The sequence below is a fragment of the Alnus glutinosa genome, chromosome 8 (assembly GCF_958979055.1).
Source record: "Alnus glutinosa chromosome 8, dhAlnGlut1.1, whole genome shotgun sequence".
Taxonomy (NCBI): Eukaryota; Viridiplantae; Streptophyta; class Magnoliopsida; order Fagales; family Betulaceae; genus Alnus; species Alnus glutinosa.
In genome coordinates, this window is record NC_084893.1 from 27,917,554 (window position 1) to 27,988,434 (window position 70,881).

General features: G+C 35.1%; 6 protein-coding genes, 1 long non-coding RNA gene and 1 other non-coding gene across 9 annotated transcripts; 4 read left to right on the forward strand and 4 right to left on the reverse strand.

The window, feature by feature from the left end:
- Positions 1–451: 451 nt before the first annotated feature.
- On the reverse strand, positions 452–5,541 carry LOC133875745 (sialyltransferase-like protein 2). Its single transcript, XM_062313971.1, has 11 exons — positions 4,446–5,541; positions 4,307–4,380; positions 3,715–3,804; positions 3,424–3,501; positions 3,032–3,132; positions 2,337–2,529; positions 2,156–2,246; positions 2,011–2,075; positions 1,358–1,512; positions 1,189–1,270; positions 452–565 (listed from the first exon to the last, which is right to left on the reverse strand). The coding sequence occupies exons 1-11, from the start codon at positions 4,531–4,533 to the stop codon at positions 452–454; spliced, it is 1,131 nt and encodes a 376-aa protein (XP_062169955.1). The 5' UTR covers positions 4,534–5,541.
- Positions 5,542–9,762: 4,221 nt separating this feature from the next.
- Positions 9,763–17,242, forward strand: LOC133876566 (syntaxin-51-like). The gene is made up of 6 exons (XM_062314872.1): positions 9,763–9,911; positions 11,341–11,563; positions 15,771–15,976; positions 16,080–16,180; positions 16,312–16,356; positions 16,908–17,242. Exons 2-6 carry the CDS (start codon positions 11,346–11,348, stop codon positions 17,037–17,039), a joined length of 702 nt encoding a protein of 233 aa, XP_062170856.1. The 5' UTR covers positions 9,763–9,911; positions 11,341–11,345; the 3' UTR covers positions 17,040–17,242.
- A 5,158-nt stretch (positions 17,243–22,400) lies between these two features.
- LOC133876588 (small nucleolar RNA Z247) lies at positions 22,401–22,539 on the forward strand. Its single transcript, XR_009901581.1, has one exon. It is a non-coding gene; the product is annotated as a small nucleolar RNA Z247 (small nucleolar RNA).
- Positions 22,540–30,857: 8,318 nt separating this feature from the next.
- LOC133876411 (cell division protein FtsZ homolog 1, chloroplastic) lies at positions 30,858–34,271 on the reverse strand. Its single transcript, XM_062314692.1, has 6 exons — positions 33,935–34,271; positions 33,516–33,615; positions 33,090–33,319; positions 32,193–32,360; positions 31,692–31,925; positions 30,858–31,385 (listed from the first exon to the last, which is right to left on the reverse strand). Exons 1-6 carry the CDS (start codon positions 34,181–34,183, stop codon positions 31,116–31,118), a joined length of 1,251 nt encoding a protein of 416 aa, XP_062170676.1. The 5' UTR covers positions 34,184–34,271; the 3' UTR covers positions 30,858–31,115.
- Positions 34,272–36,967: 2,696 nt separating this feature from the next.
- On the reverse strand, positions 36,968–39,194 carry LOC133875392 (V-type proton ATPase subunit e1-like). Of its 2 annotated transcripts, none has more exons than XM_062313516.1 (3): positions 38,979–39,194; positions 38,595–38,642; positions 36,968–37,210 (listed from the first exon to the last, which is right to left on the reverse strand). In XM_062313516.1, the coding sequence occupies exons 1-3, from the start codon at positions 39,074–39,076 to the stop codon at positions 37,144–37,146; spliced, it is 213 nt and encodes a 70-aa protein (XP_062169500.1). In that variant the 5' UTR covers positions 39,077–39,194; the 3' UTR covers positions 36,968–37,143. The 2 variants fall into 2 exon arrangements, with proteins under 2 accessions (XP_062169500.1, XP_062169499.1); XM_062313515.1 differs by having other exon boundaries at positions 36,968–37,811.
- A 4,342-nt stretch (positions 39,195–43,536) lies between these two features.
- Positions 43,537–44,227, reverse strand: LOC133874710 (uncharacterized). The gene is made up of 2 exons (XR_009901353.1): positions 43,983–44,227; positions 43,537–43,774 (listed from the first exon to the last, which is right to left on the reverse strand). It is a non-coding gene; the product is annotated as an uncharacterized LOC133874710 (long non-coding RNA).
- Positions 44,228–48,519: 4,292 nt separating this feature from the next.
- On the forward strand, positions 48,520–49,709 carry LOC133875245 (cold and drought-regulated protein CORA-like). The gene is made up of 2 exons (XM_062313296.1): positions 48,520–48,697; positions 49,121–49,709. Exons 1-2 carry the CDS (start codon positions 48,592–48,594, stop codon positions 49,474–49,476), a joined length of 462 nt encoding a protein of 153 aa, XP_062169280.1. The 5' UTR covers positions 48,520–48,591; the 3' UTR covers positions 49,477–49,709.
- A 9,331-nt stretch (positions 49,710–59,040) lies between these two features.
- LOC133875246 (cold and drought-regulated protein CORA-like) lies at positions 59,041–60,197 on the forward strand. The gene is made up of 2 exons (XM_062313298.1): positions 59,041–59,216; positions 59,666–60,197. Exons 1-2 carry the CDS (start codon positions 59,111–59,113, stop codon positions 59,968–59,970), a joined length of 411 nt encoding a protein of 136 aa, XP_062169282.1. The 5' UTR covers positions 59,041–59,110; the 3' UTR covers positions 59,971–60,197.
- The last annotated feature ends 10,684 nt before the right edge of the window (positions 60,198–70,881 follow it).

The following is a 70,881-nucleotide window of genomic DNA, read 5'->3' on the forward strand; positions in this document are numbered from 1 at the left end:
AAATTATGTTGAATTTGAATCCTCTTCAATTCAAATGAATCACAGATGATCCAATTCATTAAAGAGATACCTTAAACTTTTACAAATGAAGCCTTTTTGTGAATTTATCATATTATTTATAATGTGCTAGTTGTTTGATTATAATAAGTGATGGAGTGTGAAGATTTTATGTGAATATGGGATTGAAGTGGTTTTTTTTATAGAAAGATTCAAGTTTTGCTGTTGGCCCTTGTATCTCTGTTGGCCCTTAGGTTGTCTAACTGATAGTTGATATATATTCCACTCATCATATAATGTGTCATAGCTTGCAGGACCAAGTATTGCATAGGTTTATCAAATTATGAGAGAAAATAGAAGTAGCACAACTAGTTCATGACCAATCAATTATGGCAGCCTGTTCTCAAATAGTGTATTCTCAAATTTAGAAACAGACAATAGAAGTTCAGTTCACTTACTTCAATAATTTCTCTGATGCGATTCTAGCGGCTCTAATTGTGCCACGGCTTGGTACCCATTTTACAACACGATTTGGATCAGCTCGCATGGGAGAATGGATTTTGATAAGCTTAACAAGCAGAAGAAAAAGATAAAAAGACAAAGTTAAAGATAAAAAAATAATAACCAATGAGAAGATTTCACTCATAGCAGGAAGGAAGAATGGAGTAGTGTTTATACAAGTTGCAACAAGGAAAATTTTATTTGCAAAAATGATATATAAAAATTTAGTTCTGGATATCAAGCAATCACCATGATTACAATTCAGTAATCAACATATAACTGTTTGCTCGGTTACAGCATTGGATCCCAGATGGCACTATCCTATGAAAATCCGATATTTTCTTTGTTACTTATAAAAAAAAATAATAAAAAATAAATTAATAAATTAATAAATAAATAAATAATACAGCATTTTCCTAGTATAGTGCCATCTGGGATCCAAAAATGGGGGTCATTGACCCTATACACCACATAAAGAAAAAAACTTCCACCAATGCTCCATGACCTCTTAATTAGAATTTGCAACTTCAAGCCTCCTTAACAGGTATTGAGCTTTGGTAGTCTTTCTTCTCTCTCTCTCTCTCTCAAAAAAAAAAAAAAAGGAGAGAAAAAAAAGAAAGAAGCTTATTCCAGTACCATTTTCAGGAGGTTAAGATCAAAAAAACTATAGAAGTATGAGCATATATATACTCCCAAACACTCCATCATTTGATAGTAAGCTCTACCGTGCAAAGGAGTATGACCTTGTCGAGATTCGGAGAAATATCTAGTCCTGCAAATATTATAAGGATCCCTGCTCAGGTAAACATTAGCAAGTATATAAATTGGAAATACCGACTGCCGAAAGAAATTTTTATACCATTCTTTATAACCGGGATCCACAGTGAAACCATACATATCTACGGATTCACAAATAGACAGAGCAAATTCAAGAGCCTTGAGCCCAGTTCCTTTTGCTGCTGAACCAAAGGATGCACCTAACATGAGATATACAGGATTTTTTATTGGAATTTCCTGCATAGATAGCCCCCAAAAAAGAAAACCCAAGGTTTCAGTAAGATAATTATCCCCAAAAGCGAGGAAGTAATGTCTCACAGTCCTATCGAGCAAATGCTAGGGCAACCATCTATTCTAGAGGGAATACAAATGAGCCAAGTTTCTACAAGTAGATGCAAGCAGAGATTTCGAAAATTGGTTTGCTTTTAGCAATTAAACTTTTCTCTCTGGGTTAAATTCACCAATTAAAGCACCAATTGAAAGTAGGGTCCTATAATATGTAATACATGTATGAACATAGATAAATATATGTAATTTTTAAGGGAAATGAATGTACAAATAACTATCATTTCCAAGTTACAAGAACAATTAATTAATTACATTTGTAATTGATGATTTACGGCAGTAAGAAAATGTTTAAAAGGAAAAGTTCAAACTTAAGCAACAAATATAGGAGACCAACTTCGTTTTTGTTTTGGTAGGATGAGCAAAACTAAAAGGAAACAACATACGAACCCGTATCATTTTGTTCATAATGTCATGAATTGCTGTTTTAATAATCAAGGCCTCCTTCCTCATTTCTGCAGAACCCATATCTTTAGTGTGCTTCTAGTAATATGTGACAGGCTTCACAAGTTACAACAAAGTATGGTGCCCATACCATCTAACTCCACAACTTTATCAAGAGCTTTGGCAGATCCCCTATTGAGGAGACGAAATGTACTCTTCTTGCCCACATAGTCTGAATAGTTCTGTAATAAATCAAAAATTAGAAAAGGTAGAACATTTATTAAGTGAAGTAAGCACCAGAATTTCTAAGATCAACATAGGAGCAGCTTAACCTGAATTGGAGCACCATTTTCTCTAATAACAGCATCATAACCATCTATCTCCTTCCCAAACCTAGTTTTCAGAAGATCTCCCGAGTTACCAATAACAGCGCACCTGCCAAATTGCCGTGGAAGATATGAAGGCATTTCAGGGAGTACCAGTGAAAGTTTCTCCATGCATAGCATCTTATTCTCACAGCGGTTGCTGCAACAGAGAATAAAACACATCAGCTTACATGTGGCTGTGAAGTTTCTCAGCAACTTTAAGAAACCAATTTACATCAGACTATAAACGGTGTATCTAAACCAAGTCCCAGACTCCAGAGAACTTTCTATCAAGATTTTTCTTTTGTATTAATTTTTAACTTCCTCATGATTTATAGGTAAAAGTACAAAGTAAGATGTCATTACACACACATAAAAGTTAAACATTCCCCACTACATGTAAAACTCTCATACTATACCACATCATAGTTTTACTAGAAATAGTAATCCATGACATATTCACACAGCTCATGGGAATAGGAAGGTTTTCATCATCATTCAAATAGTTCATGACTGGCTTAAATGAAAGTATATCAACTGCATCAATATCACATACTTCATAATATGGGTAGATACTTTCCTTTCAATATTTTCTTCTCATTTTTCATTTCACACAGAATAAAATAACTAACTGCAGTACCAGTCACTTTTAAACTACTCACAGAAGTATTCCCTTATTGATCCTGAGCCATGCGTATTCCTCCCATCCATTTGGTAAAGCATTAATGAACTCCATGGTGAGTATTGTGGTAATATTCCGCACCTGAGCAATCAACTCACTTGCAAATCAAATGTAAAGCATACAAGGAAATCCTAAACAAACAAATTGAATAAAAAAAAAAAATCACTATGAACTTGACAATAATCTAGGTAAAGAGAAATGGGAACAACAGATTTAACATTGTTACACCAAGATGTCAGTTAACTAAATGAAACAGCAATTAAAAAAATATCTCACTAAGTCTATTATAAGCATATCTTGTCTCCTTCAAAATTAATGCATACAGTTGAATGGTAGGATCACATATTTTGGAATGCAGAACCACAAGCTCACCTGTTCCCATGTAGCAACAGCTTCACACAAATTAAAATTAAATGATAACCCTTCTAGTTCACGAGTTTTAGGATCTCTCTGTTCACATACAAAATTTCCAAGAAACTAAGTCAGAGGAGAACAACATGCAGTTAATCAGTATAAAGAAATACCAAATATCATGAAAATAAAATATTAAAAAAAGTTCGTTGGAAAAATGACTCACATATCCCATATCATAATTTATACGTTTGCAAGTATCACCAGAACATAAAGTAGCAAATCTAATGAAAATCTAAGAGAAGAACCTACCCATTTGGGGACAGTGTCGCTCGAGAAGTTTATCGTGACTTCACAATAAACTTTACCACGCACAGCTTGTAAACCTAATCCATTTGCACTCTGAACCAAGAATCAAGTTTCAACAAATACATAAAATTCACACCAAGCAAAACTTTCCTACACTCAAAACATGTAGCTCACATAGATTTCTTTTTCTTTTTTAATGATGAGGAACCCTCCAAGGCAGTGCCACTTCGTATCCTCACCCCTATCAGGTAAACCTCATGCCCATGTAAAGCGACCAAACAGATTTCATATCTACTAAACACACTTCACAAAGAGTGTAACCACCCAAAACTCGAATTTTAACAGATATTTGAATTCCCTATATGCTTCAAGCTACTATAATTCTCACAACGTAACCTCATTTGCAACTAAATTCAAATGAAACGATTTTGTATCCAAACCCTCAATTAATCCAAAGACGATTTTAACAAGAAGCTAAACGAATTAGTAAAATCATTTCATTTCCCGGCATTAAAGAACACAAATTGAATCAATTAATACCTAAAGCAATGCCATAGATTCATCAATATTTATTACCAAAAAACAAAAACCTCACCACACACTTCTGGAAATCGCTCTGCAAAGACTGCCAGGCTTCAAAATCTTCATCGGAAGTCTGATACTTGCCGTCTGTGGATAGCACATTCGTCAAATTTGCACAAAGAATTAGCATACGAACACAATGTTTTACGTACAGAGAGTGGAGAAACCAGTGATGTAGACGACGATCGCAGCGAGACCAGAAGTTAAAGACAACAAGAAGCTCAGCCGCAAAAGCCTCATCAGATGCTAATTCACTTGCTAAGCTTCGAAAATCAAAGAACAAGAAGCTAGTCGATGAAGCAGTGGAAACCCTAATTTCAAGTTGTGTAAAAGTTGTGCACTTTTGGTTGTGCAAAAATCATACCCATAACATACTGGAGCTGCTCATGAGAAGTTCCCACATAATTCAAGTTTAAAATGTACATAAGAAGTAATTACATAGAGTATAGTTGAAAGAATAATAGTATGGAGGTGGGCCGATATCTTCATATGAATATAGTTCTAAAAAAAAAAAAAGTTGAAATTGCCTCAACTTGCTCGATTTCCCACTGAAACGAGAAAGAACACTCATGACACAATCTTTGCACTTCACAATAACAATTAAACAATCAAACGGTCTCATGGGCCTTCGATAAATGATCCGAAAAAGTGATAAGTAGTGTCTGATGCACAATGCAACCACTCAATTCACAACCACACGCTTCATCTGCACCAACAGAGATACAAGGGCCAACAGCAAAACTTGAATCTTTCTATAAAAAAACCATTTCAATCCCATATTCACATAAAATCTTCACACTCGATCACTTGTTATAAGCAAACAACTAGCGCATTATAAATAATATGATAAATTTAAAAAGAAACAAAAAAAAAAAAAGAAAGTGGGGGAGGTATATTTATCATTCAAATCCAAAAGCTCCATAAAGTTGAAAGATTATACACAAACTGCTCTCATAACAAGATCTATGGACAACCCATAAGAAAATCCAGAGAGACCCAATATACAATCTTGCCCCATTTGATTGGTTCCTGACAAAATGCGAGAAAATACAAAGAGAAACTATCTTACAATTTGACACTCAATTTCAGTAGAGCTAATGCCACTGGTTGAAGCTTGTCTTTCTGATCGGAGAGGAAAAGTCCCCGGCACCAAACAGGAAAAAGAAATGGGAAAATGTGAAATTTCATAAGCACGATACGCATTAACACATTTATTATACATACCGAGAAGTGATCGGCACACAATAATTATGTGCAGTACTCTAAGAAACATGGAATGGATTCTACGTGAAACTTACGTGGTACAATCCACCACATGAGACCTACTCTGTATCTATACCCCCATATCTATAAGGCCATACACTTTTCCTTTAAAATTTTGGGATAATTACACCATTGGTCCCTGTAGTATATCATAATTATTTTTCACTCCCTATGGTTTAAAAAGTTCATGGAAGGTCCTCGTGAGATGCAATAATTACAAATCGATCTCTGGCGTCAAATTCTGTTAAAATTTTTAACAGATTCCGTCAAATGCCACGTCAGCGACACGTGTCGCCAATAAGCGTGTCCATCGTAATAAAAAAATAAAAATTTATTAAAAAAAATAAAAATACTTATTTTTTAAAAAAAAAAATCGAAAAAAAATAAAAAACAAAAAAAAAAATGCTGAAGGGGCCGACCACCCCTTTGGTGGTGGCCTGGCCGCCCCCAGCGCGCGGCCTCACCCCCAGTGGCCGCAGGGGTGGCGCGCGGCCACCCCCAAGCCATTGGGGTGGCCTTCAGGCCACCCTTAGAAGATCCAGGGGTGGCGCGTGGGGGTGGCCGGCCCCTTCAGCCTTTTTTTTTTGTTTTTTTTTTATTTTTATTTTTTAAAAAAAAAAATAAGTATTTTTATTTTTTTTATTACGGTGGACACGTGTCGCTGACGTGGCATTTGACGGAATCTGTTAAAAATTTTAACAGAATTTGACGCCAAGGATCGATTTGTAATTATTGCATATCACGAGGACTTCCCATGAACTTTTTAAACCATAGGGAGTGAAAAATAATTATGGTATACCACAGGTACCAACGGTGCAATTATCCCTTTATTTTATAGTCAAAATTTAAAGTTAATACATCTAATGGTGTACATGATTTTACATTATTTAAATTTTAAAAGGCTTGTCAACATTAACTTTATATACATTATTAGATATATCAATTTTAAATCATAATCTTTTATTTAAATTTGATAGTATCCATTTCATTAAATGAAATAACGATCCAATCCCGATCTTATAAGTCCATTATGTCAACACTAGTGACTATTTGCTCTATATATTTTGCTCAAAATACATTTTGTTTAAACAAGTCCTACCCATGTATTGTTCTCAATCCTATACAAGCTAGTATGATAGTATTTTAAGAATTCAGTTTCAGTCTAATTTCAATTAAAATTGAATTTGTTGAAATTGAAACACGTATCTTTTGTATTTTTGTTATGGAACATATTTTATAATCTCAATGGTCGAATTCTAACCAAACCCTTATTTTTTTTAGAACATGTAGCATGTGCTACTATATATTGCTTAAAATGCCCGAAGGTATACATCTTGAGAATGAGGTACAAGACCCTTATACTCTAAGCCAAAAAGATCTGACTTAAAAAATAGTTGCAGAAGCAGAAACACCAAATTTTACCAGAATTACATTTGAGTCACTCTTACATTAACGGTCACTCTCAAATAAAAGAGGGCCAATCTAACAATTAGCCAACAGAAATTCAATAAAATTTGATCAATAAACAGACAGATTGTATCGGAGGAAACAAGAGGGAATACACAACAGAAAACAGAAAAAACCCAAAAAAAGGCTGTCGGCAGTAGAGGAAGAAGCGGATTCCGCCGGAGACGACGGGGCGTGGAGAAATCTAGCCTCCACTGAGAGAAGCTCAGGGAGAAAACAAAATACCTTAGTACCAAACCCTTATTTGAATGAGAAATGTTCAAAGAAAGCTTAAAATAAAAGGATGTGTTATTCATACATCACATTACTCTATATCAATTATACACCAAGACACATTGGGGTGTGGGACCCACATGTAGGGATCCCACACCCTATGTATTTTGGTATATGATTAAAGTAGAATAATGTGATGTAAAAAATTCATTTCCCTAAAATAAAAGATTTGTTCTCTCCACAATTCAAGAACCATCTTCTCTTTGAGAAGAATTTTTTAATAATTTTTTAACAAAATGGCAAAATTGTCCAAAAAAAAAGAAAAAAAAGAAAAAAAAAGAAAGGTGTGAAATGATAATTTTGCCATTCAATCTGTTTAAATGAACCGACTCGTGTCCAATTCAATTCCGGCTCCAATTATGTTTGGTCAAGCCCATGGATGCTTAATCAAGGCCAAAGAACAGGCCGAAAAAACAGAGTGGAGCAGCAAAACTAATTAGTAAAATCATTCGGCCATTCGTGAATTCTGTTCGTTTGACTTGGTTAGATTCCATTCGATTTTAGACTTTTCTCTCGACCCTCTCCAGAGAAACACCCCCATGAATACTTGCTTGCCGGGGGAGGGAGGCTGCCTTCCTCCCATCGGCTCCTTGTGCCCCTTAGTCCTCTTGGACTAAGGTGTCTTTTGTCCCCTCCCTGAGTTTTTCTCAGTGGAGGCTAAATATCTTCCAGCCACTAGGCTGTGGAGCTTTTGTTCCCCCCAGTAAACCCGGTGGCGGCTGATTTTTCCCTAGCCTCTAGAGGCTATGGTGGCTTATATTTGTGTTGGTTTTTCTTCTTTTTCTTTTGTCAGGTAGTAAAGCTAAAAGCATGGGGCCCAGCGCGGGGATATGGCGGCGTTCGTGTCTCCTAGCGGTGGTTTTTTGGCCTGCTTTTTCAAGGGTTTTTTCGATTTTTTTGGAGCCAGATCTACTCAACCCCGTTGTTTTTTTTCAAGACACGTGCCCCTCAGTCTCGTTCTTTGTCGTCGTCCGTTCCCGCTGCTGGAAGCATGTGTCACGTCGTTCGTCGGAGACCGGCGCGTGGCCTGCATGCGCCAGAGAGGCCTTTGCTATTTGGTGCGCGTGAAGGCCACGCTCCACCATTTTCTGGCCGTGCTCGTTGGGGATGGGGCTACGGTGGCGGATCTACGACTGGGTGCAGCTGGTGACAGCGTGTGTTTCCCACGCGCCGCCGTCTCCGGTGGATTACGTCCCTGTCTCCTCTGCCGGTTGCTGTGTTTTTTGGTCTTTTCTGCTTTGTGATGTTGTGAATCCTCTTATTTCTATGTACAGTCTGGCTGTGTATTACTCAGATCGGCCCTCTTTTATCTGAGTGTGAGCGTTAATTTAAGAGAGGCCCAAATGTAATTCTAGTAGGGTTTGAAGTTTCTGCACAGGCAGCTGTTTTTTAAGTCAGATTCTTCTGGCTTAGAGTGTAAGGGGGTCATGTCCCTTTATTTCTCATGATGTATGATTTGCAGTATTTATAATAGCACATGCTATTTGTTAAAAAAAAAAAAAAAAGTTAGTAAAACCAAAATGTAGACCTAAATCATACAATTACGTACTCACCACGAACTAATTAGACTAACGCAAAGCTCGCTGCCACGTGCTTTACGAAATATCCAACGCGTGGGTCTGAACATGTTGAAACTCACACCCCCTACTCTCTCTCTCTCTTCCTTTATGTATGCAGTATATATAATAGGGTAAATTGCACCGTTGGTCCCTATGGTATGCCATAATTAATTTTCACTCACTATGGTTTAAAAAGTTTACGAGAAATCCCTATGGTATGCAATAATTACGTTTTACTCCCTGTCGATTTTCCGTCCACAATTTTAACTGAATCTGTTAACCCTACACGTTAGCGACACGTGTCGCCATCTTATTGGCGACACGTGTCCATCTTAATAAAAAAAATAAAAATTTATTAAAAAATAAATAAAAATACTTATTTTTTTTTAAAAAAAATTAAAATTCAAAAAAACAAAAAACAAAAAAAAAAAAGAAAAAAACAAAAATGGGAAAGGGGTGGCCAGCCACCCCCAGCCAATGGGGTGGTGCGCGGCCACCCTCGGCCACTGGGGTGGCCGCGCGCCACCCCCAGCGGCCTCTAGGGATGGCGCGCGGCCACCCCCTTTCCCATTTTTGTTTTTGTTTTTTTTGCTTTTTGTTTTTTTGAATTTTAATTTTTTTTAAAAAATAAGTATTTTTATTTATTTTTTAATAAATTTTTATTTATTTTATTAAGATTGTACATGTCAGTGCCACGTGTCACCAATAAGATGATGACACATGGCGCTGACGTGGCATTTGACGGAATCTGTTAAAAATTTTAACAGAATTTGACGCCAGTGATCGATTTGTAATTATTGCATACCACAGGGATCTCTTATGACCTTTTTAAACCATAGGGAGTGAAAAATAATTATGACATACCACAAGGAATAATGATGCAATTTTCCCTATATAATAAATATAATAAATGTGTTAACGTGCATAGTGCTTCTGAAATTTCACATTTTCCCATTTCGATCTTTTTCCTGTTTGGTGCCGGGGACTTTTCCTCTCCGATCAGAAAGACAAGCTTCAACCCGTTGCATTAGCTCTACTGAAATTGAGTGCCAAATTGTAAGATAGTTTCTCTTTGTGTTTTCTCGCATTTTGTCAGGAACCAATCAAATGGGGCAAGATTGTATATTGGGGCTCTCTGGATTTTCTTATGGGTTGTCCATAGATCTTGTTATGAGAGCAGTCTGTGTATAATCTTTCAACTTTATGGAAATTTTGGATTTGAATGATAAATATACCTCCCCCACCTTTTTTTTTTTTGTTTCTTTTTAAATTTATCGTATTGTAAACCCTTGAAATAAAATGTTTTTTCATAATTCAATGAAGATTTAGATAGTTAGGTATGTTTTGATTTGATTTAAGCCTTTTCTCTGTTGCCTTAATCTTGGATTTTAGCTTCTTCTGTTTTTTGGATGCTGTATAAGGATTCATGTAGCCCATCCTAGGTGATTTGTATGTTGGCTTACAGGAGTTTGGATTAAGGTTTAGTTTAGCTGAGACCTCATTTTGCAAACAAGAGCTGTACTTGTGTCATGTGGGGATATGTTTTCTTTTGTCAAATTTTATTGCAAGTTTTTTGTGTAGTCTTAAGCTACCGGGTGCGCCTCCGAGATTATCCAGTGGGGTAGCTTTGCTGGTGTGAGTGAGATGGTGTTGGCTTGTTTCTTGGCTGCTTAAGCTTTTACGGTGATAAGTTTACCAATAATTTAATTCTGTTAGACTGTTGGTAGACTGAATTAACAAAATTAAATTGTTGGTAAATTTGGACCCGAGGATAGCTCAATTGGCTGGGGTCCACAACACATGAAGTGGAGGTCACTAGATTGAATTTCTCATTTCCCCTCCCATTGGGACAAAAAAAAAAAAAAACTTTGTAAAAAAGAGTTTCCATCTTTTTAATTAGTTAATTCTGAAGAAATGGGTAGTGTCCTTGATATATGCATGTAGCGTTTGTTAGAGCATAAATTATTTATTCTATTACTACTTTTTTGTGCAAAAAAGAACAGCCATTAATGGTTTTATGAATTTAAATTAATATGCATCTTCTTGAAAAGTTCTTTGGTTCTAGGTTGCTTGCAGAAGGTGGTCCTATGAGACTACTTGTTAGTTGGTGATGATTTATAACTAGTAGACACTGGTTGGATGTCTATGTGGTTGCATTTACTCGTTACTAGCTATAGATTGCCATGCAGGTAATGATTACCTGTGAAAGATCTAACCTGGCCAGCTTCTGTAAGATCTGTCAAAGGTTTATTAACCTAAATGTATAGATCTCATGCTTATTATACTATTATCCTTCTACTTCCCATGTCCATACCTAAACTTATATTTGTTTTCATTCTATTTTTGTCATTTTGTTCAAGGATTTAATGTTAAGAAGGTTTATTGTGTGTGTTTATCAGTGTTGAGGTTCTTTTGCCATGAATTTGTGGAAGGAAATTATCTTTGATTGAATTGCATACTGATTAATTCCTCCTCTATCTTTCAGTGTCAATGGCATCTTCTGCAGACTCATGGATGAAGGAATATAATGAAGCATTAAAACTTGCTGATGATATCAATGGCATGATTTCTGAACGGAGTTCATTGCCTACATCAGGACCAGATGCTCAGCGTCATGCATCTGCTATACGGAGAAAGATCACAATATTAGGGACTAGACTTGATAGCTTACAGTCCCTTTTGTCGAAGCTTCCTGGAAAGCAGCCCATGTAAGTTTTTTTAGTTAAACTGCACTAATGTTTTAAGAAAAGGACCAGCGATCACCTCAGAATAGATCTAAGACTAGAAATGTTGTCTTACCATGCTTTCTGTATTTTTTGATCTATTGTTTTCGTTATTCTTATGATCATACTGTTTCTATTTTTACTCCAGCTTTCTGTTACAATAATGTGCCATTGTTTTGCTTATGTTGCCACGAGGAAGGTGTCTATGTTAATTGTTATGGTTGTTGGTGATTAATATAATCCTCTTGCAATGAGAAGTTTGTTATACATTAGCATGGGTGTGAAAGAAATAAGAGAAGGCAAGTGTGATTGAAAGTGGCTAACTGGTTGATATGTTGTGCTGTATCATAGAAGCCTCACCTTGTATATTCTGGGCACTGGATTTTGTGGTGTTGGGAAAGTTCACAACTTAACTACTAGCTGGCATGCTCTAATGTAACAGGAAAATGCTGGTTGGATTGTGAACTAGAAAAAGAGCTAAGGGGAAATTGGAAGGGGTTGCTTGAAATGTCTGGTTTTTTCTCTTTTAATTTTCATAGTATCCTTCTTCTATTAGCACCAGCAGTATCTGTCCTCAAGAGGTAGTTCAATCGGCTGAAGACCATACCTCATGAAGTGGAGGTCACTAGTTCGAACCTCTCTTCCTCCCTATTGTGTGGACATGTCAAAAAAAAAAAAAAAACCAGCAGTATCTATCTTGGATAATTAAACTTCATATTAAATATATCCAATCCACGATGTATTCTCACAATAACTTTCTGGTTTTTTATTTTAGCCTATAGAAGTAAGAAATTTTTTAGGGAAAACTTTACTTATAACACCTGATCTTTTATCACTTTGAAAAAAGGTACCCAAACTATATATGTCCATGGAATTTGAGTGTGAGGGGTTCATTTCTTCCCCTTTGCCCTAGCGTCGGCGCGTGAGAGCGCGTCTAGCTAGGGGTTCGTTTCTTCTTGTCGCCTACCGCTTCCTCTATCTTTCTTAGTCTTTCGTTTGGTGCTCAGGTTTCGAGTTTCCGTTTTGCTACTCTGTTGGGGTGTGATTCTCGCAGGGGAGTCTGTCAGTGTTGCTCTTGGTTTGGGTGGTTCTTTTTCTGGCGATGTAATTTTTGGCTTGGCTTGGTCGTCCGTGCTCCGGGGGTGTTGTGAGATGGATAACAAATTTTTAGTGGAGTCAAAGTCTCTTGCTTTCCCTGTTTTGGTTAGGGCGATGGCGCTGAGGGTGGAGGAGAAGAGGAAAAAATTTCTGGGAGTGGTCATATTGAATTATCAGAGCTCTGAATGGCTTGCGTCGACATTGGAAGTGTTGTTGGGTTTACTGGAAGAGAAAGAACTTGTAAAGTCGTTCAGAGAGGGATTGAAACTTCTGATAGCTCAAAGAGGTGGGAACAAAGCTGGGCGCTTTTTAGAGGTTTCTTCATTTGGGTTTGGTGGTCGGAAAGGGTTCATTGTTATCCCTGAGGGTTGTGGAGGGTGGGGTTGGATCAAATTCTCTGATGAGCTGAGAAAGGTTGTTGATTTTCTCTCTGTCTCGGTGGGAAGTGGGAAGTGGGAGTGGTTCCTCTTCTTCTTCGGAGTAGAAGGAAGTGAAGGCTGTTCACCCGAGTTTGGGTTTGGCTTTGAAGTGGATGGGACCCTCTTTTGCGGAGGTGTTGAGGTCTGATCCGGCCATTGCTGCAAAGGAGTTGTCCATCGTGGGTGGCGGTCGTTCCAAGTCAAGGGCTTCGTTGCCAGAGCCTTGTGAGCTTGATCTTCTTCTGACGGTGTGGCATGTAGGGTTTGTATAGAGAACAACAGTGGATTGCTTCTTTGTGGAGTTGCATCAGCTCAACCTGTTGGACAAAGACTGTCCTCTTCGTCCGTAGGGTAAGAAGCATCTCTCATTTGAATTTCGAACATTCGAGATTGCAGACGTGGCGTAAGTTGGGTACCGGGTTTTATTTGGCTTTGGGCCGGGCCGTAAGGAATCTTATGGACCGTTTTTTCCGGGTCAGGGCTAAGTCGTAAATCTTTTGGCTTCCGCATGGCTTGACTCATGCCAAAAGCTAAAGTCTCCCGTCTGTCGAGTTCCCCGCCGGAGACAACGTCGAAGGTGTCATCTGGGTTGTATTTGGTTCGACCTCCTCCTGGGGGTTTGGAGGTTGCTGCGTCGGTAGCCACAGAGGGCGCGGGTCCGACAACCTCGGTTTCTGTTGGGGGTTCCATTAGGTCGAAGCCCTCGTCGTCGGTAGTTACAGGGACGACGTCGTTTATGTCTTCCATCTGGGGTGAGTCGATCAATGTCCATCCGATGCTTTGAAGCCAGACTTCAGCCTCTAAAGAATCTTCTGAGGGTATGGGTATGGTGTCATCGGGTTCTTTTAGGTTCTGTCATCCTCCTTTGCCAGCACCAGAGTTGTTGCTTTTGGTGGCTTTGGCAGCTTCTTTGGGTTCTGTTCCCTTGTTGGTCGGTTTTGAGTTGAACTCTTCTTCGGTGTCCTCCTCCTCTCTAGTCCCTGCGGTTCCTTCTGTGCAAGCCCATGCAGCTTCTTCTGTACATGTCCCTGTAGATCCAGTAGAAGAGAAGAAGTCTGCTGAAGATCCTAGTCGGATTCTAGAGTCTGTTGCTGCCTTTTCGTTATCCACTGGTTCGACTTTGGGAGAGAAAGTCCGAGATGCAGTCTATTGGTGGAGGAAGGAGGTATCAAAGCTTAAAGAGAAGAAGGATCAGCCTATTGTTTGCGGTCAGAATTGGGAGGAGGATTGTTGGAAAATCGAGGCAGATTTCTGGGGGAAGATCTTCGAGGTGTATCCGTTGGTGACTAAAGAACAGAGACAAAAGCATCGGGAGATTTGGGGCAAGATGATTGAGAACAAGAAACGTGAGAGTAAAAGGGAGCTTCAGAATCTACAAAGTTCTGTAAATTACGAAGACATCAAAGCTTCTTCGAGGTGTAGGAGAGACAAGGCCAATAGGTCATAGGGTGGGTTGCTTGGGGGGTTTTTTGTGGGTTGTTCTCAGGTTTTTTTGGTGCTGTTTGGTTTCTTTTGCGGGTAGTCTTTTAGTTGGTTCTTTGTTTTCTAAGTTTTGTCTTGGGGGCTGTTTGCTGAGTTTTTGTTTGGGTTTTTCGGGTCAACTGTGGTTCTCCTGTGTATACTTCCTATGTACGTAGGGGCGCCTTACGCTTTCTTTTCAATAAAATTTACTTAATTATAAAAAAAAAAAAAGAGGTACTCAAACTTTAAAAAGTATTAATTTAATGTATCCATCTTTCAATTTTTTTAAATTTCAACATTCCGTTAGAATTTTTCGTTAAATTCTACAGTGTTTATTTTTTCAAACAAAATTTATAAAAATTTCAAAGATTCAGGCATGGTTATTTTTGCAAATTCCGTTCAATTCTGACCAACACTTAAATCTTATCAGTTTTTGTTATTTTTTTCCTAAAAAAAGAAGGGGTATTTTGAGAATTTTGATAAGTTTTAACGGAAAATTCTAACGGATAGTTGAAATTGAAAAAATTTGAAAGATGTATAACCTAAATGGACACTTTTTAAAATTTGGGTACCTTTTTTAAAAAGTGATGAAAGATAAGGAGTTAGAGCATTCACAATAGCTTCCCAATCATTTTCCCTATATGTAGGGAACAAAACCACTTTTTTTTTTTTTTTTTTTTTTTTCCTTAAAAAAAAAATACGCCATAGCAGCTTCCCTTCATTTTTTCCTATATCATTAAAATATTATTTTTTTACTTTTATTTTAACTAAAAGTAAGAAAATGAAGATAAAGTAGGAGAGATAATATATTTTTTACCTTTAATTAAAAGTAGGAAAGAGAAATAAAGTAGGAGAAAGATAATATATTTTGTGAATAAACAATTGAATTGGGAAACACTATTCACTTCCCAGGGAAACGAAAATTTTAGGAAAGCTGTTGTGGAGGGGTTTTTGTAATTTTTTTGAAATTTTTCCTAAAACTTAGGGAACAGACCCCTTAGGGAAGCTGCTGTGAATGCTCTTATAAGTGAAGTTCTCCCAAATTTTTATGTTAATAGCTTGCTGGGACATCTGTTCTCTGATGGAGTGAGAAGTACTTCTATCTTTGATCAAGTTGGCAATATTTTCTTTTTAGTTGCTTGAATTGACGTTCTGAAGAAACTTTCTGGTTTTTGTTGTCTGAAGTTTATTGTTGTACTTGTTGTGATACTCAGATCAGAGAAAGAGATGAATCGTCGCAGGGACATGCTCGCAAATTTGAGATCAAAAGTTAACCAGATGGCTTCGACATTGAACATGTCAAACTTTGCTAACAGAGACAGCTTGATTGGCCCGGAAATAAAGCAAGCTGATGCCATGAGCAGAGCAGTTGGCTTGGACAACTCTGGCCATGTTGGGCTTCAACGGCAAATTATGAGAGGCAAGTTGCTATCACTTTATTGATAATAATACTTTTCCTTGTTATATTGTATTGCATATGTTTTTGCAATATGAATCTTTATGTGGTATGCTCTTTGAAACAGAGCAAGATGAGGGTCTTGAGAAATTGGAGGAGACTGTAGTAAGTACAAAACATATTGCATTGGCAGTCAATGAAGAACTTGACCTACACACTAGGCTGATTGTATGCATTTTCTCCCACCCTTTTGATTCATTTAGTTACTTGCCTTTTCTTTTTAAATGTGCGACTCCCATCTAAAATTAAATACTTGGTGATATTGACAAGCGCTGTGAATTTTAACTCCTGTTGTGCAGGATGACTTGGACCAACATGTGGAAGTTACGGACTCCCGGTTACGGGTAATGCACTCACTCCTACTTTTTAACTAGCACCAATAACTCTTTGTTTAGCAGGTGATGTCATTGCAAAATATACCAAAAAAAAAGTCCAGCAACTGTCCTCCTCAAAACCAAATGTCACTCATCACATAATAACTGATCCACCTTATAGTTCATAAATGACAAAAAAAAGGAGAAGGAAGAAGGAAGAAAACAACTCAAAATTTTCCACTTAGCATCACCTAAATTTCCTCTAAAAGTAGGGGTAAGATTTGGGTTCTTGGAACAAATGTTTAAAAAATGTCATTTTCTTTTTCAATTCCTCCCATCTTTCTGTGCGTAAAGGGTTCTCTTTTTTACTTGGTCATTATATATCGTTTAAAGTTTAGGATATCCACAAAAACACACAACACGAAACTGGATAGAGATCTCCAGCAATTTTGATTCGCGGCAATAAATGTGAGAGTTTCTATATAAAATGAATTTGTAATCTCTCTCTCTCTCTCTCTATTCTTTGATGTGGTGGAAATTTAATTATGTTTCTTTTGTGGTCTCTGCTACGGTAAAAACAGCGGGTTCAGAAGCATTTGGCAGTTTTGAATAAGCGCACTAAGGGAGGTTGCTCTTGCATGTGCATGCTCTTGTCAATCATTGGGATCGTGGTTCTGGTTGCTGTCATATGGATGCTGATCAAATATTTGTAAAACCAACAATGGCAAACACCCGCTATCTTTCTCTTCACGTGTTTGTTGGTGTGAATCGGTTTTCATTGTACGTGTTATCGTTCTAACAATGTGTCGGCCTTTCTTGTGTTCTTTTGGTGCTTTGTTTGTGAAACGTACTCGCAGAGGTGTCAAGACAATTTGTAAATCGTATTTGTAATCGGAATATACAAGTATTTATCTTCTCTTCTATCTATTTTTTGTAACCGACAATGATCCACTGCTACAGCAAACACCTGTTGCTCCTATCCTTCGTGGTTCAAGCCCAGTTGAACCTCCTAAATTCGTCGGTACTGGTCGACTGGTCGTCGGAGCCGAAGGCATGGGCTCGCCGACTCTGTTGTACCTAATGACGGAAACAGATATTCTCTTTTCATTGACCGGCTCCTCTCGGAATCGATGCGAAATCTGTATCTAGAATGGGTATGATCAATAAAGATTTCTAGAATGGGTGTCATCAATAAAACTATGCGGGTTTTTAATTTTCATATATTATATGGGTAAGAATTCTTTCTTCATATTAGCAACAATGGTACCAATTTACAAACATCTAGATATACCTTGGAAGATCCAATGATATTCTTCCAACGAATGCGATTCTTGATATCTAATTTAAATTATTCTCATAATATAATATTAGTTAACCATTAACACTAGGGACCATTCACATACATATTTATACAAAAAAAAATTAAGAGAAATGATTTATTTCTTCCTGTTTGTCATTCGTCCATCCTCCCATTTACAAAATTACCATCGGATCCGTGGGCTTATATGTGATAGCAAGTCTCAAAATTTAAAAGACATAAATTTCTTAAAAATCAGCATCTAAAAGTGAAAAGTCCTTTAAGCTATGAAAAAAGCATGTAAAAAGTACATGTAATTAAAAAATATGTGCTTCTCACATGCAAGAGATACATGTCGTTATTAGAAGTTAGTTTGTAAGAAATTTCATACCAACCAATTTGTATGAAACTTCTATCCAAATTGTTAAATATATAAAGTTAAAGTTTCAATTGTCGATTATTCGGTATAGATTTTCTCAAATTGCAATTAATGATTTCAAATATAAGAAATACTACATGCATTTCCCAAGCCCACACTCCTCACATAAAATGGTCAACATTGTGTCACATTAACATTTATTTTGCTTATAATAAAATATGGTAAATAATAAAATGATAAATGCTAAGGTTGATAAAAGTTAAAAAAAATTACTGTTATGGAAACATATTATAATTATTTTCTTTGAAAACAATGATTAAAATTTGAGACTAATATATTATATATATATATAGGGGAAGAGAAAGACAAAAGACAAAAAGGCTCTGGCCTAATATTCCTTGGGCCTTGGCCAATTGTGCGCTAGGTTCGTTTATCTTGGGCCGAGACTCCTAGAAATGAGCTCTGACGAGCTAATAATACTTCAATTTCCAATGCCCATAAAATAAGCCCAGCAAACCTTCCGCTAGTGACAACCATGGCTTTTCTTCTTCACCGGTACTCGTCTCAGGTTTCCTACAGTTGACCCTAATTAAATCAGAAATTTTACCCTCCAGTTTTGAGGTACTAATCTTTTTTAATTCCAATTTTTATTAATTTTATATACGTATTTGAGTTGGAACATTTGAATGCGTAATAGCTTTACGGAAACTTTGTATGGAGGGTTCTGGTGCAAGTAGATCAATGAAGTGCATATAATCGAACTATATATAGGAGTAAAGAATTTGAAGGAAAGAAAAGATGAGCGTTGTGCCAAAGGAGGCAATTGAGGTCGTTGCACAGAGCATTGGAATCACCAATTTGTCCCCAGATGTTGCCATCGCTCTCGCTCCTGACGTCGAGTATCGAGTCCGTGAGATCATGCAGGTATGGCATTTGATGCTTGTTCTCCTACATTTGTGCTCAATTTTGGTACAACTGTGAGTGTTATAGTGTATAGCATGGTGGTACTTGTTGGACATTGAAGTAGTCAGAAAATGCAAGAGCTAGTAGTTCACTTGCTAGTTCTTGAATTATTTGTTGAGCTGAAGAAACCCAGGTGTTAAAACTTTAGTTTGTTTAATGCTAACTCCAATTTCTAACACCCAATTGCATTTTACACACACACACACATACACAGACACAAACACAAATATGTAGACATGTTGGGTTGATTAGGTACATAAAAAGGGTAAAATTGAAGGTGAGCAATTGAAGCGCATTCTATCATTGAAGATGGAAGTAGAGTAGTTGAGATGGTCTTACTGTTCCGATAGCAAGAATTGAGGTTGTAGTTATGCTTTCTATGCTTAGTAACGGGGGAGAGTTTATTGGTAATGTAGCTTACATAATGTGGGTAATGAAATACATTGGAGGGATTTTGAGACTTTGAAGGAAACTGAAAAGGTCTGTTTTTTTTTTTGAAAATGCAGGAGGCAATTAAATGCATGCGCCACTCGAGGCGGACTAGTCTGACATCTGATGATGTGGATAGTGCGCTTAAGTTAAGAAATGTGGATGTAAGTTAAGAATATTATTATTCAGCTGACATTTCTTTTGATGCGTATGTTTTTGGTTCTCCCATTATTTTTATCCTCTTAGAACATTAAAAATGTGGCTCCTAAATAATTTAATCTTTTGTTGCTCTGTTATATTTTATATATCTCCATTAATTTGTGGTACCTGAGCTAGGGCTTTTTGGGCCATTTTGTAGAGGTGATCCTACTTATGTGGCCGCCATACAGATGATCTTGCTGACACTTGAGTGATCCAGTAAACATGTGGGATATTTTGAAATTTAGATGTTAATTTCTGTTTACGAGTGTCTCTCTTATTATACACCCCATGTATTGGGGTTGCTTTTGTAATGAAATTCATTGCTTATCAAAAAAATCTATTGAAGATGTGCGCATTCTCTCTAGCTGCCACGTGTTATACAAAATTGACCACCAAGTTAAATTCAAAGAGGTTTATCTGTAATTTGCCACTTAGGTTTCCATTTTCTTACTTATGTCTTTTCTACCTACTTCAGCCAATATATGACTTTACATCTGGAGATCCCCTGAGGTTCAAAAGGGCTGCTGGACACAAGGATTTATTTTATATTGATGACAAGGATGTGGAATTTAAAAACATAAGAACGTTCTTACAAATAATATTAACTTTACTGTTATAACTACTGTATTTAAATTACTTCTTAATATCTCATAACTTTCCTGATTTATACAGGTGATTGAAGCACCTTTGGCCAAAGCACCACTTGATACATCAGTTACTGTTCACTAGCTGGCAATTGAAGGTGTCCAGCTTGCAATTCCAGAAAATGCTCCAGTTGAAGGTGGCTAGCTAAACTTAGGTGCAACATAATTGATGAAATGAAGGATTTGTTCTGTAACAATGTACTCCCACATTAGGAAGACGAATAGCCTATGTAGAGTGAGCGGATTATAAAAGGCACTCATGGGTACTAAATCCCATATTAGTTCCTTACTAAGTGAAACTGAGTTTTATAAGTGATTTTAGAGAGTTCCAAATTGACTAGTTATTTTAGAATGATAGCATAGATGTGATAAGTGTTTTTCCTGGATCGTTACAAATGGTATCGAAGCAACCTAGTAATGTTATGTGGTACTGATGCACTGTATAACGTGGTCTTATCAAGGACATCGGAGATTTAAGAGAGGAGATTGTAACACCTCGGTCCTACATTGGGAAGATTAATAGTCATGGGTGCTATTAAAGTGGGTGAATTATAAAAGGCACTCATGGGTGCTAAGTCTTACATTGGTTCTTTATTAGGTGAACTGAGCTTTATAAGTGATTTTAGAGAGCTCAAAATTGACTAGTCTTTTTGGAGTAATAGCGCAGATATGGCTAGCTTTTTTCCTGGGTCGTTACATGTTCTCTACTAGATTGGTGTTGTTTAACCATAGAATCTCCTAGTCATTATCATGCTAAGGTAGGCATACACAAAGGCAATGAAAAAGGAATATCTCATGTTATGTCATATTAAACCTGCTAATCACACGTTTTGCTTGTATGTCATGTAACTTCTTATTGGAAAGCATTCACTACCAAGAACATTTATCTTTGATTGATTTCCCCATCCTTGGTGCTTTAGATTGACATTATGTTTGTTTGGTGTAGCACTTGCAGTGCCATCTGATGGCAAAAAATCTGAGTACACAGAAGATAGACTTCCCATTGACCTTAAATTACCTGTTAAGCATGTTCTTTCAAGGGAGCTTTAGGTAGATTCCATATCTCTTACTATTTGCATATCTTCTTTGTATTTCCATTCAAGGAACATTCTTATGCCAAGATTCTTTTGCTATTGCCTCCACAGCTATACTATGAAAAAATCAAAGAGTTGACTGTGAATAAGTCTGGTTCTGGCTATTGAATCTCAAGCAGCCAGCTCGGCTAATACACAGAACACAAGTTCCCAAGCCACTGAATTCAAGACGAGTCATGTTGATTCTCAAGAACCTTGAGGCTGTACACGATAGCCTCATCTCTAAGACCACAGCAGCCCTATGGCCTCCACGTTGCATGAGTCCTACAGCTGTCAACAGGAAACATGGAGCCCAAACTTTTCCTGGTCTTCAGGCTCTATGTGATCTGCTGTTTGCCAAGAGTAGAAACATTTAAGTTAATGTATTCTTCCATTGTAAAGCTTGTCTAATGTTTCCTTTTATAGTTTTCTCTTCTCTGTATAAATTGAGAACAGAGCACACTAGCTCTCCAAGACAATTACAGTAAAATCTTCCTCTTACATTGTCTTCGTTATATGGTATCTGAGCTCTCAAGGAGCAACCTACATTTATGTTCCTTTTTTTTTTTTTTTTTCTTAACATGTCTACTGTTTCTGAAACCTCATCCTCCACTCTTCCATCCTCCCTTCCTCAGTCCTTAAACCCCAACCACAAACTTACCCGTGAAAACTACACCTTATGGAGCACTTTGATTGTTCCCTATCTAGAAGGACAATCTCTTTTTGGTTATGTCACCGGAGACACACCTTACCCTCCTCAATATCTCTAGCCTGACAGCAGCACCGGCAACACTGAATCCTCTCTTCCGATTCTCAATCAAGCATTCTCAGCATGGTACCAGCAAGACAAACTCATCCTTAGCATGCTTCTCTCCACTCTCAGTGAGAGTACTCTAACTCATGTTGTTGGCCTCAAAACATCTCATGAAGTCTGGAAAACCTTGGAGCGCATGTTTGCCGCCCAATCCCAAGCCCAAGAAATGCAATGCCGTTATCAACTTGCCACCTTAAAAAAAGGAGCTTCTTCCATCTCCGATTATTTTCAAAAAGCTCAAACTATTGCTCATACCCTTGCAGCTATTCATACTCCTCTCAGAGACTCTGAGTTAGTCTCCTATGTGTTAGCAGGTCTTGGCTCTGACTATGATCCTCTCATCACCTCTATTACCATCCGCATTGATCCTATCTCTCTTGAAGAACTCTATGGCCATTTACTCACCCATGAGCAACACCTTGACCATGCCACCGTTGCTGCTGATCTTGCTGTTTCAAATGTCAACATTGCTCAAAAGAACAATTTCACCTCTGGACGTCCTCCACGCCCATTTTTTGCTCCTTCAAGACAACAAACTGTCCCTTCTTTCTCCAACCGTGGTCGTGGACGTCGGGGTCGGGGTCGTGGTTGTGGCTCCTTCAATCACTATTCCTCTCCTTGATAGACCTGCCAAGTCTGCCTCAAACTTGGTCACACAGCTGCTAAGTGTTACCATCGATTTGACCATGCCTATCAAGTTGAACCCGCCCCTCCCTCTGTTTATTACACTGCTCCTTCTGCTCCATCTGATGTAAGCTGGTATCCCGACACTGGTTCTACACATCATCTCACTCATGATCTGTCCAACCTTACCATCCGTGCTGATGAATATCATGGTCCTGACCAAATTTCGCGTCGGAAATGGCCAAGGTTTGCCCATCTGTCATACTGGTCTCTCTTCCCTATCTACTCCTACTCGTGTCTTTAAATTATCTCAGCTTCTCCATGTACCCCAAATTCAAAAAAAATTTATCTCTGTTAACAAGTTTACTCATGATAATCAAGTGTTTATTGAATTTCATCCCACCTTTTTTTGTGTCAAGGATCTATACACGGGGACCTTGCTTCTCAAAGGGCCGAGTAAGGATGGCCTCTACCCCTGGCCTGCTTCTCCCTCGTTGCGTAGTTCTCCTGCTTCCTTCGTTGGAGAACGAGTCTCTCTTCATCAGTGGCATTGTCGCCTTGGTCACCCTGCTTCTCTTGTGGTTCAGCGCATTTTGTCTAGGACTGACCTTCCTATCGCTTCCACCAAGCAATCTTTTGTATGCCCTGCGTGTCAACAAGGCAAATTGCACAAGTTACATTTTGGTTTAACTTTCTCTGTTTCCAAGCATCCTCTTGATCTTATGTTTCTCGATGTTTGGGGCCCTGCTCCTGTTGTATCATCCAATGGTCACCGTTACTTTCTTAGTGTAGTTGATGATTTTAGCAAATATATTTGGCTATTTCCTATGGCATGCAAGTCTGATGTTACTTCCGTTTTTATCAAATTCAAACGCAATGTTGAAAATTTATTCTCCCGCTCCATTAAAAGCATCCAAACCGACGATGGGGGAGAGTTTATTCCTCTTCAACGTTTTCTCCACACTGCTGGCATCTCTTATCGTCAAACTTTTCCTCACACTCACCATCAAAACGGTAGTGTTGAGCGCCGCCATCGCCATATTGTCGACACTGAGCTCACCTTACTTGCCCACTCAAACGTTCCCTTTAAGTATTGGGAAGATGCCTTTGACACTGCATGCTATTTAATCAACCGTCTCCCTTCTCTGACCCGTCCAAAATCACCATTTGAGCTTCTCTTCAACAAACTCTTGGATTACACCTTTCTCAAAACTTTCGGATGTGAATGTTGGCCTTATCTCCATCCCTACAACTCTCACAAGTTCTCCTATCGTTCGAAGTCTTGTCTTTTCTTAGGCTACAGCAAACCTCACCTTGGATACAAATGTTTGGATTTGTCCACTGGACGACTGTACATTGCTCGCCATGTAATTTTCAATGAACAAGTCTTTCCCTTCAAATCTCTCTTAGGTCCTCCTCCCTCCTTTGCCCCCCCGCTAGCCTATCCTTTACCTACCAACATACGTCTCTCCTCCCCTGCTATATCACCCTCTGTATCTCCTCTATCCTCAAATTCAGATGCCTCTCCCTTGGCCTCTTCTCCTCTTAATTTTTCCTCTCATTCCTCTGTTGCTCCCACGTCTCCTGCACCTCCCCCTGCTCGTGCTCATCCCATGATTACCCGTGCCCAGTCCAATATACATAAACCACGTCAGTTCAATGATGGCACTGTCCGTACCCTCTCCCACGGGCTCTCACTACTTCTCTTGTCTCTACTATCCCTAATCCCACTTGTTTCTCTCAAGTTGTTAAACAGGAAGTCTGGCGTGTTGCTATGGCAGAGGAATTCCATGCTCTCCTCAAGAATGGAACTTGGACTCTTGTTCCTTCCCAGCCCTCCATGAACATTGTGGGCTGCAAATGGGTTTTCAGAACTAAGTGCAAGGTTGATGGCAGCATTGATCGATATAAGGCTTGCTTAGTTGCTAAAGGCTTCCACCAACAATCCGGCATTGACTACACTGAAACTTATAGTCCAGTTATCAAACCTATTACTATCCAGACTGTTCTTTCTCTTGCTGTCTCTTATGGGTGGCCTATCAAGCAAATTGATGTGAGTAATGCTTTCCTCCATGGTTCCTTATCTGAAAAAGTTTATATGGCCCAACCCCCTGGCTTTGTCCATCCGCAGTACCCCACGACAGTCTGTCTTCTCAAAAAGGCTCTCTATAGCCTCAAACAGGCCCCTCGTGCATGGTTCTCTTGGCTCAGCTCCCACCTCTTGGAATTTGGTTTCTCTATCTCCTCAGCTGATAGTTCTTTTTTCTTGTTCAAATCTGCTCATGTCCAACTCATGGTCCTTCTATATGCAGATGACCTCATTCTCACTGGTTCTTCCCATGTGGCCTTAGATGATCTCCTCCGCTCTCTCTCGGCTGCCTTTCCCATCAAAGACCTTGGGCCCTTAAGTTACTTTCTTGGTGTGGAAGTCACCAAATGTGCTGCTGGCCTCCACCTCTCTCAACATCGTTACATCACTGATCTTCTGCACAAAACTAATATGACACTGGCCAAGCCCCTTACTTCTCTTATGGCAACTTCCACCTCTCTTAGCAAATTTGCTGGGATCACCTTGATCGATGCTACCTTATATCGAAGCACTGTTGGAGCCCTTCAGTATTTAGCCATAACACGTCCTGATATTGCCTTTGCAGTCAACAAATGTTCTCAGTTCATGTATGATCCCCGAGATGTTCACTGGACTGCTATGAAACGCATCCTTCGATATCTAAAAGACACTATAACCCATGGTCTTCTCATTCAACCCTGCCATAATTTTTAGCTTGTTGCCTTTTATGATGCCGACTGGGCTGGCTGCCCTGATGACCGTAAATCCACTTCTGGATTTTGCACCTTCCTTGGCCCTAATCTCCTCCCTTGGCACTCCAAGAAGCAGCCTACCGTTTCCCGTTCCAGTACTGAAGCTGAGTATAAGGCCCTTGCTAATGCTACTGCCGAACTAACCTGGCTGCAATCTTTGCTCAAAGAACTTGGTGTCTTTTTAAGTTCTGCTCCTGTTCTATTTTGTGACAATATTGGTGCCACCTACTTGTCCTCTAATCCGGTCTTTCATGCTCGAACTAAACACATCGAAATTGATTACCATTTTGTTTGGGGCCATGTAGCCCTCAAAACTCTCATTGTCAAATTTCTCTCTAGCAAAGACCAATTAGCTGACATTCTCACCAAGCCACTTACCTCTGCCCGCTTTGCTCTTCTTCGGGCCAATCTAAATGTCTATCCCAATCCGTTTAGATTGCGGGGGTCTATTGAATCTCAAGCAGTCAGCTCGGCTAATACATAGAACACAAGTTCCCAAGCCACTGAATTCAAGATGAGTCATGCTGATTCTCAAGAACCTCAAGGCTATACACGATAGCCTCATTTCTAAGACCACAGTAGCCCTATGACCTCCACGTTGCATGAGTCCTACAGCTGTCAACAGGAAACATGGAGCCCAAACTTTTCCTGGTCTTCAAGCTCTAGTGATCTGCTGGTAGCCAAGAGTAGAAACATTTAAGTTAATGTATTCTTCCATTGTAAAGCTTGTCTAATGTTTCCTTTTATAGTTTTCTCTCCTCTGTATAAATTGAGAACTTAGCACACTAGCTCTCCAAGACAATTACACTAAAATCTTCTTCTTACATTGTCTTCGTTATACCGTCCTCTTCAAACAAGCATTTGTGAGCTTGGCAACAGATTCAGGACTGCATCCCTTAGTTCCTTACTTCACATACTTCATTGATGATGAGGTGATCTTGCAGCTATATTTTTCTTATTGTCTATTCTTAGCATACTTCTGTTGCGATCACCTTTTTATTGCTAATTTTGAACTGATGTTTTCCCAAATTCATCCCAGGTTACACGTAATTTAAATAATTTCCCTTTCCTATTTGCTTTGATGCGTGTTGTTCAAAGCCTTCTTCAAAATCCACACATTCATATCAAACCTTATGTAAGTATAGAGTCACTTTATTGGCACAACTGTTAATTCACGTACATGTATAACCATCACAAGCTTTGATGCTGAACTATCAGTCCTCAACATAACGGTTAGAACGATTTAGTAGTAATTTTCGTCTCATTTTAAGTATGATCTAAAGCTGTGGGCTTACCACTAGAAAGTTTTAACAAAGAGATAGGAAACACCATAATGTTCTAGTTGGATGGTGATAACAAAGGATTTAGCAGACCTTTGATCTTGAATGCATGACCGGATGTAAAAAATGGGATGGAAAGGAATTTCTTAATGGTTGATGTCTAATGAATTATCACGTTGTTGGGCCATGTCAGGTCCTAAGCCATGGGCTTGGCAGTGGTGCTGCAATTTAACACTGCTGGTTTTGGAGAAGACCTAATCTGATATATATATATATATAATGTTAATTTTATTCAGCTACACCAATTGATGCCATCTGTTATTACATGCTTTGTCGCAAAAAGATTAGGGAGTAGATCTTCTGACAATCATTGGGAGCTTAGGAACTTCACAGCAAACCTAGTTGCTTCAACATGCAAAAGGTGATAATTTTCTTGCTGTTTTATACTAATAAAACAAAACTCGCTTGGAGGTTTGCTTGACTGAGAAATGTCGGCATTCCAGCATCAATGATACATCTTACAACACGATTATAGAAATGCAGAATGAACTTCTACCATTTTCTTCATTCGGTTGTTTGGAAGTTACTCGGCATGTTAGTTGAGATTTCACTATGTAATGTGCTTTCCACATGAAATCCTGTCCATCATGCCCTTATAATGTGATACATGTACTTTTGCTAACTGTAGAATATAAGCAAGGGCACCTTTTTTGTCTTTGAATTAAAAGCCATCTTTAAGCTAACCTAGCCTCTGTCCTTGGGACCTAGAATTAGGTGTTCATGTTCTGAAATTGCAATGACTGCTCATTTTACCTTTTAGTTTTTAGTTTGCTTGACGCATAAGTTATATTTGAAGAGATAGAGGACTAGAAGATGTGGAGCCTCTTTAATTTGTCTTCTTATTCGAGATAATATTTACATTCCTTGTAAAACTTTTTCAGATATGGGCATGTTTATCACAATCTTCAGCCATGTGTCACAAGGACTCTGCTCCATGCATTCTTAGACCCGACCAAAGCATTGCCTCAACATTTTGGTGCAATTCAGGGACTAGCAGCCCTTGGACCCAATGTGGTAACCTCATAAGTCATATCTCTGCTTTTTTATGGCAAATGAGATGCTAAATGTTTTGTGGGATAAAGTTGCGGTTTTTGAAATTGGAAATATTGTATGGTTCTTTCAAATCACTCTATAACTCAAGAAGAGAGTTTATAACATCTTTTTTACTTTTTTAAGGTATTTTACTTTATCTGGTGGCCCCTCTTTCACACTGAACCACGTAAAGCATGTTATATATGCAATAAATTACAGTTGTTGCTGTCATTATTGTGCTTTGGTTTGTAAAATCCTCTGTTATATGTGCTGGTTTTGAGAAATTTGTTATACTAATAAACTCTGAGCAGGTTCGTCTGCTTATATTACCAAATCTTGAGCCATATTTGCAACTGCTGGCACCAGAAATGCTACTTGAGAAGCAAAAGAACGAGATGAAGAGGCTTGAAGCTTGGCGTGTTTATGGGGCCTTGCTGGTGACTTCATATTTCAATATTATACTGTTTTTTTTTTCCTTCAACTGATGGATGTTTTTTTTTATTCGACTTGGATGTGCTATGGAACTAACAAAGCCATCAACCTTCTAGTTTGCGGCTGGCCAATGCATGTACGATCGGCTCAAGATGTTCCGCAGTTTGTTCTTTCCACCAACTCGTGCCATCAGGAAGATCAATGGAAAAGTTGCAACTACCATGCCAAGTATGACTTGTCTCATCAAGATTTAGCATGCAATAGATACATGATGCATATTTGTGTGTTCTGCAAAGAACATCCCCATATTATGAGTTTAAAACTATTTGAATGACCGAAGGCTAGCATTAAGGGTATATTGCAAAGAAATTTCTAAGATTGACTTCAATGGAAAGTTGAATGGATTCTGGTGGATTGTTCTAAACATTTTCTTTTAATTTTTTATTAATAAGTTACTCATGCACTCCGTGGGACTTGAACCCAAGACCTCACCCACCACCCCATACTTATGGGGGTTCGAAGCAAGCACGTAAGGTGCCTGAATCATTCAAGACCAGCTCTTAGGGTTTGTGGCAAGTTCAATAAAGAGAGAATTCTATTGGCCAAAGAATGAATTTTAATGGTTGGTTTTAAATATCATTGAGGGGGGATCATATGCAAAATGGGTACTCAAACAGCCTGAATGTCATAAGGACAAGTCTTAGGGTGTCTTTTGGAAGAAATTTTAATGGCCGGTATAAGCTTTTAGTAATTGGTTTTCTCTGTTCCTTCCTGGAGATGATTAAGAGGGAAAACAATGGGGTTACCTGTGTTGTTTTGAAAGGAAATGTGGAATTGTAATAGTGTTTTAAATTTAATTCAATAAATTACATATATTCTCATGAATGGAACTTCTTAGAAGCGTCTCTGTTGTGTGTGCTTGTGTGTTACTTGCTTGAATCTTTAGAGTTGGAATATAATGAAATAATAATATGACATACAGATTGATTGGAAGCCTGTGTTTTTCAAATCTTCTTTGAGATGTAACCACATTAATTATTTGCATGACTTGTTTTTAGATACAAATAACATCTTTTAACTGAAAGTTTTCAACCCTAGCCAAGGGAGAAAAACCTCATATTACTCCTTGGAGTTAAGGTTTACCTGATTTTTACAATAATGCTCTACCTCTACCTGATCCTCTTTATCCACTCTGCTTCCTTATCAATCTAGATAAACGCAAGGCGAGCACGGACAACTTGATGTAGCAACCACCACACAAAAAAATAGCAACAGAGGGCACAATGGGTGTAATACCAATGAACTCCATGCAAACTGACGGGCAAGGGGCTCCAGGTGGGTATTCAACTGCTGTAGGGGGTTCCAATGTTGGTTTATCATCAATGTCCCGGCAGTTACCAACTGAAAACATGTCTGGAAGGGAGGTTGGTGGTAGAGTGGCAAACGCGTCCACTGTTGTCTCTCAGGCTTGGAAGGAGGACATGGATGCAGGACATTTGTTGGCATCTTCGTTTGAATTTTTCGGTGAAAGTTTGTACTCCTTTGCCCCAAAACCTAAGCTGTCATTCTTCTTGTGATTAATTCAATATCAACAGGAGTAATCAATCTCTAGAATGTGTAAATTATCTGTTAAATTCCTGTTTTGACAGGAGGGTATAGATACTGAGCAAATATGTAAACTCTGTTGATAAATGTCTACTAGTCTAAAATTGGAAGTTGAACGCCAACTTTGTAGGAACCTCTCTTCTAATGATAATTTGTCTACAATAGTGTGATTCTTTATAGCCGTCTTCAAGTTTGTTTTGAGGTATACGCAACTCGCCTCCCCATTGACCCCGGAATGATTTCTCAAGCCCAATTTTATCAAATTTTCCCTAAAATGAATATTTAGTGCATGGTGGGCAACCTTTTGAACATTTGTTTTGATTGAACGGGCAAGTGTTGCCTACCATACATCTTGACTTATATGGTTCAACTACTCTTGGGACAATGGGTGATGGTCATTCCTATGTGTGTCAATGGCATGAGGCGTGCTGAGATCGGAGGGTGATTATGCCCATAGTGAGTCGGATAAAGCCCAGCTCTACCTCATCGGGATTCAGTATCCGACCCCTTGATATAATGTTGCTTGACACACTTCAGTCATCATATAGTACATCTTAAAGTGGGCAGACAAGGCTTACGTCGGATGCTACATCACTAAGTGAGATGCATGGCAAACTAGCTTGTGTCCTTTGTGCACCGGCACACGACACAAACCAAAGCTGAGATTGGTATGTTTTGTTCCTCGTAGGTATTCTACATGATAGTTTTGTGTGTTTGTGACCATTTTGACAGTTCAATGATGCAATTAGTAATATGCTTTTTATTTCTTGTATATACTCTTCAGCGGACTTGCTGTTCAACATGTGAATGTTATACAACAGAAAAGATTTTGGAGATAAAACAGATTATATAAACATAACATGTACTAAAAAAATTAGTTGTTTATAAGTAATTCAATCTCATTAGAAAAGCGGAGGATCGCATCCCTAGTACAGAGAGTATACAAGAGAACCTTCTAATCAGGAGAAAAAGATGAACAAAAGTTCAAAAAATCATTATAAGAGTACTCCAATAATGTTACCTACATAAAAACTGAGCAACCCCTAAAACAAAATGACATTCTCATACATTTAGCTTCAAGATCATTACAGAGCCAAATAGCACAAAGAGTTAGAAAAAACAAAAACAAAAAGGCATTAGAAGAAAAGCTTTCGCGTAGACGGTCTTGCTGGAACAGTTGAAGGTGAGGTTGTGGACTTGAGGGGAAAGGGCATTCCCTTACCTTCTTGGCCCGCTGCAACTTTGTCAATCAGCTTTGCTGCCTTGGGATCTGTTAATAATATCTTCTGAAATGACTGCGAGAAGCCTGTAGCAATGATAGTAACATGAATCTCTCCATTGTAGCGGTCATCCACGACCGCTCCAAATATGATGTTAGCAGAAGGATCTGCCAAACTAGTCACAACCTGAAAAAGGTTGTTACATATGCAGCTATTAGTACATTACACCCGGAAAACAAAGAAATGAAAAATCCCAGCACTGGATGCAGCAATTATAAACCCAGCTTGCTGATTTCTGGGGGATTTTTTTTTTTTTTTTTTTGATAAGTATTGATTTCTGGGGGATTTCAGGCATGGATCTATATGAGAATATGCACTTGGAATAAATTCAACATTGTCGATCAATTTAAATACAAAATGAATTCAACATGTGCCTTCTTTGATTAGAATATAGAATAATAGAAACCAATATCTCATATATTTCTCAAGTACCTGAGACACTCTATTCACTTCCTGCAGGGTTATGTCCTTTCCTCCTGTAATATTGTACACTACCCCTGTAGCTGATTGAATTGAGGATCCAATCAAGGGAGCTAAAGTGGCTTGTTCAGCTGCCTCTTCTGCACGGTTTTTGCTGGAGGAAACCCCTACTCCAAGCATTGCAGTTCCAGAGTCTTTCATGACTGCCTTTACATCTGCAAAATCCACATTTACCAGTCCAGGAATCTGCAAAAGAAGTTCCAATCTTCAAATTATCTGGGATAAGCATAATGATAATGTTTAGTAAGGGAAAAAGAAACAGCTATGGTCATGTGAAAATAATATGGAATAGCTAGGGCATTGAGTACGTGTGCAATTCACTAATTAATAGATAATCAATAATGCAATCATATTATGCTTAGCTGAGGTAGCCAAGGACTAAAAACTTCTTAAATAAAATGGGAAAGTGAATGAAATGTGGAAGTACAGTTCAGTGTTTCACATAACACTCACTGTGATTATGTCCGAAATTCCTTGGACTCCTTGACGTAGAACATCATCAGCAAGAAGGAAAGCATCCTGAAGGGGCATCTGCTCGTCAGCAATATCCAGCAGACGGTCATTTGGAATGACTATAAGAGTATCAACATTCTTTTGCAACCTTTCAATAGCCTCCAATGCCTGAAAAGAAGTAAATATAATATAACTTGAAGCTCGAAAAGCTATAGGAATTGATGTCTATCAAAGATGCTGCCGCAATATCATAACTTATCAGCTTAGTTCTGTGTCTAGTCTCTACACTCTACCATTACCATATGTATTACAGATAAGCTAAGCAACTCATCTATAGTATACATTAATAATGATAAGCACTACAACAGGGTTGTATTTTTGTTTTTTTAAGAACACAAATATCTTAAGACATCACACAATCCCAAACCTGGTCAAAGTAGATGGAAGAAGAAATCAAGATTAAACATGTAAAACTCTAGCTTTTAATGTATACCTCTTTTCATGTAAAAGTCTAGCCTTTTGGCAATGCTTCAAGATTACAATTTATAAATTATAAAAGTACAGCTTCAAGAGTTGGATACATTACACATCTGTAAAGGAGTCTATCTTTTTGGCAACAAATAGAGAAAAGCTTGGAGTCATAAATATATTTCTAGCTCCAAAACAGGTTACGGGAGAACAAATGCAAGGGAAATTCTTATGGACCGAATAGTCTGAACATATGTCCAAAACGAAAGAAAACGTATGGCATCTGTTTCCAATCAATTCAAGATATGTGGATGATGCCTCAATTAAAGCACTTATCAACATTTGGTTAGAAAGTTTTGGATTTAATATATTAGTGAACAACAGATAAGTTATTCAAAAATTCCAAATAAAGACCAAAAGGGCACCTGCCTGTACGGATCTCTTACGTCCTTCAAAGCTGAATGGATAGGTAACCACACCAACGGTCAAATACCCTGCCTCTTTGGATATCTGGGCAACAACTGGGGCAGCACCAGACCCTGTTCCTCCACCCATACCAGCAGTTATAAACACAAGATCTGACCCCTTGAGAGCATTTGCAATGGCTTCTTTAGACTCCTCCGCAGCTTGTTCCCCCAAGAGTGGATTCCCACCCGTACCTGGATCTCTAACAAATAATTCCATCAATAGACACAATACTACCACCAACAAGTAAATAAGTCTCCAATGGCAATTATACAAAGTGCAAACATGGGTGTGAGTGGGCTGAGAACACCAGACCACTGGCCTTGGTTGTGTGGTTAATGCCTAAAGCTTCAAAATAGTGAATTAAACATATCAATGAGAACGCCAGACCTAGTCCACGAGTCAAAAGTTCTCCAATTTGAAGTGGGTTCTCGGCAGCAGAGTGTAATAGCGCTTGTGAATCCGTGTTTATCGCATAGAAATCAACACCCTGAAATGTCAAAATTGTAAAACATCAAAATCAATAATTACTTATTTTCCAATTTAACACTATCCCATGTAACGGCATCATTAACAGAAACACAAATGGTAACAGCTTATAATGTAACCAGACCAGAGGAAAATGACCAGTATACATACAGAAATAAACGAAAACTCGAAAAAAGGACATAATTGAAGTACAACCACAAATGGGTATCAAACAAAATACTCAAACACATAGTCAGAACCAAAATAAGGGAGAGAGAGAGAGAGAGAGTTGGAATATCGAAGTTTTGGCCTAGGCCCAGAAAATGGAAACGAAAACCCACGTGTAAACCGCTACCAATCATGCGATTAACGGCATTGTTGCCACCACCACCGACGCCAACCACCTTAATCTTGGCCGATTCCATTGGGGCAAAGGAGCAGCTGACAACCCCAAAACGGTGTTGTTTCCGGAAAGTACACCTCCTTTGAGAAAGACATTCTCTAAAAGGGAATGTCTTGTGGTGAAATGGCGTGGGAATTGAAGAGGTTGAGATCAGCTTGTTTGGGTTCGTGAGCTGAAGCGTTGCCATTGCCACCGGAAGTGACACGGAGAGAGAGAGAGAGAGAGAAATGGGTTTTAGGGTTTTAGGAAATTGAAATAATAGAAAGTCAAGCAAACAAACGAAAAAAATAAAAAAACCGTTTCGGTTTTCACTCTTTTTGGCACATTTGGATATTTGGGAGAGGCACGTCACGAAGGTTGGATGGGCCCCCGTGTGCTGAACTGATGCTGCTCTTTTTTAATTTAATTTAATCCGATGCTTAAATTAATAGAGCATCTTATTGATTATTATTGTTGCGCTAGCATTATGAAATAGTTATAAATAAGAGTGGAACCAGAATTTTTTACGTGTGGAATCCAAACTTACGTAAATAAATAAATTCATAGATACATATAGTTTTTTTATGTGTGTATGCACACACGTTTATGTAAAATAAAAGCAGATAAATCTTGAATTTAATTTCATATTAAATTATAAGTCATAACTATATACAAAAGTTAATGTCTATAAAATTATCCTTAAAAAGAATTTTTCTTTCGAATACATGTACAATTGTAAAAAGCTAAATCATCGAACCATTTAGAGGCGAAAAAGTTATCATTGATAGGGCCGTGGCCCGTGATATATATATTTATTTATAAAAAATTTAAATTTTTTTAAAATTGCCAAAGACCCAACTCCTAAAGTAGTTCCACTTTGAAATAAAAATGTGTATATGTCGTTACTCATTTTTTGCTATACACATTTATGAACCAAAAAATGAAACCTAAAAAAGGAAGAAAATTATTAGTTTTCAAGGGGTAACTCAATCGGTTGGGAACTATGCCTCATGAAGTGGATGTCATTAATTCGAATCCCCCTCTTGTCTTTTGTGTGGACATGTAAAAAATTTTAAAAAAAAAACAAAAAATTATTAGTACGATTTTATAACTCTAATTTCTCTTCGTTTCTTTTCTCCTGCTGTCGTTTACTTTATTTTCTTTATTACGATTTTAGGACTATTATAGTTCTCTCTCTCTCATTAATTAACTTGTTTTTTTCATAGCCTATGATTCAACAAAAGTGAAGCAAGGTAAAAATTATATTTATATCATACGTATTTCCTCAAACAATCTTTCCCCAGATCAAGCAACATATGAAAAAAAAATTTAACCCCCCCCCCCCCCCCCCCTTCTTCTATATAAGTGAGTTTGCATTAATAAAAGAAGAGAGAATACAAAATAAGGGATTTGGTACCAAATAAAAACCATAGTGCAAACATCACAGTGCAAGAAAAAACCTAACATCAGGGAATGGGTTAAATAATAGGCTCAGTCCAATAGTTTCTTGGCCTTCAATTCAAAAAAAGGATCGTAAAAAATGACGATTTTTGAGGCAGTTCAGTGGATGAGTTATTTAAAGAAATGTCTATTATGATGACAAGAGAACTTGGGAGCCACAACAAGGAGGATATCACTGATAATGACTGGACCAGAACTATCGTAGATGAGCATTACCGCAATGTCTGACGAGAAAAGCACTTGTCAGTGGATGCTTAGTGGACATTGCATCTAGATTTGGAAGTCTTTTATAGGCAAAAGAGGGAGCATCGACTATGGAGATTAAGAGAAGAGAATAAAAGGGAGCAAATGATCTTCTACAGGAAACAAAAAATGGCATTGGCGAGTGTAGCCCACCCGTGCCAAGACGACGTGTGGATTGCACGTGGTGGATGAAGCATAAGCCAGCGAAGATGATGGAAAGACGCGTGGGCGGAGGAGTGAAATAGACTGGTTGAATTAAGCTGGCTGTTAAGCCTTGAGGATGAAGGTTTGAAGCTTGATGGTTGTTTGATTAAGGGACTTAGAATACTTGCACCAACGTAAAAAAGATAAGAGTTCCCTTAACAATGCAATTAACAAAATGGATGGGGTGAGGACGTTGACACATCCCAGTCCGATAGATATACTAAGGTCTAATTGTTAAGTTCAAAGCCCTGTTATAGACATTCAAAAGAGGTTAGAAAGATATCTATGTATGGATATATTAACTTTACATTTCAAATATTGCCCTGATATTTTTTTTCAAATAGCTATAATTCATATATGTATATATTAACTCTACATTTTATTTATTTATTTATTTTCAAATACCTATAATTCTTTTCTCTTTTTTATTTTGAGAAAAAATACCTATAATTCATTTATGCATGTATTATGTTTATACATGCATAATAGTTTATGCTAAGGGGAAACCACATCACAAATTAGCTTTAACAATTCCGTCTCCATCGACCAACACGATTATAAATGTTTCAAAAAAAAGTAAGCGTACAACGTACAAAAAGTTCACACCCTTCTTTTCATAAGCGTTTGCCCTCAGATGGACTGAGGGATCAAATTGATTATAAAGACGTGAGTTCAATTTGTCGATTTATTAGTGAACAAGGAAAATAACAATTTGATCTGTTATATCAAAACTGACCTCAAAAAAGATTAAGAGTAATGTTATATACCACATAAACATCTCACAAATATCTTATAAAGTAGATGTGGTAAGGTCTAGGAGCCATTTGATATATATTAACAATGGCTTATTCAAAAGCTATTAGGCCTTGCCATGCACGCTAACTTTGTGAGATATTTGTGAAATGTTTGTGTGCCATGTAGAATTTCTCAAAAGATAATCATGTAGAGACCAACTCAACCTCTCTTAGTCTATATATATTAGTATGGATAATGCAAGGTTATCTTTTTATAGCCTTGATACATCATCACTTATTTCATTCAAACTACATATTTCTACTTTGATAGAATGATTTCTGAAAGTGAATGAAGGGTAAAAAATATAACAATTTTATCTCATGAAATATTGAGGAACAATGCAAAACCAGTTCAAGGGTTCATGCTCTAACAAGAATTACATATACAAGAAGATACTGAGTTACCCGCGAAACCAAAATCAGATGCTTTGCTAATGATGCACCGTATGGAATTCCACACACAACTTCAATCTCCTTCACTCAGAATTGGGACTATGAGTGGTTTCATCTGTGCAAGACATACAATCGCCCACCTAACACGCAAAACAAGAATATATATGTTGATAAAATCACCTTCCCGAGAGGGGAGGGTTCCGACCGAGCGGGAGGTGTCGGATGCAACGCTGCCGATGAAAGTTTCCTTCCCGAGAAGGTGAGGCCCCGACCGGATGCTCCATTAACCGACAAGCGGTGATGATGACAATACTGATAAAGGAGGGCGGTTAGGTGGCTAAATCCCCGAAAATCTGGGATTTACTGGAGTCCCATGCTCCGTCATTAAAGAGCCCACCTGCCCATCACTGTCAAGAGTGTACCTAGGTCCTGTTTACGCGCAGGGAATCACTGTTCCCTAAAAGCTGGGATATTCCTACCTAACCCTGAGGACAACTGCCTATAAATAAGAAGACCCAGGTATTAAGTTTTTTTGGATACAAGTTCTGAACTCTCTCTCTCTCTCTCTCTCTTTCTCTCTAAAGTATTTCATCTAACTTGGGCGTCGGAGGAGGACCGCTGGGGAAACCCACAGTGCGTCCTTTGTCTTTGTAGGTCAGTCGGTCATATCCACCTACTGTAGTTTCTGCGTCACCGGCCGGAATCAGCATCAACAATATATACATTACGACGAAGAAGCAACTACACATAAACAAGAACATGAACATTTCTCAAATTAGAATTGAGAGATTAAAAACAGGTTCTTAGTGTCTTCAACAAGAAAAGAGAATGATATCTTATTGCCTTGATCAAATGGATTTGGATCAGGTGCCGTAAAAAAACACTATAGCATATCTTCTGTAATTTTTTCAATAATCCAGATTTAACTTTCCTCTCTTGTCTTTTTCATAAAAAAATTAAAATCAAATATGTACCATTTAAAAAACTACATAACATGTGCTAGCTGTTGCCTTTTTACAGCACCTAAGATAAACCCTGATCAAATATCCCTTCTTTATCCTAGTAAATTGTGCTGGAGGGGTTGGCTTATGATGCTAAATGGACATCAATGCACATGATGCTAAATGGACATCAATGCACATGATGCTAAAGGAACGAGACCCATGTCTATTAATCCTATCCACCAACTTGTTATTGTTATGCCCTTAGTAGAGCTGGGGTTAGGCTATGACTCAACCTGTCCTGTGAAGGCATCTGCGGTTCCTACAGTCTAAGCCCCTCCTACCGGGTTTCCGGGAAAAAGGGGTGCTATTATGGTCATATCCAAGTAGAGAGTTCTAACATCTGGTCTCCACGCTTTTTGAGTAGAAAAAAAAAATGATGTGTGCATGAAGTGCTACCTAAATACAAGACAATAAATGTCTTGAATTTTACATACCACATCAAATTAGATGGACTTCTGATGTTTGAATCTCTAGTGATAGCTGATGAAAAGAAAAACATGCAAATTAAACATGCACTTACATCATCCAACAACAGACTGTTGCTGTATTAACCAATGTTAGGTGGAAGCTGCAATGAAAAGAGCAGATTAGGCCATTTTGCACATTATCAGAAGAACATAAGATGATTGAAAGTAGATACACACAAAAGTTTCAAAAGGAATAAAGAAAATAATACATTAACATGCGCTGTTTTCATGAACATTTCAATTAAATCTAAAATGCCCCCATTACCATATTTACTCAAACCACCATCAGTTGGTATTTCATTATCATCTGACTAGTGCAGATAATTTGAGATACCTAGATTTTATCAATACCCACCCAAACACAAAAAGTTGAGAATAGATACAAACATGACCTCAATAAAATAACATAAAAATGGATTGGATTGCGAGAAACGCACAAATTAGTGGAGGGTCCTCTGTTGCAGCAAATTCTGCTGCTCAGAGACGCAATGATCCCAATCACTGCGAAAACTAGGGTTGTCCCCAAGAACCCCATGTCGATTTTCTCTTCGACCTCGGAGAGAAAAACCTGTTCCCGCAAGAGAAATTGGGAATTTGAATTGGGATTTCGGGTTTAACCGAGTATGAGATCACACCGAGAAGGAAACACTACTGTTTGGTTACCGAGAAGATATGTGCATAGAAGAGGAGAAGCAAAATTGGGCCCAACAGCCTTTTGTGGCCCAAGGCCCTAACTCAAAGTTTGCGATATCAATTTGGGCCTGGCTTGATGAGTCCGAAAGTTCATGTTCAGCCCAAACTTATGACCCAAAAAGAAAATTACCAAAAAATTCGATCCTTTTACGTTTAAATTTTCCCGAAGAAATTACTACCATTTTTTTTTAAAATTTTTTTTATATAATTTTCTAGCATTACTAATTATGGAGCTCCCTTCGTACTGTATGAATAGAGAATTGATTTTCTCCCAAAAAAAAAAAAAAAAAAAAAAACTAATTTGATGGAATTTGGATTCTCTCCATTTAGTAATTATAAAGCAGGGAATAGTTATTTTTTCATATTTTCTGTTCCTGACTTGATAGTTGATTTGGCCACGTGTTGTTTTTTAATTGAATATGACATGACCTTATGAACACGTGTCATTTAACCTCGTTAAAATTTAATCGAAGAAAATGAAGAGAATTATTTGATAACGGTTTGAACCATACAGAATGATTTGATAAAACTCTATGTGGTAAATATAAATAACAAATAATTTTATGGTCCTAAACTTTCGTTTGAAATTTAATGAAAATTGTCGCCAAACCACCCTCAAGTGTCTGGGGGTCTTTCGGGTACTGTCTCTAGCCAATTTTGAGGTGGTCGGATCACCCCATAGAATTTTTTATCATATGGAGTTTTAAATCGCTTCTTAAATTTTAGAGAATTTATTGCAAATTGATACATCTAGGTAGACTAATTTTACATTTTTCTAACATTCTAAATTTTTATAATTTTTAGAAGAAAGATACTATAGGTGGGAATGTTTGGGTTGGCTATTAAATTACCACTTATCCCAAAAGTTTAAGCTGATAGGAAGAGGTAATTTAATCATTTAATCAATACTATAACATTCCTCTTCATGTGTGAGTTCAAACTCCATTTTTAATAGGTGATGCCTAACGACACATGAAATATTTAATTGAAATGAGAAGGAAATAATGGAATCAAGGTTCGAACTCAAGACCTTCAACTCTGATACCATGTTAAATTACCACTTATTTCAAAAGTTTAAACTTATAAAAAAAAATATAAATTTAATAATTTAATCAATACTTTAATAGTAACAACATCTTAATAGGAAATGGATTTAGAGTTTACATAGCGCATGGAGGTTGTTAGCGGCGGCTAATGCTAGGCTTGGGGGTAAATCTGATGAGGGAAATATGAGGATGGTGCTGTTAGTTGGACTGGCCTGCTCTCATCGGCCTGACCCATTGGCTAGACCCACAATGAGGGGCGTGGTTGAGATGGAGATTTATAGGTCGAGAAGAAAATGATGATTTGGTTTCATAGTGAACATATATATATTTTAAAAGATTATTTTAATAAAATAAAATAAAAAATTAGACATTAGCCATTTTGCATAGAAATATAGATAAGCCACTGATGATGCTCTCTCTTACCCCCACCTACAATTTAGGTATCACTCATGACTTGTTATCAATCATAGCTACACATCAACGTTAAAATAAAATAAAATAAAATCGATGTTTTTCAGTCATTGGAGTTGTCATTTATAATTAGAGCACTAGTAACAATTTTCTTTAAATATTTTTTAAATTTATAGAATTAAACTATTTTTTGTTTTTTTATTTAAATAAACTCCATAATATATAACTTTTCTTATAATTTTTTTTCTATAGCATTTAAATATTTTTTAAATAAATATTAAAAAAAAAAGAACCAAAAATATAATGAGAGTTAAGAAAGCTACTCCTATTATTCTATAAGGACAATAAAAATGATGTAAGATGAGACGTAATCATGCCAAGGCTCAAACAAAGAACATGGTCCGGAGTCAAACTTTGGGGAAAGTGTCCAATTTTTTTTTGTGTCCCAATGACTCAAGACGTGTGCAAGATGAGTACAAGGCTATTTAATTTGGTTATATTTTGCTAGTTATATTTTTACTTTAAAAATTAGGGAGCTGCTATCCTATTAAATTCTAATTGGGTGAGCATTACAGCTCACGCACGAAACGTAAATATATAAAAAACACTTTTGATAAGACGCAACTTTTGAAATGTAGGTCATTTGAAAAAGAAATAATATTTAAATAGATAAAATAAAGAGTGAGGTGTAGTAATTATTTTGAAAAAATGAGTAGTTAAAAAAACAAGATGAATTATTTTTTTTATTTATTTTTAACTAAAATGAAGAAAAGTTTGCTAAGCAATGTGAATGCTGGTAAATTTTCAAGTTTATTTGGACTTTGGAAGACACGACGAAGAGATCGAAAAGGAAAGGACTAAAAATGGGCTCCATTTCTTAACTTTTAATATTGTCTTCGTTTTTTATACGTTGAAAAGCCAAAGGAAGCTGGTAAAACGACCAGTCAGCAAAGAAGGAAAAATAGCTCATCACTATTTTCTTCTTCCGAATTAAAAGACCTTATCAGTACTTGATGTGCATGCCATGAAGATGAAGTAGATAAATAACTGTAAGAGTTCTATCAGATGTATTATTTCCTTGATAACATTTTTTTTTTAATAAATTAAAGTGATAAAATATGTCTTGCGTCTTACCATGTCAGTAACTAAATAATTAAACTAATTTATAAGCTAATAAACATGTCGATTTGTCTTAATTAAAACTCTAGTTATAGTAAAAAAAATAATTACAAAGAATTGAATCATAAGATATTGAGACCTCAATTAAAGAAAAAGGAAGAGAAAAATGAAAAGTCACATTAATGACACTCCTAGAGAAATAACTAAACTCATAATTGATCGCCTAAACTTAAAATCAACATGCCAGTTAATTAAGTTTGCTCATTAAAATAATGTTTGAAATATAGTAAAATTTGTTTTGAACAAAATTAATTAAATTTTACATAAAAAAGAATCACATGTCGCTTAACACAAACTATGTCATTCGTGTGTACGTTGAAACTAAATGTTTGTAGCATAGATGAATTTTAGTATTTTTTCTTTTTTTTTAAAAAAAAGAAAAGAAAAGAAAACAAGAAAAATAATTTTTAAATAAAAAAATATTAATTTTATTTAGTTAATATTTATATATAAAAAATAACTTAATTTAAATTAAATTTATCACCTTAAACCTTAAAATCTATTAAGCATCCCACTATCTAACATCATGACGTTGATACCATATATATTTTTTTTTTTGGCATCGATATGAACTTCTATTTGCATCCAAGCATGTGGACCATAGTTTTAACTTTTATTTAACTATGTTGGCATACGGTCTTCTTTGCTTCTTGTCATATTTAATTGTTGTTAGTCCTTCCTACATCCATATAGGATCTCGGGCTAGCTTAATTCGAATTTTGAAGATAAAAATATGGATTAGTTTCATCCATAACGTACCGTTAAAACATTAAAGAAATCAAGAAATTATATATATATAATGGTTACTAGATCTTACAATATCAACTTCATAAAATATTATTTAAAAAAAAAAAAAAAAAAACTTCATAAAATATTTATAAGATATTTATCTGATAAGTAGAATTTTACATTGTACGCATTGAGTTGAGACTTGAGAGTCATCCCTAAATTTTATCCTTAAGAAAATAGATCTAAAAAAAAGAGTGAGCAGATTTACTTCCTTCTTCGCTCTATTTTTATTTCTACTCTCATTTTTATTCTTATTTTTTCTTTTACTTTTAAGTGTTATCTAACCAAAATCAGTAAAAAGTATAGGCATTTAATGTTACGGACAATAAATGATGTCAGATGGTACGTAATTGATCACGCCAACACTCTGAAACAAAAGAACTCGTGACAAATGACATATAACGTCCCGTTTCTAAGCACCCGGACCTGGATATATAATGGTTCCCGATTCTACTATCATTCATGTCAGTGGCCCAAGTTTGATAAACGTGGTCCAAGAATTTTTATTTATTTGTTTATTTATTTTTAAGTAATAAATGTGATTCAGGTGAGAAAAAGTAGAAAGAAGTTGTAATTTTTTTTTTTTAATGGGAATATTAAGAAATTTTGTTTGTAGTGATTTCTTTTTATTTGAATAATAATAAAAAATAATTAATGTGATATAAAAAATTAAAAAAGAATATTCTCAAGTTAATTTTTTTGAAAAAAGTGAAAAAAAAAAAAAAAGAGAGGAGAGGAGAGGGCCAGGTAGAGGTGTGCACGGGGCGGGACAGGACAGATTTTCATCCTTTTTCGCCCCTGTGAGGGGCGGGTACGTGCGGGGCGGGGAGTGTAGGTTGTGCGGGGCGGGTGGATTCAAACCAAAGCCAAAAACAAATCACTAAATTTCTCATTTCATCGATTTTCTTAGGAAACAAACAAATCATAAAAAAAATTATAGCAACAGAGAAACATCAACCTATGGACGATGATGCAATTCTTGAGCCACAACCGAAGGTCTTGAATCAGCCACACCTGTGAACGAATCAGCCACGTCCGTCGCGCTCTGTATCCGATTCACGAGGCCTATCAAGCTCTTGTTCTCCATGGTCGCCATTTTGCAAACCCTACAAGAACTAGAAGAAGAAGAAGTGCAGGAGTGAGAAAGATGGAGATGGTCAGACGGAAGAAGAAGAAGATGAGGAAAATGAAAGAGGCTGCGCAGCATTTTTAATTTTTAATTTTCACGTTTTTTTGTTTATGGAAATTAGGACTGTATGAAAGTGATTTATCAAACTTCAAACCAAATGCAAAATGCACCGTTTGGAGTTAGTAGTGACTTACAGCTATAAGTCACTTTGAAACAAACTTCAATCCTCATCTACTGCGTGGTTTCTAGAGTCTTCCAGCCTCACACCTTTCACAATTTTACCTGTAAGGCTTTCAATAATCGATGAAAACGACTTTCCTTTTCCTTGAAATTCAGGCTTTGTCTCTTCTTTCTCTTTCGTCTTCTTTTCGCAAATCAAATTATCTCAGCCGCTGTCTTAATAGCCAACATCTCAGCTACTGTCTTCTTCTTGTCCTGCTCAAAGAATCCAATGCGTGAGTACTGAGTAGTAATGAAGATGAAGAAATGATAACTCATTTCATTTGAAGTGAGGCATGAGTCACATGACTCGTGAGGGACAGCTGCAGTCGCCGGACAATGGGGTTAGGGTTTTTTAATTTTTAGGTGTTTAGGTTTATGCGGTGCGGGGTGGGGCAGGGCGGGGATTTGGTGTTGAAAAAATTTTAAACACTGCAAACCCAATAGAGATAGGATTTTGCTTGGTGCCGGTTTTGGTGGACGCTTGGAAATGTTGGAAGAAGCTTAATTCAATCTCAGTGAGTGAAAAAGATCAAAGATCTTCAACAATGGTGTAAAGAAATTATATAGATGTCGTAAACGTAATTGGTACCAGATTGATAGAAAAGCGACAAACCATAAAGTGAGATGAGGCAACGCGGCTGCTCATGATATAAAAAGTGATGATGAATTAATTCAATACATTCCCATTTGATTTTTTTATCCGATCCCCAAAACTTCTTTGTGGCCACACGATCTCTTTTCAGATTTGCTTTTGCAAAAAAAATCACAAACAAATCACTAAATTTCTCATTTCATCGATTTAAGAGGATTAATTGTTAGGGTTTATTCATCAAAAAAGAAAAGGGGGTTAGGGTTTTTTAATTTTTAGGTGTTTAGGTTTATGCGGTGCGGGGTGAGGCAGGGCGGGGATTTGGTGTTGAAAAAATTTTAAACTTGCGCCCCGCCCCGCACGATTTGGCAAAAATCCAAATAGTGCCCACAAATATCAATGTGAAAACCAAAAGGAGTGGGGAAGGGTGGTGTAGTTCATGCAGGGTGGTGCGATTTTGCACGGTTTTGCCCACCCCTAGAGTGCGGGGTTTATTGAACAGGGCCACTCTTTTTCTTTGATTTTTTTTTTAATTTTTTTTTTTTAAAATTTAAGATATAAAATTACTTTTTGCTTGCATATCTAAATACACACTTCACAATATAAACTCTTACCTACCTTTATATTTTTTACAAAATTTCAACTCAATTTCCAATAAAAGGCAAAGAGATAAGAGATGAAAGAGAAAAAAAAAAAATTTGTATTAAAATAATGGACAGAGAAGCTCTTTTGATTTCCTATATATCGGGTAAAACTGTAGCATGCATTCTTTTTATTTTTTATTTATTTATTTATTTTTCTTTATTTTTTATTTTTATAGATACTTTGAAAAAAAAAAAAGAAAAAAGAAAAAAGGAAAGTAAGAAAACTTGGTGGAAAGATGTTCGCCGCCTCAAGAGGGGAGTCTTTACCACTTACAATAGGAACTAAAGATAATGGTGGAGGGTAAATAAGAATGCTACCAGAAAAGAATCTGGTTGCGCCCCAATATGCCACATAATGGGCACAGAAATTTGCATTTTTTACAATTTTTATTTTAACTTTCCAAGAGGAATAAGCTGGGATGGACCCTAATGTTCTCAGAATTATAGAAGAAGTCCTCAAATCTTGAGAAACAACAGAATTTTAAAGAGCTGATAGTACGTACAACTTGTGAATTGAATCACTTTTCAAAATAAAGTGATCTAGTTGTAGGGATGAGTCGGATGACGCCAGTAAAAAATTGTAATTTTTTCAATGCTTAGAAAATCGATTTGATATCTACATTTGAGTAGTTTTTTAGTGGGACATGTAAAAAGATTTGTATGAAATTTATATAAATACCCAAATAAATGATTAGACAGTCTAAAATTTATGAAGACAAATAAGTAAAGTCTAAACAATGTTCCACATATCAAAAAAAAAAATAATAATAAATAAATAAACGATGTTCCAATGTGCTGTTCTTAACCATTTGGGGAAAGTAGTTGAAGGACAAAAATTAAACTTTGGAGAAAGATTCTATTATATATTATTTTGTCTCCCAATGACGAAAGGAGGGACGTGGGCAAGATGAGAATTACAAGTATAGACCTATTTTAGGTTGTGATAATTTTTCAAGTTTATTTCGATTTGGGAAGAAACGACGAAGAGAAAAAAAAAAAAAACAGGAGTAAAAATAGGTTTTGTCTTCGTTTTTTCTACGTTCCAAAGGAAGTAAACGACCAGTCAGCAAACAAGTCATTAATTGATGGATCGATGTGCCATGGCCCGGCCATTAAGTAAAGTGAGATCGACGATAGATCCAGACTCTTTATTTGACTTATAATAGTTATATTAATTATTACGAGTCATTTTATTTTTTAATAAATGTTTTAAAATAGAGTAAAACTCTTACATATATAGAAAATTTTGCTGTAGTGAATATAATTCAAGTATTTATTTATTTACTTAATTATTATTATTTCGCTCCCTTCCCTCTCATGATTCTCACATTCCTCTCTAGAAATTCTCTTTGCTCTAAAACTCTCTGAGAAAATCCCAAAATCGATCAAACACTGCAAACCCAATAGAGATAGGATTTTGCTTGGTGCCGGTTTTGGTGGACGCTTGGAAATGTTGGAAGAAGCTTAATTCAATCTCAGTGAGTGAAAAAGATCAAAGATCTTCCACAATGGTGTAAAGAAATTATATAGATGTCGTAAACGTAATTGGTACCAGATTGATAGAAAAGCGACAAACCATAAAGTGAGATGAGGCAACGCGGCTGCTCATGATATAAAAAGTGATGATGAATTAATTCAATTCATTCCCATTTGATTTTTTTATCCGATCCCCAAAACTTCTTTGTGGCCACACGATATCTTTTCAGATTTGCTTTTGCAAAAAAATCAAACCGGTATTATCCATTTCAAACCTATTGTCGGTGGTTTTGATTACTGTATATGCCACCAGAACATTCCGTGCCTACTATTCTGTCGTTTTTCTTAAGAGTTGGGTCAGTGGAGTTAAAGCATCATCCAGGAAGATAATATATATATATATATATATATATAGTCGATATAAAATGAGTGGGATGAATGGTTTGAAGAATAGCATTAATTAATCTGGTAATTCAGTTTGTGACTAGCGCGCCTATAATTCATTGAATAAGTTGCAATCATAGAGTTAAAATATTCTGATAAAAAAATGATAATTAATTGATCAGCTTTAAGAGTCAAGACAGATATAAACGCAAAAACTAAACGTATTAAATGTAGGTTATGCAACCCCTAATGCCATTATATAAGATGATAATTAGAACATTTATAAAGCTAGCTTGAATATTTGCACTTAAAAGTTTGTGAAAATTGAATTTATATATTAGTATGAAGACAACTATATTTAATTTGGCAATTCCTTCTTTATATCTATTCATAAGTACGTAAAAATATTAATTTAAATAATTAATTAATTATTATTTTTTATCTGCTTAAATGTTTTAGCTAGCTAGCTAAAAGCATCATTTGCTAAGCCTAATCAACAAATGATATGGCTTAGGTGCTGTAAAAGAGAAATTACACAATTTTTTTTTAATAAAAAAAAAACTAGAGTTAATTTCACTCTCTTTTTTCATTAAGACAAATAAATAAATAAATAAATTTAGACCGTTAAAATCCTATAGTTCTTTTTAAACCACCTCATCATGCAAAGGCTTTCATTAGGAATGAAGACAGGCTAAAGTGAATATTAATGCTAGAAGTTTCTTTTGCGTTGCTTTTGCATGTATTCTTTAAAAATGATGCGCCTTATAAAATCATCAATAAATTTATGATTAATCACTATTAAATTTTGATCACATAATAATTTTAAAAGTCGCTTTACTTTTAGAAGGATATAAAAGTAACGCATGTTGAACTTCTAAACTTTCTTTTTTATTTTTTATTTTTTTTATTTTTATATAGATACGTTACAAATAGCAACTAAGTAATTTAAAAGGAAAGCAACAGTATTCGTAGGATCAGTGCCCCTGACAAAAGGAATAGGAGGTAAATGAAAACCAAAGGAGATGAAAATGCTACTAAAATTAAATCTAACTGCGGTCCAATATACCGCATAATAAGCACCGAAATTTACGCTTCTAAACCTTAACTACGTACTAGTTAAAGTGATATGGATGGGTACATCCTTTTCAGTAGCGATTGGCCACGTACCATGCATATCTGCACGAGTTTCAATCTTAGACGAAACCCGACTTTGTATAAAGACAACATTAATGGTATTATACAGATCAGATCCAATTCACATATTTTTGTGTAATCAATATTTCCTTTTGGTAAATGAAATATTCATCACATTGCACAGTACTGATCCTATCAGTATCATAAAAAACAAGGAAACTTTTGCCACCTACCAGCTTACCTCTCTCTCTCGATCTCTAAAGACTCGTCTATAAATAAGGAGAGCCACAATGCAGTAACTCATCCTTCACTGGTACGTGCATTGTCTCCAGTCCTCTTGTTGTTGACAGAAAAATGGGTTACTCAAAAACTTTTCTTCTCCTTGGTCTTGTCTTTGCTGTTGTGCTTCTCATCTCCACTGACGTATCAGCCCGTGAGCTTGCTGAGGCCGCTCAAACCGGTGAGTTTCTTTACTTTCTTGAGTTAAATATATATGCCCTCTAGCTTGTTATTCTAAAGTACTTGGTGTTTTAGGCTCGTCTCAAAGGTGCACATCATTGAAATTAATGCCCTTTAAACCCTGCACGTACAAACGTTAATTAACTTGTCGTGAAAACTTAAACTTGCATAATTGCAAGCGAGGCTCGTTGTAGCAATTACCATAGACTGCCAATAACCCTCTCCAACATGGTCCATATATAATAACGACATTTATTTTACAAAAATAGGGATCGAACATCATTTTTACTTGTTTCATGAGGTTTATGTAAGCACTCACGTTTTAGAAATGCATTAATTTCCAATATAATTATAGTTTACCTTAGCCATGCATGTACGTTGTGACTTAACTTGTTCAACTCAATTTTTTTTGTTTTTTTTATAGAAGAAAATGTCCAAACTGACGCTGTGGAGGAGGCCAAGTATGGGCATGGGGGATATGGACATGGCGGTGGACATGGTGGTGGACATGGGGGATATGGACATGGCGGACATGGTGGATATGGACATGGTGGTCATGGTGGACATGGTCCCCCAGGTCATGGTGGTAATGTCCAAACTGACGCGGTGGAGGAGGCCAAGTATGGGTATGGGGGAGGTGGATATGGCGGTGGACATGGTGGACATGGTGGACATGGCGGACATGGTGGACATGGTGGACATGGCGGAGGAGGACATGGTGGACATCATCCCCCTGCAGGACACGGTGGTGCTGGCGAAACAGAAACCAACCAAAATTAGACAAGTCCTTGGTCGGCCTATGCTATCTCTATGCATGTGGGTGTCGAAGTAATATGTAGCTTATCCAAGTTTGTATGCCAATAATTAAGGTCGCACTGGTTGTGTAGCTTATAAAGTACTCTCAACCACGTACAGCAGCTGAATAAGCCTTATCTTTCTACTCTTTTCTTCATGTTTCTGGTTTTTCATGTATTACAATGTGCTTAATTGAACTTGAAGGTGTGAAATCCGCACTATGGTGTCTCTCTGCCTATTTATTTATTTTTCTTTTTATTTTTTCTTTTCTCTTTTTATTTTTTATTTTTTATTTTTATTTTTTATTTTTCAAGAGTACTAAACACCGCAAAAATATGGATTAAATAGTTATTTGTTGAGTATTGTCAAAAGGGTCTTATAATTTTTGTTACAATTTTTTTTTCTTAAAATATAAATTGATGTGATACGCCCGGTGTTGAGTAGTAACTAAATAATTAAATTTATATGTTATTACCATGCCACACTCAAAGCATTTTAACATTTGTTCGTTTCAGGTAATAAGTAGATATGTTTCTCATTTTTTCAGCCAACCGACGAATATTTTTCTTGCATTATTATGTTGATGATTGCAAAAACATATTTTTGCACTGTTGGATGGGACGGCGACAGAATGGCTGATCGGGTTAACAGAGGAGCATCTCATGCTTAAATTAATAGAGCATCTTATTAATTATTATGGTCACGATAGTATTCTGAAATAGTTGTAGATAGGAGCAGAATCAAAATTTTTTACGTGTAGAATTCAAACTTATGTAAATAAATAAATTCATAGATACATATAGTTTTTTTATGTGTATGCACAAATGTTTATGTAAAATAAAAGCAAATAAATCTTAAACTTATTTTCATATTAAATCATAAGTTATAACTATATACAAAAGTTCATGTCTATCAAATTATTCTTAAAAAAGAAATTTTCTTTGAAATACAAAAGTTTTTTAGTTTGTTAAAGACATGCACAACTGTAAAAAGCTAAATCATTGAACCATTATATATATATATATATATATATATATATATATATATATATATATATATATATATATAAACACACACACGTATGTATATAAATTTTAATTTTTTTTTTTTTAAAATTGCCAAAGACCCCAATTCCTAAAGTAGTTCTGCTTTGAAATGAAAATGTGCATATAACGTTGCTTATTTTTTGCTCTTTCCAGATTTTGCTGTGCAAATTTATGAACCAAAAAATGAAACCTAAAAAAGGAAGAAAATTATTAGTTCTCAAAGGATAGCTTAATCAGCTGGAAATTACGTACGCTTTATGAAGCGAAAATTACTAGTTCAAATCTCCCTACAATTTTATAATTGCAATTTCTCTTCGTTTCTTTTCTCCCTCTGTAGTTTACTTTGTTTTCTTTATTGCGATTTTAGGACTATCTCTCTCTCTCATTAATTAACTTGTTTTTTTTCATAGCCTATAAATCAACAAAAGTGAAGCAAGGTAAAAATTAGATTTATATAATACGTATTTCCTCAAATAATCTTTTCCCAGATCAAGCAACATATGAAGAGAGAGAAAAAAAGGAATAGAAACCCCCCCCCCCCCCCCCCCCCCCCCCCCCTCCCTCCCTCTTTTTTTCTTCTATATAAGTGAGATTGCATTAATAAAAGAAGAGAGAATACAAAATAATGGATTTGGTACCAAATAATAACCTTAATGCAAACATCATAGTGCAAGTAAAAACCTGACATGAGGAAATGGGTCAAATAATTGGCTCAGTCTAATAGTTTTTTGGCCTACAGTTCAAAAAAGGAGTTATAAAAAATAGCGATTTTTTAGGCAATCCAGTGAATGAGTTGCTCGAAGAAATGCCTATTACAATGGCAAGAGAACTTAGGAGCCACAACAATGAGGATATCACTGATAATGACTGGACTAGAACTATCATAGAGGAGCATTACCACAATGTTTGACGAGAAAAGTACCCATCAGTAGATGCTTAGCGGACATTGCATTTAGATTTGAAAGTCTTTATAGGCAAAAGAGAGAGCATTGACTATGGAGATTAATTAAGAGGAGAGAATAAAAAAGAGCAAAGGATCTTCCACAGGAAACAAAAAATGGCATCGGCGATTGTAGCCTACGCGCGCCAAGATGACGCGTGGGTTGCACGTGGTGGATGAAGCATAAGCCAGCGAAGATGATGGAGACATGTGGGCGGAGGAGTGAAATAGACTAGTTGAAGCTCTGGCTGTTAAGCCTCGAGGATGAAGGTTTGAAGCTTGATGGTTGTTTGATTAAGGGACTTAATTAGAATACTCGCACCAACGTAAAAAAGATAAGAGTTCCCTTAACAATGCAATTAACAAAATGGATGGTGTGGGCACGTTGACACATCCCAGTCCGATAGATATCGCTAATAAGGTTTAATTGTTAAGTTCAAAGCCCTGTTATAAACATTCGAAAGAGGTTAGAAAGATATCTATGTATGGATATATTAACTTTGCATTTCAAATATTGCCCTGATATTTTTTTTTTCAAATAGCTATAATTCATATATGTATATATTAACTCTACTCTTTCTTCTTTTAAAATACCTATAATTCATTTACTTTATACATGCATAATAGTTTATGCTAAGGGGAAACCATATCACGCATTAGCTTTAACAATGCCGTCTTTATCAATCAACATGATTAGAAATGTTTCAAAAAAAGTAAGCATACAACATACAAAAAGTTCACATTTCTTTTCATAATTAAGCGTTTGCCTTCTGTTGGACTGGGGAATCGAATTGATTATAAAGACATTAGTTTAATTTGTCGATTTATTAGTGAACAAGGAAAATAACAATTTGATCTGTTATATCAACACTAACCTAAAAAAAAAAATAAGAGTAATGTTATATACTACATAAACATCGCACAAATATCTCATAAAGTAATGTTATGGGACTTTCTTGATCTCTTTGTTTAACATTTTTCCTCATTTTGCTCGCTGTGAAGGCTCTCTTGAACACATTCTCAGTGCAGGCGTTATGGTTGAGCGATCTCGTTACTAATTGAAGGCCACGACTTTCACGGTGTTCTTGAAGGAGATTCAGTGGGGTATTTGGCTCCTGAGTATCTACTAACGGGGACAGAAAAAATTGATGTGTTAATTAAGCTATGGAGCCGTGGTTCTTGAAGTGGCTAGAGGAAGAGGACTAATTAAGAAAGATACTATAGGTGGGAAAGTTGGGATTAGCTATTAAATTACCATTTATCTCAAAAGCTTAAGTCTATAGCAATATGTAAATTATATTATTTAATCAAATACTTTAACACTCCCTTTCACATGTGGGATCAAACTCAATTTTAAATAGGTAATGCCTAACATATGAAATATTTAATTAAAATGGGAGGTAAATGACAGAATCAATGTTCGAATTCAAGACCTTTGACTTTGACACCATGTTAAATTACCACTTATTTTAAAAACTTAAATTATATATATATATATATATATTTAATCATTTAATCAATATTTTAATATTACCAATAACTTAGGTGTGGAATGAATTTGGAGTTTATATAGAGTATGGAGGTTGTTAGCGGCGGCTAATGCGAGGCTTGAGGGTAAATCTGATGAGGGAAATATGAGGAGGGTGTAGTTAGACTAGCCTGCTCCCATCAGCCTGACCCATTGGCTAGACCCACAATGACGGGCGTGGTTGAGATGGAGATTTATAGGTGGATAAGAAAATGATGATTTGGTTTCATTTGGTATTTTTAGGGGAGATGAGTTTGTAATAAAAATGATTTTTTTAAAGATTATTTTAATTAAAAAAAATTAGACAAATGATTGGGTGTAAATTTTGAAAAGTGGTTAGCTAAACTTTAAATAAAAAAAAAAAAAAATTTTGATTAGCCATCTTGCACAGAAATAAGCCATTAATGATGCTCTCTCTTTGCCCTACAATTTTAGTATCATTCATGACTTATTATCAATCATATCTACACATCAATGTCAAAATAAAATAACCCCGGTGCTTTAGCCATTGGAATAATCATTTATAGTTAGAGCACTAGCAACTTCCTTTAAATATTTTTTAAATTTAAATAATTAAATTATTTTTTGTTTTTTTATTCAAATAAATTTCACAATATATAATTTTTTTTCCTATACTATTTAAATATTCTTTTAAATAAATAATAGATAAAAAATAACAAAGATATAATGAGAGCTAAGAAAGCTACTCCTATTATTCCCAAGGACAATAAAAATGATGTAAGATGTGACGTAATCATGCCAAGTCTCAAACAAAGAACATGGTCCCGAATCAAACTTTGGGGAAAATGTCCAATTTTTTTTTGTGTCCCAATGACTCAAGACGTGTGCAAGATGAGTACAAGGCTATTTAATTTGGTTATATTTTGCTAGTTATATTTTTACTTTAAAAATTAGGGAGCTGCTATCCTATTAAATTCTAATTAGGTGAGCATTACAGCTCACGCACGAAACGTAAATATATAAAAAAACACTTTTGATAAGACGCAACTTTGAAATGTAGGCCATTTGAAAAAGAAATAATATTTAAATAGATAAAATAAAGAGTGAGGTGTAGTAATTATTTTGAAAAAATGAGTAGTTAAAAAAACAAGATGAATTATTATTTTTTATTTATTTTTAACTAAAATGAAGAAAAGTTTGCTAAGCAATGTGAATGCTGATAAATTTTCAAGTTTATTTGGACTTTGGAAGACACGACGAAGAGATCGAAAAGGAAAGGACTAAAAATGGGCTCCATTTCTTAACTTTTAATATTGTCTTCGTTTTTTATACGTTGAAAAGCCAAAGGAAGCTGGTAAAACGACCAGTCAGCAAAGAATAGGAAAAATAGCTCATCACTATTTTCTTTTTCCGAATTAAAAGACCTCATCAGTACTTGATGTGCCATACATGAAGATGAAGTAGATAAATAGCTATAAGAGTGCTATAAGATGTATTATTTCCTTGACAAAAATTTTTATTTTTATTTTTTTATAAATTAATGTGACAAAATATGTCTTGCGTCTTTTTATGTTAGTTACTAAATAATTAAACTAATTTATAAGCTAGTAAACATGTCGATTTGTCTTAATTAAAACTCTAGTTATGGTAAAAAAAATAATTACAAAGAATTGAATGATAAGATATTGCGACCTCAATTAAAGGAAAATGAAGAAAAAAATTAAAAGTCACATTAATAACACTCTTAGAGAAATAACTAAACTCATAATTGATCGCCTAAGCCGGTTAATTAAGTTTGTTCATTAAAATAATGTTTAAAATAAAGTAAAATTTGTTTTGAACAAATTAATTAAATTTTACATAAAGGCTTAACACAAACTATGTCATTCATGTGTACGTTGAAACTAAATGCTTTGTAGCATAGATGAGTTCTAGTATGTTTTTTTTTAAAAAAAAAAAAAAAAAAGGAAACAAGAAAAATAATTTTTAATTTTATTTAGTTAATATTTATATAAATACCCAAATAAATGATTAGACAGTCTAAAATTATGGAGACAAATAAGTAAAGTATAAACGATGTTCCAATGTGCTGTTCTTAACCATTTGGGGAAAGTAGTTGAAGGACAAATTAAACTCTGTAGAAAGATTCTATTATATATTATTTTGTCTCCCAATGACGTAAGGAGGGACGTGTGCAAGATGAGAATTACAAGTATAGACCTATTTTAGGAAGTAAACGACCAGTCAGCAAACAAGTCTTTAATCGATGGATCGATGTGCCATGGCCCGGCCATTAAGTAAAGTGAGATCGATGATAGATCCAGACTCTTTATTTGACTTATAATAGTTATATTAATTATTACGAGTCATTTTATTTTCCAATAAATGTTTTAAAATAGAGTTAAACTTTTACATAGAAAATTTTGCTGTAGTGAATATATTCAAGTATTTATTTAATTATTATTATTATTTCGCTCCCTTCCCTCTCATGATTCTCACATTCCTCTCTAGAAATTCTCTTTGCTCTCAAACTCTCTGAGAAAATCCCAAAATCAAACACTGCAAACCCAATAGAGATAAGGATATTGCTTGGTACTGGCTTTGGTGGACGCTTGGAAATGTTGGAAGAAGCTTAATTCAATCTCAGTGAGTGAAAAAGATCAAAGATCTTCCACAATATAATGGTGTTTTGAGATTTCTTATTGCAGATGAAAGTGTTTTGGTAAAAGTGTTTGCAAAAATTTAATAAAAAATAACAATAACATTTATAAGGAAAAAATTCTGTTTTTCATCTTATTTAGTGATTGGCCGGTTTTTAATTTTAAGAGAATAAAATCTTTAAGTTTTACTTAAGTTTTAAGTTGGTCCCTCTATTACTTTACCGTCAAAATTAACAATTTTTTATTTGTCATGTGTGTCTTGTTTTACACGCCATATATAGTCTATCTCAGCGTCAAAGCAATTGTTTTTCTTCTAAGGCTACAAATTTAGAAGATTAAGATGAAAAAGAAGGTTTTTGTTTTTCGAGTTGGGGTCATTTGTTTTGTTTTTATTTTTTATTTTTTGAGTGAATGATTTGGCCCTTAGTGATATGAAATTGATATTAGGCGTTGATACAAACGCTATCATGTCAATTGAGATACACGTGATATACGACAAATCATTCATTTAATTTTGACGAAAAAGTGATTAAGAGACCTATTTAAAATATTGACAAAACTTAAGAACCATATTCTTAAGATTAAAAACTCAATTACTAAATTCAAATGAAAAAAGAAGAAGAAGTAGGGGCTAAATTTAATTTTTTCTTTCTTTCTAATATTTAAAAGAATGTAGATAATAGAATAAATAATCTATTAGAGTTTGTGGAAGAATAAAAGATAAAGTAAAGATTTGCACTTTTCACTGGGTATATTTTATTTATTTACAATTTTTACATAACTACAATAATTTGTTTTTAAATGAATTATTAAATAGGTGGGACTCATATATATATATATATATATAATTTTTGAAATTGTAAAGAAATTATATAGATGTCGTAAACGTATTTGGTACCAGATTGATAGAAAAACGACAAACTATAAAGTGAGATGAGGCAACGCGGCTGCTGATGATATAAAAAGTGATAATGGCCGGTCTCTTATCCGATCCCCAAAACTTCTTTGTGGCCACACGACCTCTTTTCAGATTTGCTTTTGCAAAAAAATCAAACCGGTATTGATACATTTCAAACCTATTGTCGATGGTTTTGATTACTATATATGCCACCAGAACATTCCATGCCTACTATTCTGTCGTTTTTCTTAAGAGTTGGGTCAGTGGAGTTAAAGCATCATCCAGGAAGATAATATATATATATATATATATATATATATAAAAGTTACTTAAACATAGGGGTGTAAATCTGGAGCGAATTTTTAGGTATTGGGTAAAAATCGGGAACTAGCTCCGGATCCCCAGTTTTTTAGTTTTCAACACCCGGCCCCGAACCCGGGTATCTGGATAACCGATTTTTACCCAGGTACCCAGATAAAACCGGTTATCCGGTCCGGGTGGTAATTTTTTTTAAAAAAAAATTATTATTTTGGGCTTATTTTAGTATTTGACCTAATTTTTTGAACTTCATTTAAACTTTTTTATACCAGTAATGCCCATAATCAGAAGCAACACTAGAAAGCTTATGCAGGCGGTGCCCGGGCTTTTGAGGCGCTTTTATACTCAATCAGGAAGGAGAAAAAAAAAATTATTGCAAAACCTAACAACATATAGGATTACAGTGCTCTTTCAAGCCAATGAAGTGAAGGTTCACACCTGCAAAATTCTTCGATTCCTTTTTTATACCTTTCCATCCTTGAAGAAGGTCTGAAGGAGCAAATAAGACATTTTCGTAGCTCTTGTTTGTGCTGAAAAAAATGCCAAATCTGTAGAGCAACAGATTGCATTGTACCAAACAAAAGAATACATATGCAATGTTCTATTCCACCGTTACAACCAAACAAAAGAATAAGAATAGTTATTCCATTCCACCTTCATCTATTCTCAGGAATAGTTATTCATTTTCTTAATGGAATAGACATTCCGCGAACCAAACAAGGCCTCAGGGTAAAAGAGCAGGGGGTAATTTTTTTTTTTTTTAATTAATTAATCTATCCGGAGCCTGGTACCCAAGTATAACCGGGGTTTTTTGAAATAAATACCCGGGTACCAACCGTGTTTTCCGATTTCCCGAAGCCGGTTAATGCCTGGATCCGGTTTCCCAATCGGTTATATTCGGTCCGGACTTACACCCCTACTTAAACACAACACGTTAATTGATATAAAATAAGTGAGATAAATGGTTTGAAGAATAGCATTAATTACTCTAGTAATTAAGTTTGTGACTAGCGCGCCTATAATTCATTGAATAAGTTGCAATCATAGAGTTAAAAAAAATATGCTGATAAAAAAATGATCATTAATTGATCAGCTTTAAGAGTCAAGACAGATATAAACGCAAAAACTAAACGTATTAAATGTAGGTTATGCAACCTAATGCCATTATATAAGATGATAATTAGAACATTTATAAAGCTAGCTTGAATATTTGCGCTTAAAAGTTGGTGAAAATTGAACTATATATTAGTATGAATACAACTATATTTAATTTGGCAATTCCTTCTTTATATCTATATATTCATAAGTACGTAAAAATATTAATTTAAATAATTATTATTTTTTTTCTATCTGCTTAAATGTTTTAGATAATTGTTGATTTAATATGGTACCAACACAGATATCTAAAGTTTGAACCTGATTATTGATGATTTAATGAAGTAAAAACTACCATATATAGCAAGACTAGCTAAAAGCATCATTTGCTAAGCCTAATCAGCAAATGATATGGCTTAGGTGCTGTAAAAGAGAAATTACACAAATAAAATTTATTTTTATTTTTAAACTAGAGTTAATTTCACTCTCTTTTCTCGTTAAGACAAATAAATAAATAAATTTAGATCGTTAAAATCCTATAGTTCTTTTTAAACCACCTCATCATGCAAAGGCTTTCGTTAGGAATGAAGACAGGTTAGAGTGGAATATTAATGTTAGAAGTTTCTTTTATGTTATTTTTGTATGTATTCTTTAAAAAATTAGGTGTCATGTAAAATCATCAATAAATTTATAATTAATCACTATTAAATTTTAATCGCATAATAATTTTAAAAGTCAGTTTACTTTTAAAAAGGATATAAAAGTAACGCACGATGAAATTTCTAAACTTAGTCGTTAAAGTGATATGGATGGGTACATCCTTTTGAGTAGCGATTGCCCACGTACCATGCATATCTGCACGAGTTTCAATCTTAGACGAAACCTCGACTTTGTATAAAGACAACATTAAAGGTATTATAAAGATCAGATCCAATTCACATATTTTTGTGTAATCAATATTTCCTTTTGGTAAATGAAATATTCATCACTTTCCACGTACAGTACTGATCCTATCAGTATCATAAAAAACAAGCAAACTTTTGCCGCCTACCAGCCTACCTCTCTCTCTCTCTCTAAAGACTCGTCTATAAATAAGGAGAGCCACAATGCAGTAACTCATCCTTCACTGGTACGTGCAATATTGTCTCTAGTCCTCTTGTTGTTGACAGAAAAATGGGTTACTCAAAAACTTTTCTTCTCCTTGGTCTTGTCTTTGCTGTTGTGCTTCTCATCTCCACCGATGTCTCAGCTCGTGAGCTTGCTGAGGCCGCTCAAACCGGTGAATTTCTTTACTTGAGTTAAATATATATATATATATATGCCCTCTAGCTTGTTATTCTAAACGTGGTGTTTTAGGCTCGTCTCAAAGGTGCACATCATTAAAATGAATGCCTTTAAACCCTGTAAGTACAAACGTAAATTAACTTGTCGTGAAAACTTAAACTTGCATAATTGCAAGCGAGGCTCGTTGTAGGCTTGTAGAAATTACCAGAGACTGCCAATAATCCTCTCCAACATGGTCAATATATAATAACGACATTTGTTTTACAAAAATAGGGATCGAACATCATTTTTACGTGTTTCATAAGGTTTATTTAAGCACTTAAGTTTTAGAAAGGCATTAAGTTCCAGTATAATTATAGTTTACCTTAGCCATGCATGTACGTTGTGACTTAACTTGTTCAACTCAATTTTTTTGTTTTTTTTATTACTATTTTTTTTATATAGAGGAAAATGTCCAAACTGACGCTGAGGAGGAGGCCAAGTATGGGCATGGGGGATATGGACATGGCGGTGGACATGGTGGTGGACATGGGGGATATGGACATGGCGGGCATGGTGGACATGGTCCCCCAGGTCATGGTGGTAATGTCCAAACTGACGCGGTGGAGGAGGCCAAGTATGGGCATGGGGGAGGTGGATATGGCGGTGGACATGGTGGACATGGTGGACATGGTGGAGGAGGACATGGTGGACATCATCCCCCTGCAGGACACGGTGGTGCTGGCGAAACAGAAACCAACCAAAATTAGACAAATCCTTGGTCGGCCTATGCTATCTCTATGCATGTGGGTGTCGAAGTAATATGTAGCTTATCCAAGTTTGTATGCCAATAAGGTCGCACTGGTTGTGTAGCTTATAAAGTACTCTCAACCACGTACAGCAGCTGAATAAGCCTTATCTTTCTACTCTTTTCTTCATGTTTCTGGTTTTTCATGTATTACAATGTGCTTAATTGAACTTGAAGGTGTGAAATCCACACTATGGTGTCTCTCTGTCTATTTTTTTCTTTTTCTTTTTTATTTGTCAAGAGTAAACACCGCAAAAATATGGATTAAATAGTTATTTGTTGAGTATTGTCAAAAGGGTCTTATAATTTGTTACAATTTTTTTTTCTTAAAATATAAATTGATGTGATACGCCCGGTGTTGAGTAGTAACTAAATAATTAAATTTATATGTTATTACCATGCCACACTCAAAAGCATTTTAACATTTGTTCGTTTCAGGTAATAAGTGGATGTGTTTCTCATTTTTTCAGCCAACCGACGAATATTTTTCTTGCATTATATATTATGTTGATGATTGCAAAAACATATTTTTGCACTGTTGGATGGGACGGCGACCTGCCTACAAGACAAGGAGAGAATCATCAGAATGGCTGATCGGGTTAACAGAGGAGCATCCGAGGCTTAAATTAATAGAGCATCTTATTGATTATCCCGGCAGTATTATGAAATGGGAAATGCTACAATTCCCACCCCATCCCACTTCAATCCCACCGCTCCTATGTTTAAAATGTTAAAAATTGATTTATTAAATAAAAAAATAAAATTACTTTGAATTGGTGGGATTGGGGTGGGATTGTGGTGGGAATTGTAGCATTTCCCTTATGAAATAGTTGTAGATAAGAGCAGAATCATAATTTTTTACGTGTAGAATCTAAACCTACGTAAATAAATAAATTCATAGATACATATAGTTCTTTTATGTGTGTATGCACAAATGTTTATGTAAAATAAAAGCAGACAAATCTTAAATTTATTTTCATATTAAATCATAAGTCATAACTATATACAAAAGTTAATGTCTATAAAATTATCCTTAAAAAGAAATTTTTTTTCAAATACAAAAGTTTTTTAGTTTGTTAAAGGCATGCATGTACAACTGTAAAAAGCTAAATCATTGAACCATTATATATATATATAGACACACACGTATGTATATAAATTTTAATTTTTTTTAAAATTGCCAAAGACCCCAATTCCTAAAGTAGTTCCTCTTTGAAATGAAAATGTGCATATAATAGTTCCTCTTTGAAATGGAAATGTGCATATGACGTACGTTGCTCATTTTTTGCTCTTTCCAGGTTTTGCTATGCACATTTATGAACCAAAAAATGAAACCTAAAAAAGGAAGAAAATTATTAGTTCTAAAAGGATAGCTCAATCGGCTGGAGACCACGCTTTATAAAACGGAAATTACTAGTTCAAATCCTCCTCCCCCTCTTGTGCGGACATATAAAAAAAATAAATTATTAGTACGATTTTATAACTGTAATTTCTCTTCGTTTCTTTTCTCCCCTATGTAGTTTACTTTGTTTTCTTTACTGCGATTTTAGGACTATTATAGTTCTCTCTCTATCTCATTAATTAACTTGTTTTTTTCATAGCCTATAAATCAACAAAAGTGAAGCAAGGTAAAAATTAGATTTATATAATACGTATTTCCTCAAACAATCTTTTCCCAGATCAAGCAACATATGAAGAGAGAGAGAGAAAAAAAAAAAGGAATAGAAACCCCCCCCCCCCTCACCTCCCCTTTTTTTTTTTTTTTTTTCTTCTATATAAGTGAGATTGCATTAATAAAAGAAGAGAGAATACAAAATAATGGATTTCGTACCAAATAAAAACCGTAGTGCAAACAGCACAGTGCAAGTAAAAACCTGACATGAGGGAATGGGTCAAATAATTGGCTTGGTCTAATAGAAATTTCTTGGCCTACAGCTCAAAAAAGGGGTTATAAAAAATGGCAGTTTTTTAGGCAGTCCAGTAAATGAGTTGCTTGAAGAAATGCCTATTACAATGACAAGAGAACTTAGGAGTCACAACAAGGAGGATATCACTGATAATGACTGGACTAGAACTATCATAGAGGAGCATTACCACAATGTCTGACGAGAAATGTGCCCATCAGTAGATGCTTAGCGGACATCGCATTTAGATTTGGAGGTCTTTATAGGCAAAATAGGGAACATCGACTATGGAGATTAAGATGAGAGAATAAAAGGGAGCAAAAGATCTTCCACAAGAAACAAAAAATGGCATCGGCGAGTGTAGCCCACGCGTGCCAAGATGACGCTTGGGTTGCACGTGGTGGATGAAGCATAAGCCAGCGAAGATGATGGAGACATGTGGGCGGAGGAGCGAAATAGATTGGTTGAAGCTGGCTGTTAAGCCTCGAGGATGAAGGTTTGAAGCTTGATGGTTCTTTGATTAAGGGACTTAGAATACTTGCACCAACGTAAAAAAGATAAGAGTTCCCTTAACAATGCAATTAACAAAATGGATGGTGTGGGCATGTTGACACATCCCAGTCCGATAGATATCGCTAATAAGGTCTAATTGTTAAGTTCAAAGCCCTGTTATGAACATTCGAAAGAGGTTAGAAAGATATCTATGTATGGATATATTAACTTTACATTTCAAATATTGCCCTGATATTTTTTTTTAAATAGCTATAATTCATATATGTATATATTAACTCTACATTTTCTTTTTTTAAAATACCTATAATTCATTTACTTTATACATGCATAATAGTTTATGCTAAGGGGAAACCACGTTACGCATTAGCTTTAACAATTCCGTCTTTATCGACCAACATAATTAAAAATGTTTCAAAAAAAAGTAAGCGTACAACATACAAAAAGTTCACATTTCTTTTCATAAGCGTTTGCCCTCAGTTGGACTGGGGGATTGAATTGATTATAAAGACGTGAGTTTAATTTGTCGATTTATTAGTGAACAAGGAAAATAACAATTTGATCTGTTATATCAAAACTAACCTCAAAAAAGATAAGAGTAATGTTATATACCACGTAAACATCGCACAAATATCTCGTAAAGTAATGTTATGGGACTTTCTCTCTTTGTTTAACATTTTTCCTCATTTTGCTCGCTGTGAAGGCTCTCTTGAACACATCCTCAGTGCAGGCGTGATGGTTGAGCGATCTCGTTACTAATTGAAGGCCACGACTTTCACGGTGTTCTACTGTTCTTGAAGGAGATTCGGTGGGCTATTTGGCTCCTGAGTATCTACTAACGGGGACAGAAAAAATTGATGTGTTAAGCTATGAAGCTGTGATTCTTGAAGTGGCTAGAGGAAGAGGACTAATTAAGAAAGATACTATATATATAGGTGGGAAAGTTGGGATTAGCTGTTAAATTGCCATTTATCTTAAAAGTTTAAGTCTATAGGAATATGTAAATTTAATCATTTAATCAAGTACTTTAACACTCCCCTTCACATGTGGGCTCAAACTCAATTTTTAATAGGCAATGCCTAACATATGAAATATTTAATTGAAATGGGATGTAAATGACAGAATCAAGGTTCGAATTCAAGACCTTCGACTTTGATACCATGTTAAATTACTATTTATTTTAAAAGCTTAAATTTATTAAAAAAATATATATAAATTTAATCATTTAATCAATATTTTAACATTACCAGCTACTTAAGTGGAGAATAAATTTGGAGTTTACATAGAGCACATGGGTTTTTAGCGGTGGCTAATGCGAGGCTTGAGGGTAAATCTGATGAGGGAAATATGAGGAGGGTGTAGTTAGACTGGCCTACTCTCATCGGCCTGACCCATTGGCTAGACCCACAATGACGGGCGTGGTTGAGACGGAGATTTATAGGTCGAGAAGAAAATGATGATTTGGTTTCATTTGGTATTTTTAGGGGAGATGAGTTTTTAATAAAAATGATTTTTTTTAAAATATTATTTTAATAAAAAAAATTTTAGACAAATGGTTAGGTGTAAGTTTTAAAAAGCCGTTAGCTAAACTTTAAAAATAAATAAATAAATAAATTTTAATTAGCTATCTTGCACAGAAATGTAGATAAGCCATGGTGATGCTCTCTCTTATATACCCTAGGAATTCAGTATCACTCATGACTTGTTATCAATCATATCAACACGTCAATGTCAAAATAAAATAAAATAACACCGGTGTTTCAACCATTGAAATAGTCATTTATAGGTAGAGCACAAGCAACTTCCTTTAAATATTTTTTAAATTTAGATAACTAAATTATTTTTTATTTTTTTATTCAAATAAATTTTACAATATCTAACTTTTCTTATAATTATTTTTTTTATACTGTTTAAATATTCCTCTAAATAAATGTTACATAAAAAATAATAAAGATATAATGAGAGTTAAGAAAGCTACTCCTATTATTCTCTAAGGACAATAAAAATGATGTAAGATGAGACGTAATCATGCCAAGGCTCAAACAAAGAACATGGTCCGGAGTCAAACTTTGGGGAAAGTGTCCAATTTTTTTTTATGTCCCAATGACTCAAGACGTGTGCAAGATGAGTACAAGGCTATTTAATTTGGTTATATTTTGCTAGTTATATTTTTACTTTAAAAATTAGGGAGCTGCTATCCTATTAAATTCTAATTAGGTGAGCATTACAGCTCACGCACGAAACGTAAATATATAAAAAACACTTTTGATAAGACGCAACTTTTGAAATGTAGGTCATTTGAAAAAGAAATAATATTTAAATAGATAAAATAAAGACCGAGGTGTAGTAATTATTTTGAAAAAAATGAGTAGTTAAAAAAACAAGATGAATTATTATTTTTTATTTATTTTTAACTAAAATGAAGAAAAGTTTGCTAAGCAATGTGAATGCTGATAAATTTTCAAGTTTATTTGGACTTTGGAAGACACGACGAAGAGATCGAAAAGGAAAGGACTAAAAATGGGCTCCATTTCTTAACTTTTAATATTGTCTTCGTTTTTTATACGTTGAAAAGCCAAAGGAAGCTGGTAAAACGACCAGTCAGCAAAGAATAGGAAAAATAGCTCATCACTATTTTCTTTTTCCGAATTAAAAGACCTCATCAGTACTTGATGTGCCATACATGAAGATGAAGTAGATAAATAACTGTAAGAGTGCTATAAGATGTATTATTTCCTTGGCAACAATTTTTATTTTTATTTTTTATAAATTAATGTGACAAAATATGTCTTGCGTCTTCCCATGTTAGTTATTAAATAATTAAACTAATTTATAAGCTAGTAAACATGTCGATTTGTCTTAATTAAAACTCTAGTTATGGTAAAAAAAATAATTACAAAGAATTGAATCATAAGATATTGCGACCTCAATTAAAGGAAAATGAAGAAAAATAATTAAAAGTCACATTAATAACACTCTTAGAGAAATAACTAAACTCATAATTGATCGCCTAAACTTAAAATCAACATGCCGGTTAATTAAGTTTGTTCATTAAAATAATGTTTAAAATAAAGTAAAATTTGTTTTGAACAAATTAATTAAATTTTACATAAAGGCTTAACACAAACTATGTCATTCGTGTGTACGTTGAAACTAAATGCTTTGTAGCATAGATGAGTTCTAGTATTTTTTTTTTTTTTAAATAAAAATAATATTAATTTCATTTAGTTAATATTTATATATAAAAAATAACTTAATTTAAATTAAATTTATTGCCTTAAATCTCAAAATCTATTAAGCAGCATCCCACCATCTAACATCATGACGTTGATACCTTTTTTTTTTTTTTTTTTTGGCATCGATATGAACTTCTATTTGCATCCAAGCATGTGGTCAATCAGAGACGGAGGGAGGGGGGCCTGGCAGGGCCATGGCCCCCCCCCAATTTTCTTGAAAAAAAAATTTTCTTAGGTTAAAAAAAAAATCTCAAAAAAAAAAAAATATATATATATATAAGCTAAAAAACTAAAAATTTAGCCTATTAGCTCCTACCAATAATTTTTTTTTACCACCAACCCCTGCTTATAAGAACTTCTAGCTCCGCCCCTGTGGTCAATAATTTTACCTTTTATGTTGGCATACAGTCTTGTTTGCTTCTTGTCATATTTAATTATTGTTAGTCCTTTCTACATCCATACAGTATTTCGGGCCAGCTTAATTCGAATTTTGAAGATAAAAATATGGATTAGTTTCATCCATAACGTACCATTAAAATATTAAAGAAATCGAGTAATATTATATATAAAGAATTCGAGTAATATATATATATATATATCGCACAAACATTCTACAAAAATTTTATAAAGCTACATGACAAAATCTAGTAATTATTGGATTGAATAACCCTTATTTTATATATATATAATGGTTAATTACTAGATCTTACAATATCAATTTCGTAAAATATTTATGAGATATTTATGTGATAAGTAGACTTTTACATTGTATGCATTGAGTTGAGAGCCGGCCCTAGACTTCATCCTTGAAAAAAACAGATATGAGAAGATGAGTGAGTAGATTTGCTTCCACCTACTCTTCATTTCCACTTTTACTTCATTTTCTATTTTGGTTTTTTCTTTTATTTGTAGGTGTTTTTCAACCAGATCAATAATTTTAGCCTCTGTGCTACGCCTATGTCCATCTACTTCCATGTTGTGCCGTTCATATCTTCCCTGACCGATGTTGCTGTTTGCTGGCTGTGTTTTTGCTTTGAGTAAGAGTTTTTTTTTTTTTTTTTTTTTTTTTTTTTTTTTTTTTTATTTTCTTTAGATCTACCATCATGTACAATCTATGAGATGAAGGTTAGTCAGGTGTGAGAGGTTATTTTTCACTGCTTGAATAGTTCGGTGTGAAGGGTTATCTCTCACGGTCGGTTTAAATAAATTTTTAGGATATTTGGCTACCATTGGCTTAGATCTAGTCTACTTGGAGTAGATTTACCCTTTAACTTTTTTTGTACATGGATTAGCAGAAGATGAAAGTCATAGATAATACTTTATTATAAGAATTTTGTTTCTATCTATGACTATGTAACCTCATAGTATGTGAGTATGATTTTGCAAAGTTTTATTTCTTGTGAAATAAGAGCTTTACGCTTGTGATATTCGATTAATGAAATATCTAATCTTCTTGAAATTGATGTGACTTTTAAAACTATTATTATATATATGATAAATTTTTATTAAATTTTAATTTAATAATAATTTTAAAAGTCATATTAATTTGAATAGAAGTATAGGGGTTAAAAAAATATATATATATATATATATTCCTCGTAATATTATCGTGTGTTGTGTGCCAGAATGGTGTAATTGTTACGAGACTTACGTTGAATAGGTAACATATGTCTATAGTAATAATTATTATTATTATTATTATTACAGAGAATTGCAAATCTATGTCAATCACAGCTACACGTCTATGCCGACAATTTCCGTGGCAATCACACGTCTCTGTCAAAAATGAAGACACTCGTACGCTGGAGCAGTCGGTGTATGTAGACATTTAATGTCACAGACAATAAATGATGTCAGATGGTACGTAATCATGCCTAGACTGATCAGAACAAAAGAACTCGTGAGAAATGACAGATAATGTCCCGATTCAAAGCCCCTGTTCTTGAATAATGGCCCATTCTGATATCATTCATGTCAGTGGCCCATCCCAAGTTTGAAAAACATGGTCGGAGAATTTTTATTTATTTATTTTTAAGTAATAAACATGATTCACGTGATAAAAAGTTAAAAAGTAGTTTGTAATTTTTTTTTTTTTTAATAGTAATAAAAAATGATTGATATGATATGAAAAATGAAAAAAATTTAGAATGTTTTGGAGTTTATGTTTTTATTTTTTAGAAAAAGAAAAAAAAGGGGAGGAAAGGAAAGGGGAGTTTACCGAGGCCCCGGTTAGTAATCCCCTTTCCCCTCTCCCTTCCTGATGCGCACTGACAGTGCAGGTTTTTGGCCAGCCATTTTCTAAGATAGGACAACCCTTTTTTTTTTTTTTTTTTTTTTTTTTTCATTTTACCCCTGACATGAAATTTTTTTTCAGCAGCTTAAATAGTCGTATACAGGGGTAAAATAGGTAAAAAAAAAAGCTTATTTTGTTTTACCCATTCTACCCCCGGCAGGAAAAAAAATTGTGCAATATAACCGGTTGTGTACAGGGGTAAAACGGGAAAAAAGCTTGTCCTATCATGAAAAAGTTGGCTGAATATTTTTAGCCCTCCTGCCAAAAGCTTGTCCTGTCAGTGCGCATCAGGGAAGGAGGAGGGGGAAGGGATTACTAAACAGGGCTCAAATGCGGCCACTCTTTTTCTTTGATTTTTTTTTTTTTTAAAAAAAATTTAAGATATAAAATTACTTTTTGTTTACATATCAAAATACACACTTCACAAATATAAGTTTTTACCTACCCTCACATTTTTTACAGAATTTCAACTAATTTCCAATAAAAGGCAATGAGATAAGAGATGAAAGAGAAAAAAGTAATATTTTGTATTAAAATAATTGATAGAAAAGCTCTTTTGATTCTTTATATATTGGGTAAAACTGTAGCATTTTTTATTATTATTTTTATTTTTTATAGATACTTTGGAATAAAAAAAGGGGAAAGCAATAAAACCAGGTGGGAAGATGTGCCTCAAGAGGAGGGTTCTTTACCACTTACAATAGGAACTAAATTTGATTGCGGCCTAATGTGCCACATAAAAGGCATAGAAGTTTACACTTTTTACAGTTTGCACTTCTTACGATTTTTTGAGCTTTTCAAGAGAAACAAGTTGGGATGAACCCTAATGTTCTCAGAATTATGGAAGAAATCCTCCAATCTTAAGTAACAATAGAGTTTTGGAGAGCTGATAGTACCTACAACTTGTGAATTGAATCACTTTTTAGAATAAAGTGATGTAGTTGTAGGGATGACGTGATGTTTAAAAAATCGATATGATATCCATTGTGGATAATTTTTTAGTGGGACACGTAAAAAAAATTAAAAAGAAATTTATATATCCGAATAAATGGTTAGACAATTTAAAATTCATCGTGATAAATAAGTAAAGTATAAACGATGTTCCAATGTGCTGTACCTAACCATATGAGGAAAGTAGTAGAAGGACAAACTTTGGAGAAAGATTATATTATACATTATTTTGTCTCCCAATGACGTAAGGAGGGACGTGTGCAACTGTGCAAGATGATCAGAATTACAAGTATGGATCGACCTGTTGTGATAATTTTTCAAGTTTATTTCGATTTGGGAAGAAATGACGAAGAGAAAAATAAAGGAGTAAAAATAGGTTTTGCCTTCGTTTTTTCTACGTTCCAAAGGAAGTAAGAGGAGGAGTGAGTGGCGCAACTATTGTGCACCCCATATTTCTACGACTCTGCACATGCAGGAGTCATTTTCCGGGAAGTAAACGACCAGTCAGCAAGCAAGTAAAAAGAGCTCATCAATTGATGTGCCATGGCCCATTACGTAAAGTGAGATGATAGCTCCAGCCTCTTTATTTGACTGATTATAATAGTTATATTTTTTAATTATTATGGGTCATTTTATTTTTTAATAAATGTTTTAAAGTAGAGTTAAACTTTTACATATATAGAAAATTTTACTGTAGTGAATTCAATTTTTTTTTTTTTTTTTTTTTTTTAAAATTATTATTAGTTCGCTCCCATCTCTCGCTCTCTCTCTCTCTGATTCTCACATTCCTCTCTCCAAATTCTCTCTCTGAGAAAATCCCAAAATCAAACACTGCAAATTAACCCAATAGATCAAGATAGGATATTGCTTGGTACTGGTTTTGGTGGACGCTTGGAAATGCTGAAAGAAGCTTCAAGCTCAGTGAGTGAAAAAGATCAAAGATCTTCCACAATGGTGTTTTGAGATATCTTATTGCAGATGAAAGTGTTTTAATTTGAGATATCTTATTTTTTTTTTTTATTCATCGAAAAAAAGTGTTTGCAAAAATTTAATAAAAATAAAAAATAAGAATAACATTTATAAAGAAAAAAAAAATATATTTAACATTTTTTCATCTTATTTAAATTTAGTCATTGGTTTTTAATTTTAAGAGAATAAAATCTTTAAGTTTTACTTAAGTTTTAAGTTGGTTGGTCCCTTTATTACTTTACTGTCAAAGTTAACAATTTTTTATTTGTCACGTGTCTTATTTTACACGCCATATATAGTCTATTTCAGCATTAAAGTTAATAGTTTTTCCGCTAACGCTACAAATATAGAGGATTAAGATGAAAAAGAAGGTTTTTTTTTTTTTGGGAGTTGGGTCATTTGTTTTGTTTTGTTTTGTTTTTTGTGTGGATGATTTGACCCTTAATGATATGACATTGATATTAGGTGTTGATATGAACGTTAGCAAGTCAATTGAGATATACGTGACATATGATAAACTATTCATTTTGACAGAAAAGTGATTAAGAGACCTATTTCAAATATTGACAAAACTTAAGAACTATATTCTTGAGATTAGAAACTCAAGGAATAAATTCAAATGAGATAAAAAAACTAAGGGCTAAATATAATTTTTTTTAATATTTAAAAGAATGTACATAGATAATAGAATAAATAATCTATTAGATTTTGTGGAAAAATAAAAAATGAATTAAAGATTTGCACTTTTCACTGGGTATTTTATCTATCGCCACAAAGAAATGAAGAATCAGCGATGCTACGAGGTAAATATCTATTTTGTATCGAGATATGATGCATTTATAATTTCTGAATAACTTTAATTTTTTTTTAATATTAATTATTGAATAGGTAGGACTCATGTAGATAAAAAAAAAAAAAAAATTATTAATTTACATAATTGAAATTGTAAAGAAATTATAATTGTGAAGAAATTATATAGAAGTCGAAAACGTATTTGGTACCGGATTGAT

Bases quoted from the DNA above. Each gene is read 5' to 3' on its own strand.
- LOC133875745 (XM_062313971.1), bottom strand. From the start codon at position 4,533: ATGAGGCTTTTGCGGCTGAGCTTCTTGTTGTCTTTAACTTCTGGTCTC. The intron at 2,530-3,031 runs GTGAGTAGTTTA...TCTCTGTTGCAG, and splicing joins ATCAATAAGGGAATACTTCT to CAACCGCTGTGAGAATAAGA. The intron at 1,513-2,010 runs GTTCGTATGTTG...CTATCTATGCAG, and splicing joins TTATGAACAAAATGATACGG to GAAATTCCAATAAAAAATCC.
- LOC133876566 (XM_062314872.1), top strand. From the start codon at position 11,346: ATGGCATCTTCTGCAGACTCATGGATGAAGGAATATAATGAAGCATTA. The intron at 11,564-15,770 runs GTAAGTTTTTTT...TGTGATACTCAG, and splicing joins CTTCCTGGAAAGCAGCCCAT to ATCAGAGAAAGAGATGAATC. The intron at 15,977-16,079 runs GCAAGTTGCTAT...TCTTTGAAACAG, and splicing joins TCAACGGCAAATTATGAGAG to AGCAAGATGAGGGTCTTGAG.
- LOC133876411 (XM_062314692.1), bottom strand. From the start codon at position 34,183: ATGGCAACGCTTCAGCTCACGAACCCAAACAAGCTGATCTCAACCTCT. The intron at 33,616-33,934 runs GTGGGTTTTCGT...TTGACATTTCAG, and splicing joins TGATTGGTAGCGGTTTACAC to GGTGTTGATTTCTATGCGAT. The intron at 33,320-33,515 runs GTCTGGCGTTCT...TTAGAGATCCAG, and splicing joins ACTTTTGACTCGTGGACTAG to GTACGGGTGGGAATCCACTC.
- LOC133875392 (XM_062313515.1), bottom strand. From the start codon at position 39,076: ATGGGGTTCTTGGGGACAACCCTAGTTTTCGCAGTGATTGGGATCATT. The intron at 38,643-38,978 runs GTGCGTTTCTCG...TTTTCATTGCAG, and splicing joins AGAGGACCCTCCACTAATTT to CTTCCACCTAACATTGGTTA. The intron at 37,812-38,594 runs GTAAGTGCATGT...GTTTATGTGTAG, and splicing joins ACAGTCTGTTGTTGGATGAT to TTGCTTCTTCGTCGTAATGT.
- LOC133875245 (XM_062313296.1), top strand. From the start codon at position 48,592: ATGGGTTACTCAAAAACTTTTCTTCTCCTTGGTCTTGTCTTTGCTGTT. The intron at 48,698-49,120 runs GTGAGTTTCTTT...TTTTTTTTATAG, and splicing joins TGCTGAGGCCGCTCAAACCG to AAGAAAATGTCCAAACTGAC.
- LOC133875246 (XM_062313298.1), top strand. From the start codon at position 59,111: ATGGGTTACTCAAAAACTTTTCTTCTCCTTGGTCTTGTCTTTGCTGTT. The intron at 59,217-59,665 runs GTGAATTTCTTT...TTTTTTATATAG, and splicing joins TGCTGAGGCCGCTCAAACCG to AGGAAAATGTCCAAACTGAC.